At 43.0% G+C, this 72,089-nt stretch overlaps 1 protein-coding gene across 1 annotated transcript; it reads left to right on the forward strand.

Moving 5' to 3' along the window:
• The first annotated feature begins 9,860 nt into the window (after positions 1 to 9,860).
• COMMD8 (COMM domain containing 8) lies at positions 9,861 to 47,242 on the forward strand. The gene is made up of 5 exons (XM_073608487.1): positions 9,861 to 10,025; positions 11,895 to 12,050; positions 13,149 to 13,301; positions 38,451 to 38,606; positions 44,094 to 47,242. The coding sequence occupies exons 1-5, from the start codon at positions 9,975 to 9,977 to the stop codon at positions 44,112 to 44,114; spliced, it is 537 nt and encodes a 178-aa protein (XP_073464588.1). The 5' UTR covers positions 9,861 to 9,974; the 3' UTR covers positions 44,115 to 47,242.
• The last annotated feature ends 24,847 nt before the right edge of the window (positions 47,243 to 72,089 follow it).

Here is a 72,089-nt window from a genome sequence, read left to right on the forward strand (position 1 = left end):
TGTAAACATCCCTGACCCAGTGCTAAATGGTTTGTTTCATCTCTGTAACTTAAAAATCTGCAGGAGAGTTTGTTCTTTTGAAAAATAATAGACTTACTGGCTGGATCACCAAGTCAAAATAAAAGGAAAGAAACTAAGAAAAAAACAAAAAAAAAAAACAAAAACAAAAACAAAAAAAAAAAAACGAATACAGCCATCACACTGAATTGGTAAGCTGTAATATAGTAAATGTTTGCTTTTGGGTTTAATACTGCTTTAAAGTGGTTCTTCAGTTAAAAAAATAAATGAATTAAAAGTCAACAGCTACAAAAACTGTAGCGGCTGACTTTTAATAAATGGACACTAACCTATCTGAGGATACAGCGCCATCCTCACCTAGGCGGTCTTTGTGTCCCTGGCACTGCCATGTTTATTAAGGGAAGCCTGCTGTGACTCCTTGGGGTTGCACAGTCAGCTTTCCACTGTGCATGCGTCAGCAGCGCTGAGCTTTGTGCATGGTCCTGCAGTCTTCTGGCACCTGTGATCTGTCCCAGAAGGTTGCAGGAAGGGAGAGGAGGGAGGAGGGGACTTCTGCTCCTATTACCTAGGTGGTCGGAGTGTAAGTGGGAGCAGGTACCTGCTAAAACTGAGTATCTGCTCCACAAAATAAAAACTTCCAAAAGTAGGAGGAGGATAGGAGGTTAAAGTGGAACTTCTCCTTTAGGGTGAAGTTTTGCTTTAAAGCATAAGTTCACCTTTGGGAACATGTTACAGGTTCCACCCGTTTTTTGGGCAAAACATGTAACATGTTCCCAATGCTGCAGGCATTTCTCGACCCCCCCCCCCCTTCCTCCCTGTGACAGCAGTATGGGGAGAAGTTCCCTGTACTAGCTGTCACTTTTTGAAAACAGATCTGTGTGTAAATGAAATACAAGCCCCAACATCCTTTGCAGCTGTTGGCTTGTAGTTGTCAATAATAAAATAGATTCTTCCTGTCAGATTGTATCAGCTTGCCCATGCTGATCACCAGTGCAATGCTTTACAGGCTCAAAAAAAAATAATATGTAGCACCCCCTAGCTAGGTGTTCTAGTGTTCATAGTTGTTAGTGTAGGAAAATTTGGCCTGGCTCTGGGTTGAATCTGGGTCAGGGCTGAGTGACTCAGGAAGACTGGATGGCTCAGCAAGCAGCATCTCTGGTAACCCCCCCCCCCTCTCTGGAATCTTGGAGAAGCTTCCAGAAGTAGAAGGTGGAGTTTAGGAGGGCGTGGCTGAATGTGAGCAAGGCAGCAAGTGTTTCTCAGAGGCTCCGTTTATCCTGAGATAATCCATGACTTTGGAGCATTCCATCCGCCATCTCAACCTAACTATCCTGTAGGGGAAGCAGTCAGGAGCAAAAGGATGCATTCCTCGTCCTCAAAGAAGCAGCAGAAAGCCGCGAACGAACAGTGCCATACCCGCTCCATGAAGGACGGAACGAAAGACTCCGCCCCCGCCATCTTGCCTGCACGGACCTCAGCAAAGCGCGCCACGCTGACCTCAGGGAAGATGGCGACGGAAAGAGAAGCTGCTGAGATGGAGTTAGCTGAGGATCAAGCGGAGGAGTCTCAGGGGGCTGTGGATACGGATGCCATAATACGACCGATCCTAGAAGCCATAAACACCAGTAAGTCGGAACTTATGGGTAGAATCGATCACCTATCATCTGAATGCACCCTGATAAGGCATGATCTTGACAAGATCCGGGGGCGACTTACCACTGTGGAAACGAGGGTCTCTGATGTGGAAGATATCACTCACTCTCAGGGGGCAAATATAGCTGAACTGAAAGATATGGTACTCTCCTTGCAGCGTAGAGCCATAGATGCTGAAGACTGTCAGAGGAGAAATAATATTAGAGTGGTGGGCCTACCTGAAGAGGCAGAAGGGGACAAGCCTGTCCTATTTGCAGAAAGTTTTTTCAAACAACTTCTGTCCCTGAAAGATTTGCCCCCCACCTATGTTGTTGAAAGAGCACACAGAGTACCCACAGGTCGCAGACCGCCAGGAGCGTTCCCTAGGCCCCTGTTGGTCAGGTTTCTGAACTATAGAGACCGTGATATGATTCTGGCCAAGTCCAGACAAATACCAGAGCTGAAATATGAAAATGCAAGAGTAATGTTTTTTCCAGACTTTTCGGCGGCCACACAGCAACAACGCAGGTCATTCAACGACATACGCAAGCGATTGAGAGACAAAGAGATCCAATACAGCATGCTATACCCGAGCAAGCTCAGGATTCAACATAAGGGCAGCGTGAAATTCTTTGAAGATCCTGGAGAGGCCAGCGACTGGCTAGACAAGGAATTTTCCTAAATCTACATGGAACTGAAACCAATCTTACCTGGATCGCATGTTGCACCTGTTGTGCGTTGTTTTATGGCACAAGTTCATATCCTAACTAATCAGGAAACCATGAAATACAGAGCAAGATGATTTGCGAATATTTCGGCCTGCATGAAGGCAGATCTCAAAGTTATCCTTCACATTCCAGAGAATCTCTACACAGAGCCAAAGATGCAGCTGGATAGGAGGCCTGCGGGACAGAGCACCCCGAGGTGGGCAAGGACCACATGCTGATGTAACGAAGATGATCTGAGAATACAGCTTATGTTAACAGCCACTAACCTCAGACGGAGGACGAATCCAGTGAAGACCTCTACATACCCGTAAGGAAGGAAGGCTCTTTCCCCACCATGTGCTGAGGTACTTTTTCGTATGTTAATTTTTTAATTATTTTTATTTACATTTTTTTTGGATGCTCCGATGGAAATTATTTGAAAGGGAGCGAAGAGGTAACAGGAGGATTCGACATCGAGCTGCAGAACTGTTGATCGCAACGACCAGATTCCACAAGAAGTTTTTTTGTTGTTTTTTTGGGATGAAGCTACATACCAGAACTGTTTTTGAGTTTCGTTGGGGACTTTTTTCTGGTATAATAGCAGGGGGGGAAGGTATATCTGTCACAGCCCAAAGGTCTCAATTTTCTAAATGGTATGGTGATCTCTTAATGTTTTTGAGTGTGGGTAACACCGTTGGGAGGGAAAGAATGGGTCCCCTGATGTTCTCCACTATTGGTCCTATGGACAGGAAAAGACATGACGGATAAAGTTAATATAGTGTCCTGGAACGTCAGGGAACTCAACAACAAGTTCAAGAGGGCCTCAGTCTTTCAATAATTAAAACATTATAAACCTCACCTAGTTGTTCTCCAAGAAACCCATCTAGAGGGTAGCAAAGTGTTGGCCTTACGTAAACGGTGGATCCAAAAAGCTGTTCATTCCACATAGTCCACGTTTGCGAGAGGAGTGTCCATTCTCATTAGTAGATCTGTTTCTTGTACTATTCAACACGTATTTACTGATCCAGAGGGCAGGTATGCTGCAGTGATAATGGACATTCTTAATAGTCAAGTGTTGTTAATAACTGTATACGTACCTCCACCTTTCCAGGTTCAAATTCTCTACGACATGGTAACAAGACTGGCACAATTTTTACACTTACCCCTGGTGGTGTTGGGGGATTTCAATGCGGTGCTAGATGCGGCCTTGGACTCCTCCAACCCAGGCAGGACAAGCTCTGCAGATCTAAGGAGTTGGGCCTCCACGGTCGGAGTGGAGGAGATATGGCGATGGAAACATCCAGCAGATAGATGTTTCTCCCACATATCGACAGCACGTGGCTCCTCAGCGAGAATTGACTTGGCCTTTGGTAATAACACCATGTTACAGTATGTGTCTAGTATTGAATACCTGGCAGGGGGTCTGCCAGGTATTCAGCTTGGCCGTAAGACCGAGGGGGGAGAGGGGGGGCTGGCGCCTATCTTCTGGATGGTTGCAGCACGAACAGGTTGCTGCCCAGCTGGAAGGGGCGACAAAAAATTACTGGCTGTCCAATGTTGATACGGCAGAGCCCCCAGTGGTCTGGGACGCCTACAAGGCGGTAGTCAGAGGGGAATCCATATCGGCTATAAAGACAGCCAGGGTAAATGAAAATGAGGAATATAAAAATATGCAACAGGAAGAGAGAGAACAAGCCAGGGCTTATGCGGAAGCCCCGACGGAATTGTATGAATCCTTACTTGAGGTTAGAAGACGTCTGTCACTGCAGGTTAAAGGACAGACAAAAATAGAGGAATCTCAGTAAGCACATAAAATTTTCGCAGAGGGAGATAAAAATGGGAAGCTCCTGGCCATGCTGGTGGCGGATCGCCCTCCGATGGCTCACATCCCGGTTATTAAAGACAGGAGTGGGACGCTGGTCGGTGATCCGGTACTTATCATGCAGGAGTTTATGGATTTTTTCGCGTCACTATATTCTCCCATTCCTCCATATGACACGGCGGAATTGGACAATGTAATGCAGAATCTACCGATACCTAGATTATCGGAGGAGGACTGAAACATACTGGAGGCCAAAATAACAATAAAAGAAATAGAGGCTGCAATATGTGCACTTCCGCCCAACAAGGCCCCAGGGCCAGATGGTATACCTGCGGACTTCTATAGGGCGAACATTGAACAACTAGCCGGTAGATTCAATTGGCTATTGGAACACTGTCTAGAAAACTCCTCCCTGCCTGACTCAATGATGGAAGCATATATGATTCTCCTGCCAAAACCCGGGAACGACCTGACAGAATGTGCATCGTATCGCCCTATTGCCCTACTAAATACAGACCTAAAAATCCTAACTAAAGTACTAGCAACTAGACTGGCCCAGGTTATACAGACTATAGTTAATATAGATCAAACCGGCTTCATGCCAGGAAAATCGACACAAATCTCAGAAGACTGTTCACACATCTACAGCTTCCCTCCACAGACCCTGAATCTAAAATAGTGGTATCTCTTGATATAGCAAAGGCCTTTGATTCGGTAGATTGGCAATTCATGAGTAAGGTATTGGAGGTCATGGGATTTGGACCACAATTTCGGAAATGGGTCTCATTGCTATACAGTAACCCCAAGGTGGCGATCCGCATGGGTAGGAGGGTGTCTCCGTTCTTTGGGATAGGTAGAGGCACAAGGCAGGGGTGCCCTCTGTCCCCCTTTCTTTTCGCCCTTGTGATAGAGCCATTGGCCATTGCCTTAAGGGTCTCCGGGAGGGTGCAGGATATCAAAGTGGGCACCATCCACGAAACAGTTGCACTTTACGCAGATGATATGCTCTTGTTTCTGTCAGATCTGAAGAATTCACTAACAGTGGTACTGGAAATCTTGGACGATTTTGCCAGGTTTTCAGGGTTACAAGTGAATTGGAACAAGTCCTCAATACTCCCTTTAGATGACAGAGCAAAAAATGGGGTTGACCCGGATCTGTCGTTACAATGGGTAACTTCTATGAAATACCTTGGGGTAAAGATCACAGCAAATATAAATGACTACATGTCCCTTAACTTACTCCCACTGATAACTTTCCTCAAACAAAAAACTCAGGCGTGGTCCAGACTTCCATTGTCTTTAATAGGTAGGATCAGCCTACTCAAAATGAAGGTCCTGCCGGTGATTTTATATTTTTTGAGACATGCTCCAGTGTGGATTCCAAAATCTTTTTTTCGTCAAATAGATGGTATAGTGGGCTCCTTTTTCTGGGCTCCAAAACCCCCCAGGATTGGGCTTAAGGTACTTCAAGAACCAGGAGACGGGGGGGGGGTCTGGCACTCCCAGATTGGCAAAAGTACTATCTGGCAGGGCAGATGGTTTTTGCGCATAGATGGCTAATCATGGATGAAGGGGACGCAGCCACAGTATTGGAAGCGGCTCACCTGGGGTCCTATGAAAGCCTGCGTATGGCATTATTTAGGGGGGCTTAAGTCTGAATTACCATTGACTACTACTATGAAAGCTACGATAAAAGCTTGGGACATGGCGGTTCATCTGGCATCCCCAAGCTTTCAGGGTCATTCACCCACGACTCCGCTGTGGATGAATCCTATGCTGCAGCACTTCTACAACTTACCTGACCCCATGATATGGGCAATAAAGGGAATTAAGACATTAGGTGACATAACAACTCTCGGAGATCTTCTGACGTTTCCCCAGCTAAAGTCAAGACATAATTTGGAAAATGCCTATCTATTCCGTTACTTACAACTTCGGCATGCCTATCAGTCACAATTCAGGGTACGTAAAGTAGAGTCTTTTCCATCCAGTCTTGAGTCAATGTTATCGGAGGATGTTCTAGACAAACCCCTCTCCAAATCATACAAAGAATTTTTCAAAATTACACCAAAAGCAATAGCAAAGACCAGAAGTAAATGGGAAATGGAGGTCCCTGAGCTCCAGGGAGAGGACTGGGAGGAAGTATGGGATCAACCGTTTAAGCATCTGGTGTCGGCCAGGGATAGGTTGATTCAATTCAAATTTCTTCACAGGAGTTACTACGCTCCGGCAAGATTAGGAAAGATTTTTGGGTCAGCATCAGCGGAGTGCTGGAGATGCTCTTTTTCCCCGGCCGATGCAGGCCATGTTTTCTGGGACTGTCCACAAATAAAAAGATATTGGGAGGAGGTCCTTTCATGTATTTCGGGCCTTCTCAGCAATCCCTATTCCATTAAATATCAAGGTGTGTCTGTTGGGTTTAGTACAAGAAGTGGTGCAGATCAGAGCCCTAAGAACACTGCTCACCATTCTGCTTTTTTATGCCAAAAAGGCTATCTTACTAAAATGGAAAGATTCTCAAGCTCCAGAAGTCGCATTTTGGAAGAAGTTGGTAAATAATATGATGCCTTTTTACAAATTTACTTATCAAGCTAGAGGATGTAAAAATAAATTTGACAAGGTATGGCAGGCGTGGTATGGAGATGAAAGTACAATAGGGTAACCATATTAACATATTGTTTAAAAGATGTCAGGTAGATGGTAAATCATCACGGTGAGAAATCAATCGCTAATTAACATAGAACATGGGAGGACTGAACGAAAGATGAAGGATTGGGGAAGTATAATGAGATAAAAACAGTCTGGCTCAGCGGTGTGATAACTTCATATTATAAAAGAGTTAAGCATACATTGGTCACTCTGAATTTTGCATTTGGGCTGTGACAGGGAGGGAAGGGGGGGGGGTATTTAGGGGGGAGGGTGGGGGGAGTCATGGGGTAGGGATTCATTGTTAGGCCCTGCGAGGCCAAATCTGGGCTCTGCCATGTTGGCGGCCTAGAGGTTATTGTATAAATGAAAAACTTCAATAAAAAGAATTTTCAAAAAAAAAAAAAAGGTGGAGTTTAGGAGGAGCTGCTTGGAGTATTGATGAGGGTCCCAGCCAATCGCCAGCAAAATAGGCTGGCGGGGGGCAGGTACCTCATAAATACTCATGGGTCATGCCAGAAGGGGCAGTCGGGTGGAAGATGGAAAAGGAGTGCTGAGGAGGCTGTTGGTGGCCCTTGAGGGTGCCCCTAGTCTGGGGGGGGGGGTGGGCAACACCCTGGGGCTCGGGTGCTGGAGGGACCCTCTAAAACACATGGAGGAAGTTCTTCCTGGAGGCACGGGAGCAAGGAGAGGACAGCAGGAGCAGGTCAGCACGTCCAGGAGTTCTCCAGAGGAGTCACCCAGGTGGGATGGTGAGTGATCAATCTGGGAGGACTGAGGAGAAGTAGCCAGGAGGACTAGTGAAAGGGGCAGCTGCAGCCAGGGTGGGCTGGCAGTGCCTGAAGAGGTGGTGCTGGGATCAGTAGCAACAAGAATGTAAACTGGACAGTGACTTTTGCTACACATTTAAAGGGGCCTCGGGTTCCTGCCTATAACAGGCTGTTGCTCAAAGATCTGAGTGAGTGCTGTGTCAGAATTATTTTCATCAGTGTGCCTGTGGAGTTCTGCAAGCAAGTGTGCTGGAGGAAGTAGACGAGTGTATATAGACTGTATATAGGAAAGTTGTCCCTGAAGTCAAGTGGGCATCCCATAATACCCCTACTCCTCATCCAAGTTTTATCCCCTCAATAAAATACAAAACCAAAGTGCTGGACTGTTCTCTGACTCTGGGAGACTGTGAAAATTCGGTGTGCCTGGCTGTGCAGGGTGGGGAATGCCATTTCACCTGCGGCTCCCTAGGGGGGGTGCAGTAAAATATAAATAAATAAATGCACATTATTTTTACCTGCAAAAATATGTGCATTTATTTTATTTTTTTCAAAAAAGTTAACTTATCCTTAAGACCCCTTTCACACTGAGGCAGTTTTCAGGCGTTTTAGTTCTAGAAATAGCCCCTGAAAACTGCCTCCCTTTCACTTCAATGTGTGCTTTCATACTGGGGCAGCGAGCTTGCGGGACAGTAAAAAAAAAGTCCTGCAAGAAGCATCTTTGGGGCTTGTTTAGAGCGCTAAAAAAAGTGCTCCAAAAACGCCCCTGCCAATTGAAATGAATGGGCAGCGCTTCCAAAGTGCCTTAAAAGCAATTTGAAAGCGCTGCAAAATGGGTCTTTTTTTTTAAACACTTGCCGACCAGTTGCCGTCATTATACAGAGGCAGGTCAGGTCGTTCCCGCTAATTGCCATACCTGTATTGCAGCTCCTTTAAGAGCCACAGCAGACGCGCACCCGCTGCATGCCGGGGAACCCAATGCGCATGGCTGGCGGCCACAATGTCCGCCGGCCACCCACGATCGTGGGCACGAGAGCCAGAATGGGGATCTGTGTATGTAAACACACAAATCCCATTCTGACAGGAGAGGAGAGACAGATCTGCTGTTCCTAGTAATTAGGAACAGTGATATGTCTCCTCCTCCAGTCAGTCCCATCCCCCCACAGTTAGAAACACACATGAGGGAACACATTTATCCCCTTGATCGCACCCTAGTGTTAACCCCTTCCCTGCCAGTGACATTTAGGCCTCTTGCACACTAGACATTTTTGGACGTTTTTACAGCAGGTGTTTTTGGCTTCAGACATTTTTTTCTACAGTCAATAAACTCCCCATCATGTTATCCTGTGTGTTCATGTACACATAGGCTGTTATCAGCAGTTTTTGGCTTGGGGTATTTTTTGGCTTTAAAAAAACCCCAAAACTAGTGGGTTCTGAGAGCAGTTTTTCAGCTGTAAAAATGCTCTAACATCAAAAAACTCTGATGAACTCCGATAAATGCTCAAAAACGCAGCTCACCAGCGTTTTTTGATGTTTTTGATCCATTGGGAAAAAAAGAAGAAAAAAAAATTTTTTTTTTTCAAAATTGTCGCTCTTTTTTGGTTTATAGTTCAAAAAATAAAAACTGCAGAGGTGATCAAATACCACCAATAGAAAGCTCTATGTGATGGAAAAAAAAGGATGACAATTTTGTTTGGGTGCAACGTCACAAGACTGAGCAATTGTCAGTTAAAGCGACGCAGTGCCATATTGCAAAAAATGGCCTGGTCATTAAGGGGGCAAATCCTTCCGGTCCTCAAGTGGTTAAGGTCACGTGACCTTAAAAACCCCAGCCTGCTAGCGCCCAAAAAGCTCCGCTAAGACCCTGCGAAAGCACCGCAAAAACGACCGGCTCTTTAGTGTGAAAGGTGATTTAAACTTTGACAATGAAAGATAGAAGCTGATTGGTTCCCATGCACAGCTGCTCCAGGTGGGACAATCGTCTATACTTCTCATATCATCGGGTGACTGGCAGCTCATCCAGCTGTACACAGTAGACGATAATGGGGATCCAGGCAGATGCACTTCCAAAAAATCATCCAGCTTTATTGAAAACATAAAATACCAAAATACATGTAAAAGATCAGTGATAGAGAGAGAAGTCCCCTCACTATGTATTTCTCTCCCCTCCTCTGTTCTCTTGGCACTGTACTGAATGATAACCTGCAGAGCTCAGAGATCCGCCCAGCTGTCACCCCGGATCCGCCCATCACCACGCCCTTTCCCGCGATCTGCCCGTCGGCTGCAAGATCACCTGACCACACCCCCGGGTCTGGCCGCTGATTGGCCGCTCTGCCAGGAAGTGATGGCTACGGTCATGTGATGTGAGAAGCAGTGTGGAGTATGGAAGGTCTGGGGCTCCTGTCTAGGCTGCCTATAGAGCAATGTCCGGAGGTGGGTGAGCGCGGTGCCGCCTGTGTGTGTGATTGGTGGGGGCTTCTCTTCTAGTCACAGGCTCGGGCGGTGTGGTGTCACTCTTCTGTACAGGGGAGACATGGATCCTCACTCAGTGACATTGGGGTAGAAAGCACTTCTTTTCTCCTTCTCTCAGCCTTTGTTGTATCTGATCTCATACCACTTCCTGTCCTCCTGAATACTGCGGAGGGCTGAGTGGTATTTCTCAGTTCAGCTTTTCTGATGGTGACCACAGGGGACCATGTCTGGCTAATGTCACAACCACTTGTAGTCTGCATTGGACACCTATGTGCATTAGAAGATGCAGCAAGTCAGAGACTGCCTTAGGATGGAGGATGCACTGTGAAACTCCATTTCCTTGCGGGCTGCATCCACAGTATGGTTACCCTCAAAGGGCCAGTTGTATCAGGGGTGCGCTGCATACAGAGTGCAGGGCTCAGGGTTGTGTTGCTTGCAGAGTGCATGGCTCAAGGGTGCCTTGCTTGCAGAGTGCAGGGCCGAGGGGTGCGCTGCGTGCAGGGCCGAGGGGTGCGTTGCGTGCAGGGCCGAGGGGTGCGTTGCGTGCAGGGCCGAGGGGTGCGTTGCGTGCAGGGCCGAGGGGTGCGTTGCGTGCAGAGTGCAGGGCCGAGGGGTGCGCTGCGTGCAGGGCCGAGGGGTGCGCTGCGTGCAGGGCCGAGGGGTGTGCTGCGTTCAGAGTGCAGGGCTGAGGGGTGCGTTGCTTGCAGGGCTGAGGGGTGCGCTGCGTGCAGAGTGTAGGGCTGAGGGGTGCGCTGCGTGCAGAGTGTAGGGCTGAGGGGTGCGCTGCGTGCAGAGTGTAGGGCTGAGGGGTGTGCTGCGTGCAGAGTCCGGGGCTGAGGGGTGCGGTGCGTGTAGAGTCCAGGGCTCAGGGGTGCACTGCGTGCAGAGTCCAGTGTTTAGGGTGCCTTGTCTTGCAGGGAGATTGTTCTCTCTCCCTCTCCTGAGATCTGTCCCCACTGTGAGGGTGTGCAGAGATCTGTTGCATCCAGGAATCACTGAGGGCAATGCTGTCCCTTATAAACATAGAAGGTTTCTGGGTTTACAAGTGAAACGGGGAGTGGAGGGTGAGAGCCAGAGGTGGCGAAACGTAGTTCCACTACGTTCCGGCTGCAAAACTGGGTGCAAGGGCTACATGATGACAAGGCCTGGTGAGCCGGATTTGGCCCCCAGGCCTCGTGTTTGTCATATGTGGTCTAGCCCTTTCCCTCACAGCCTTAGGGTTCATTCACACCATGTCCGCTGAGTGGCATTAATCTGTATGGACACAAGCTGCATTCAGGTGGGTTGTATATAAATGCGGAGGTGCTGCACCTATACACATCACATAGCATGTCACTGCACCACAGCTCATCACATCACACTGCAGAGCATGGAGTTGAATGAAAAAAAGTAATAAACAGTCCAATGCATTGTAATAAGGTATTGCTCCACTCTGTGTTCTGGCTGATCCATCATCGGCAGGTAGTGCTTTTCTCTTCTTCCGTATGCTGTGGCAGTGTCTTGTTCTCCTGTGTCCTCACACCCATTCAGGTGTATGGGCCCTGCATTGGCCTTGATGATGTCAGAGGGCATCTGGCCGCCAGAGCATAGGGGAGAGGAGGCTGTGGGTACCAGTCTCGCAGAGGATCAGAGAAGTAATCCTGCTTTTCCCAGTCCCCCAGATGTAAAGAAGCATTTAACCTCTGCAGTTCAGGGGCAGCCCCACTACAAGGGAGGATTTTTTTCTCTCCCCGGAGTTCACCTTTAACTTTTTTGTTGGTCTTCTGGACAAAACAGCTGCAATAGAATTATGATATAAATTCATTTATTTTTCTTCTTTGACCTTTCCAGTTCCTTCACAAAGTTGTTGATGGAATTTGTGGCCGGTCATATCCTCGATTTCAGGATTATGGCAATGTCTGGAACCTGAGAGAATGGCTGCAAGTTTTAGAAGATACAAAAGCATTTATTAAAGCCGTTGTTGGTAAAGATGAACCTCAAGAGACGGTAAATGAAAACTGTTTATTTTATTTTTTAATTCATTTGTGCCTGTGGAAAATCCTCTAGAAGGAAATGCTGACATACTCAGTTGTTTAGTTTGTGGGTAACTTAGACCTTATATAAGGGGAAAAAAAAGACATTTTAGCTTAATTTACCCCCACCCCCCACCCCTACTCCCAGGTGTAGAAGTAGATTAACAAAGAGTTTGCTAGCACAATACTTGCACATCTCTTCTAAACTAATGCTGGCCATACACTATACGAAAAATCGGCCGAAAAATCGTTCGAATGGACACTTCGTTCGTTTTTCAGCAAGTTAGTGGGTACAAATCGATAATCGTTTGTGACGTTTTTGTGGAAAAAAAACGAACGGCATGTTTGGAAAATTTCTGCCGAACGTACGATAAATTGCAAGGTTAATGTGTTTCCCGTCCGAACTGCCTGCACTAGGTATATGTAAAAAAACGAACACAAAATTATTTATTCATGTCCACTGAACAGATTATCGGACATTATATGATGGCACGATCGTTTGCGGTCACGGTCGAACGTTCGTTTTTCGAAAATGGGTTCGGCCGATTTTCTGTATAGTGTATGGCCAGCATTAGGCTGGCCATACACCTATTGATTATCTGCAGATTTTCTATGGTTAGATGGAAAAAGTGGGAGATTCCTCCATCCACACAGTTTAGCGAACATGGAGAGATCTGTTGCACATTTTCTATCTAACCATAGAAAATCTGCAGATAATCTATAGGTGTATGGCCAGCTGTAGACTATGGTGCAGATCCTACTCCCTGTGGCTGTGACAGGGACAGTGCAGAGAATAGAGAAAGCTGGAGCTGCATGCTTTGATCTTTTGTGGAGATAGAGATTTTTTTTTCTTTTGGTGACATTTTCTTCCAAAAAGTTTTTTTTTTTTTCCCCATATGTTGCACAACCCCCCCCCCCCCCCCCCCCCCCCCCCACACACACACACACACACACACACACACACACACACCAAGCAATGTAAAAATGGTTTGTGTATGAATTGTATAATGAAGCTAAAGCATAAAACAAGAGTTGTTTGATTTTTTTTTTTTTTTTTTTTTTTTCTTCCCAGCTGGATAATCATCTAAATGGTTTAACTACAGAGCATCAAGGGGTAATAATAACCTGTATAAAGGGCAGAAAACCTGAAATAAGAGATGCACTCCTGCAGAAAGTGTGTGGCATGTCCTCAGCATACCTACAAGACTTTGATTGGCAGCTCAAGGTACAAACTTAAGCTCTTCCATTCAACACCTTTTTTTGAAATAACGGCAATATTTTCACACACACCTACAGTGGAATTAACTATGCTCCCTGTTCTACTATAAAGATGCAGGAAACTGTCTGGAGTGGCTGGCACCACATTACCTAGGCAGATAGACTTGTTTCAAGTCTATCTGTGCCACCTGTGTCAGTTTCTATTTCAGAATGAAATAGAAACTAGTGCATATGGCAGTGAATATGGCAGTTTTTGATATAAAAAGCTACCCCAGATTCCCGCCAGGTGTGACCTTGTTGTAGGGGATGTGAACTGTCACCATCGGCAGACATTTCAGTTCCCTCTCAATTCCTGTGATTATCCTACACAAGCAGAGACTGCAAAGTGGTAACAATCCTCTTCCCTCATCCACTCTGGACCAAGTGGGGGATGAGACTGCAGAGAGATTAGAGCTAACGGCTCCAGCTCTCATGTACTCTGTGTTGTATCTGTCAGGCATGGCAGAACAGGGGACTGTGCTCCTAATTAACAAAGGGGCTTGTGCCCCTTTTGTAAAGAGCAGCCTCTGTTCCAGTTTTTTTTTTTTTTTTTTAAGCTTAGAAGAGTGCTTGCATCATTGAAGAGGTTGTAAACCTCAGACATGAAATATGAACAAAGCAGATCGCTCAATAGTGTGCACTTGTCTCTAACAATAGAACTACGTGGCATTTCTGTCTGCTGCCTCATTCTTCTGCTATCAGCATGAATCACTTCTGACAAGTTTTCCTGACACCAAGGAAAAAATGGTGACAGGGGAGGGATCTCCAGCTGATTTGACAGCCTCAGCTCTGTTCCTGTGTGCTGTGTGAAGGGGTGTTTCCCTTTCCTCCAATCAGCTCTCACAGCTCTCTTCACTAAGCGCTGCAGAGTGTAATTTCAGCTCTCTCCCCTCCCTTTTTTTTATTTTTTAATTTTTTTTCTGACAGTTCAGACAAGCTTATAAATTCGTGACTTTGAATGGCTGTAGAGAAAAGAAGTCTACAGATAAACAGGTACAACTTATGTCGGATGATTAGTTTCATCTCTGTGTATTACCTGAGGCCAGTCACTTCACTGGGTAAATGTAAGGGATTACAACCACTTTAACTACTATAAAGTATATCATTTTTAGAGATGTGTCTCTCTGTATTAGGGTTGTCCCGATACCACTTTTTTAGGACCGAGTACAAGTACCGATACTATTTTTCAAGTACTCGCCAATACCGATTACCGATACTTTTTTTTTTAATGTCACGTGACAGTGTTTTTTAAAATTTTTTTTTTTTAGTTTATTTTTTTTTAGGGGGGGGGGGGGGGTGAACGGTGTCTGTGATTTCTTTTTTTTTTTTCATTTACATTTATTATTTTTTACAATAATATATATATTTTTTTTATTCTTTATTGCAATATGTGTGTTTTTTTTTTTTAATCAGCCCTGTTGTGTTGGGGGGCTTTGGTGAGATATCAGGGGTCTTAACAGACCTCTGATATCTCCCCTTTGAGACAGAGAAAGAGACAGAGGATAGAGATTCCCCAGTCCCTTTCTCTGCAGCCTCAGCTGCACTGAGAATGAATGGAGAGAAGACAGCGGCTTAATCACAGGAGATTACAATGTTTCAGTTATGTGAATAGACAGAGTCACATGACTCTGTTCATTCACACAGCGGAGGGGGACAGAGCAGCGGAGGGGGTCAGAGCAATGGAGGAGGACAGCGGAGGGGGTCAGAGCAATGGAGGAGGACAGCGGAGGGGGACAGAGCAACGGAGGAGGACAGTGGAGGGGGACAGAGCAACGGAGGAGGACAGTGGAGGGGGACAGAGCAACGGAGGAGGACAGTGGAGGGGGACAGAGCAACGGAGGAGGACAGCGGAGGGGGACAGAGCAACGGAGGAGGACAGCGGAGGGGGACAGAGCAACGGAGGGGGACAGAGCAACGGAGGGGGACTGAGGAGGATGAGGTGACAGTCAGCGGTGATCGTGTGTGGTTGATTTACAAGCACCGATCACCGCCGTATGTCACTAAAGCAGCTGAAAGCCACGGGGGGGAGAAGCTTGTAACTCCCCCACACGCCGATCACCGCTGACTGTACAGGTATCGGGGGAAGCATCGGGAGCATTTGCCCGAGTACAAGTACTTGAGCAAATGCTCGGTATCAGTGCCGATACCAATACTAGTATCGGTATCGGGACAACCCTAGTCTGTATTTATCATTAATTTGACATGTCCACTTTTTTTTTGTTAAACACTTTACCATTAAGAACATTGTATTTTGGTTTAATTGCAGACATACCCATCCTCCTCCACTCATCTCCCCAGCCATATTTTTATATTAACTGAATATATATGTATACCCCTGATTGTTTCTTCAATTTGAGGAATAATGGAATCTCATGTAAACAGCCTGCCACCAAAAGGTCACTAACCAAAGCTAAAAAATCAAATTTCAATTTAGTAAAGTCAGGCAAGGTAATAGGCTGCCCTATGTGCGATGCCCATTTATGCATATAAACACGCAAAAAAAAAGTAAGTGGGAACGTGCATTTCTGCTACGCTCAGTTGTGAATAGAATGTGATTGGGAGGAGAGTTATAGGAAGCAAGGATGACCAGGGAGGAGAGGGTTAAAACACTTATCCATCAAAGACGTATGCTGTTGCAACTTATGGGATAACCTAGAAGTCTATGGGGCTGAAATCGCACTGGAGTCTATTGCCGGGTCCTTTTCAAAAGTCGCACTGTGCTGAGTCCTTTTTTAAAAATTTCTCTGGTCTTAACTCATGGAAAAAACACACCAGAATGCAAAAAAAAAATGCATTAAAGCGGAGTTCTGCTTAAAAAAAAATAAAAAAAATAAAAGTCAGCAGCTACAAATACTGCAGCTGCTGACTTTTAATAATAGGACACTTACCTGTTCCACGGTCCAGCTATTCGGGGAACTAAGCCCTGCTCGCCCCCCCCCCTCTCTGTGGTGCCGGCATTGTAACTGTGGGCGCCTGCACATGCGCGCCGTGACTGGCCGGGCAATCATCTGGGACCTGTGACATGTCCCAGATGATTGCCAAGTTGAGAGGTGATCTCCTGGTGCCGCGGTGCGTCGGGAGGAAGTGGGAGCTGGGGTCCTCTAAAAAGAGGGTATCCGTCTCTTCCCCCCCCCAAAAAAAAATTACATGCCATATGTGGCATGCCAGGAGGTTACCTCCCTTAAAGCGGAAATTCCATTTTTGTGTGGAACTCCGCTTTAAAAGGGTATGTAAATGCACATGTAGGAATGCATTCGAGACGCATCTGGACTGGTTTTTGTGGTGTGAACTGGCCCTTACTGTCTAAAAAAGGCAGATTAGAGCAGGGTTAAAGTTTTGATATGGAACACATAGACAAAGGCCAGACCTTCTGGAACAATGAACTGTGGACTGCTGAATTACGGTAGGTATAGAGTTGTGTGGTCACTTTAACCATTTCAGGGCTCGTTCCTTTACACCCTTACGGACCAGAGTGCTTTTTCCATTTCCCCTATGGGTTTGTTTTTTTGAAGATTACATTTGTTATTACATAGACCCCTTTCACACTGAGGCACTTTTCAGGCGTTTTAGCGCTAAAGATAGTGCCTGAAAAGCACCTTTCATGCCTCCCCAGTGTGAAAGCTTGAGTGCCTTCACACTGGGGCAGTGTGCTTGCGGGATGGGAAAAAAGTCCTGCAAACAGCATCTTTGGGGTGGTTTGGGAGTGGTGTATACACGCTCCCAAAACGCCCTGCCCATTGAAATGAATGGGCAGCACTGCCGAAGCGCTGCAACACGGGCGCTTTTAACTCTCTTTTCGGCCACTAGCGGGGGTTAAAAACGTCCCACTAGCAACTGAAAAGCTCTGCCAAAACGACCGTAAAGCGCCGCTAGTCACACCTCCGCCCCAGTGTGAAAGTAGCCTTAAAGTGGATGTAAACACGATTCATGAAATTTGAGCTGGGCACATAAATCTGCAGTGTTTTCTTATCTCTCTTCAGAACACTAAGTCCCGTGGCTGTCTCCTGCTCCATTGTGCTAACCAGGAAGAGAAAATCTCCTAACACGATCTGAAGTTTCTAAACAATATATAAAGCTGAAGACAGGAGATATACATGTAAAACTTATTTAGGGAGATTTCTTTCCTCTCTGTGTATAATCTGAGGCTGTTCACTTCACTGGGTATATGTGAAGGTTTACATCCACTTTAAAGCATTTGTTACCCCAACATTTCATATTCCTGATATGTGCCTGCTGTATTATGTACAGGTACTTATATGAAAAAGTAACCTGTTCTCTGTATTGCTTTCTTGTCAAATCCCTGGTGTCCCTCTGTTTTCCTATTAAAAACTGACCACACTAAGCAGGAGAGCACACCATAGTCAGTTCTCTAGCTGTGCTGGAAACTCAGTATGCTCTCCAATAATCAGATTTGTCCTGACACGCCCCCGCTGCACAGCCATTCACTGGGAAGCTCAGTGTGCTGCTGCTTTTCCTCCTCCCCCCAGCTCTTATGCAGCTGAGATAAGGTGATCATTTATAAAAAAAGGGATTTATAATGTGTTTGTTTTTTTTGTTTTTTTTTTTGTTTTTTTTTTTATATCTCTACACAAATGTTTTGCCTTTCATTTCTGTTTTAAACTGGGTTGTTTTACAAGGTGATTGTTTACAATCACTTTAAGGGAAATTTATAGTCAAATGCTCCACCTTGCAGTTTTTAAACCAGCACAATAGTTAATAGAAAAATACTTTGTTTTTTTTATAATAAACTTTCTTTCTGAAAAATACTCCTGATGCTGTGATTGATTCCAATCCTCAATTTCAGCTGCTTTCTGTATTATCTGTGGTGCATTTGAAAGGGCAGTTGCATTGCGGCCACTACTGTTAGGGGCATTCTCTGTGTTTGCAGATCACCCTCAATATCAGCACTGCAGGAGCGAGGACAGATGTCATTGTGAGACTGGCAGATGAGGGTTGCCCTATAGTCAGGGTTAAGGATTAACCATCTATGTCTGGACTCAATTGAACAATCTCACGTTCAGTTGTAGTTTCAGCGCTGAGCACTCTGCTGTCTGTAACATGACTGCAGATATTTAATTGGGGGGAAGATTTTAATATCATAGAGATTAGGGAGATGGTGCCTCAGGGATTTTATAAGTATGTTTTACAACTTGGAGAGCATTGTGTGTTAGATGTATGCCACAGCACATGCAAATGAGATGCTTTATTCAGGTACCTGGTTTTTATCGCTTCTCAGAGGGAGGTATGGCAGCAGCTTTCAGGTGTTCTGAAAGCAATCCTTTCGTATGCTAAATGTATTATTAAAAAAAAAAAAAATAATAATCCCAAGGTAGATTTGCATTGCAATATTGCACACTGAAACTGCAAGACAAGCATTTGGCTCCATTTGCAATGCAGTCCCATGGACTACAATAGGCAAGTTTGACAGGCCGTGCCACCATTCAAACTGGGCAATCTGAGTTAAATTTGCCGTGGCCATGAAGCAAAGCATTGCAGCTGTGACCTGTGCACAGAACACTTTGGCTCCCACGTGCAAATCAACCAACCAGTTTTTACTGTCCCTGGTTGCCAGTGTGCAAGAGGCCTAAATCTTGCATTGTCATATGCATATGATCAGTTTATGAAATACTGACAGGTTAAGTGAATAGCAGTGATTATATCCTTACAATGGAATCTGAAAGTTGGTGGAATATATTGGATAGCAAGTAAACATGTTCATGAAGTTAATTTGTTGAAAGCAGAAATAATGGGGATCATAGTTTGTTTTGTATGAGGCTGCGTAGCTGCAAACCAGTCGGAGTGTCCATGCTGACCCATGTCCTCAGTCTAAAGTTCCTACATGTCAGCATCAGAGCTGGACCTCAGAACAATAGAAGATGGTGGCCTGGTCTGATGAATCGGTTTTCTCTTTGATGACAAAAGGGTGACTTACTCAATATTATGTGGGTCATCAAAATGGTATGGTCTACTGATCTGTGTGTGTGTGTGTGTGTGTGTGTAAAATGCTGTAAATTAAGAATGCTTTCAGAAATAGAAGTGTTAATAATTTTATTTTTATCAATTAACAAAATGGAAAGTAAATCAATATTTGGTGTGACTACCCTTTTGTCTTCAAAACAGCATCAATCATCAATTCTTCTAGGTATACTTGCACACAGTTTTTGAAAGAACTCGGTAGGTAGGTTGTTCCAAATATCTTGGAGAACTAACCTTGGATCTTCTGTGGCTGTAGGCTGCCTCAAATCCTTCTGATTCTTCATGTAATCCCAGATAGACTCAATGATGGTGCATTCAGGGCTTTATGGGGGCCAAACCATCTTTTCCAGGACTCCTTGTTCTTCTTAATGCTGAAGATAGTTCTTAATTACATTGGCTGTATGTTTGGCGTGGTTGTCCTGCTGCAGAATACATTAAGGGCCAATCACACCCCTCCCTGATGGTATGGCATGATGGAGTGTCTGCTTGTATTTCTCAGCACTGAGGACACCGTTGATCCTGACCAAATCTCCATTTACAGAAATGCAGCCCCAAACTTGCAAGGAACCTCCACCACGCTTCACTGTTGCTTGCAGACACTCATTATACCATTCTCCAGCCCTTTGGGAAACAAACTGCCTCTTGCTGCAGCCAATTATTTCAAGTTTTGATTCATCAGTCCAGAGCCCCGATGCCATTTTTCTGAACCCCAGTTTCTGTGTTTTCATGCATAGTTGAGTCGCTTAGCTTTGTTTCCATGTTGGCGGTATGCTGTTTTTTGCTGCCATTCTTCCATGAAGACCACTTCTGGCCAGACATCTCTGGACAGTAGATGGGTGTACCTGGTTTCCACCAGTTCTGTTCTGATGGCACTGCTAAAAATCTTTGTTGAAGGGAAGTAAGCATGACGTGTCTTTCATCTGCTTCATTAAGTTTCCTTGGCCGAAAACTGTGTCTATGGTACTCAACATTGCCAATTTCTTTGTGCTTCTTCAAAAGAGCTTGAACAGCACATCTTGAAACCCTAGTCTGCTTTGAAGTCTTTTCCTGGGAGAGATCTTGCTGATGCAGTATAATTACCTTGTGTCTTGTTTCTGTGCTTAAAACTGTCTTCCACAACCTCATCTTTTAGTAGCAGAGTTTGGCTGTTCCTCACCTAGGTTTAAGCCTCCTACACAGCTGTTTCAATTAATGACTATTTCGACCTACAAATGAAATTAATGATCATTAGCACCTGCTTAGTATAATTGGTTAATTATATATACACCTGCTATAAAATCCCTTACTTTGTGCAAAATTATACACTTGCTATGAAATCCCTTACTTTGTGCAAGCGTAAGAATTGATGCTGGTTTGAAGCCAAAGGTTGGTCAAACCAAATATTGATTTTGATTTAGGTTTTTCTTTTGTTCGCTTACATTGCATTTGGTAAACTGATAAAAAGAAGAGTGTGTGCGTGTGTGTGTGTGTGTGTAAACCGACAAGGATGTTCTAACAATGGGATAGTAAGTGAGGCTTTCAGATGAGTTGGGCCATCTGTTAATATGAAAAGAAATATCTTTTTTTGCAAGTATATTAGCAAAAATACAACACAGTGTTTTAATAAACAATGGGAGGTGTATTAACAAAACTTCATGCACAGGATAGGATTTTCCAGATAGTAGTTTCAGTCTTGAGAAAAATAGTAGGAAGAAAGATATGACTGGTTTCACATTTTCATCCTTTTTTCCAGAAATATTTGACATTTTTAAGAAACATTTTATGTATCCACCTGTTCCCTCTTATAGAAGAGGGAACACAATTTCTAATTATGTGGTGCTATCAGATCTAAAACCAATTTTTAGGAAGTTTGGAACATTTCTTGGGGAATGCAATACCAGCTCCACCGAGCTTGTATACATTCCCATATAATAAAAGGTTTGTGTTTTTTTTTTTTTTTTTTTTTTTTTTTCTCTATCATCCACATTCAGGAGAAAAAATTAAAAATGAGGGTGAATTATACTTGTTAGACAAATTATGCGGTCTATTTATTAAAATGCCCATGTGGTCTTTGTTATATAGGTTAAAAAACTCTTCATGGTGATTGATCAGATCCCCAAAGAGGGAATAGGGAGCTGATATTGAAACTGAGAGAGGTATAGAACGGTCGAATACTGTAAAGGGTGTGTTTGTTATAAAAAAAAAAAAACATGGTATTCTTACCTCCTCTGTGCAAGGGTTTTGCACAGAGTGGCCCCGATCCCCCTCTTCTGGGGTCCCCCAGTGGCGCTCCTGGCTCCTCCCTGCATTGAGAGCCCCCTCGGAGACCCGCATTCCATGGGGACACTTGTGTGGGCTCATTCTCATTGCTGGAAAGATCGGGTTCAGGTAAATAAAAGGGGTGTCTGGGGGGCTGCAGCACTACAGAAGATTTTTTTACCTTAATGCATAGAATGCATTAAGGTCAAAAACCTTGGGGGGGTTTACATCCCCTTTAAAGCCAAGATCGGCTCTGTTTTTTTTTTCTTCTCTGTGTTTGTGTTAGACATTACAAAGAGTGTAGGAGCCACTTGCTCCAGCTCTCTCTGTTAAGCTGGCCATATATTTTATAATCTTCTTATTCAAGTTCCTTTTTAGATTTACCTTCAACTCTGTAATGCAAGGGCCTGCCTGGTTGCATACAAATTGAAAGTGTTTATGTTTTGACCTCATATTATATGGTTTTGGTAAATCTAAAGGAAAACTGTATCTAATATGGCCAGCCTTACCTGTCCACCCCACACTGCAGTTGCCTGGGTTAATGATGGTGTATATAGGCAGGTAAAGGAGTTTTCCATGCTAACAATGTAATGTGTTCACTGTACAAGTGGAAAGAAGCTGACAGACAAGTCACATCCAGTCTGGCGAAGTTTTCTATATTGAAAACTGCAGTGATCCCTTTGGTAATTTAGGTGTGGGTAAGAGAAAGGGAGCTGGAGCACATGGCTCCTGCTCTCTATGCCTTGTCTAGCACAGAGAAGAGAACAGAGTGGATCAGTCTCCATTAGCAAAGAAGCTTGCACCCCCTTTCTCAAGTTGAGCAGGGTCTGCCCCTTTTTCTCAGTTTAGAAGAGTGGTGCAGGCTTTATACCTGCATCACTCTTTGTTAATGTCCCCGCCATGAATTGAATTTTTTTTTTTTTCTCCTGGAAACGGGAAAGCTGTCTATAGTCTGAATAGATTTTGCTGACGTAGGTACTTTTGCTTGGCTTCCAGCCTCCTCTGACTCAGTAATAGCCTCTAGTAATTACACAGATGGTGAGGGTCATCCGTATTCTTAGAGGCCTTCACACCTGTGAAATGCAATTACAACAAATGTGTTCCTACAAAGAGGATACTCATTAAGTTAAATTGAAAACAGCATGCACAGAGCACTGAAACATACAGTGATGATCTTCACTATACTAGTTGAAAATAAATGTCTTGAACAGAGATCTTTTATCAGCATAAAATGTTTCTTAATGGTCCTCAGTGGCTAGCTGACAGTCTGTTCCTTTAATGTGATGCTTCTCAAACATTGTTTCTAGCTGGACCTGAGATACTAATGAGGTCTGGGTCAGAGACTTATTACTACATCTGTTATGTGAGCTGTCAATTCAATGACCAGCTGCATAAACTGCACTTTAATTTAGTAGCAAACAAAATTCAGAAAAGAAAGGTGACATAATGGGAATAGGTGCATGTTTGTCAAGCATGAAGGTGTATTTTGCAATGTATTTAAAAGAGTATCTGTCCTTTCTGTAAAACAAATGTTTTTTTTTTTTTCACTGGAAGAACTAATGATGAGTTTTGCTGTTTGTCTTTTCCTTAGCAGTAATAAAATGGAGAGGTTAAAAATTGTGACAGGGTCTCTTTAAAATGCCACACTACGTTTTAGGTCCTATAAAAACTAATGCTGTATTGAAATCTACAGAAGCAGACAGGAGTAAAATATCAGTTGCTACTTCATAGCCATAGGTTGGGTTTAAGGCCCGGTTCACACTAGTGCGACAAACGCTCTGACATTGGGAGCTCATGTCGCATGACGTGTGAAAATCAATGTTTCCCTATGGGAGCCGTCCTAACTGGTCCGACACAAGTCGATCCGACTTTGAAAATGCTCCCTGTACTACTTTGGTCCGACTTTAATCCTACTTCAGCCCATTGACTATTATTGAAGTCGGATCAAAGTCGGATCGCCGTCTTGCATGATCCGACTTTGGAATGCAACCTGTGCTCAGAAGATCTTGAGGGGGAACTCCACGCCAAATTTTAAATAAACCGGCATGGGTTCCCCCTCCAAGAGCATACCAGGCCCTTGAGTCTGGTATGGATTTTAAAGGGAACCCCCTACGCCGAAAAAACGGCATGGGGGCCCCCCCCAAATCCATACCAGACCCTTATCCGAGCAGGCAGCCCGGCCGGTCAGGAAAAGGGGTGGGGACGAGCGAGCGCCCCCTCCTGAACCGTACCAGGCCGCATCCCCTCAACATGGGGGGGGTGGGTGCTTTGGGGCAGGGGGGTACCCTGCGTCCCCCCACCCCAAAGCACCTTGTCCCCCATGTTGATGAGGACAAGGGCCTCTTCCCGACAACCCTGGCCGCTGGTTGTCGGGGTCTGTGGGGGGGGCTTATCGGAATCCTGGAGCTCCCTTTTAATAACGGGGCCCTCAGATCCCGGCCCCCCACCCTATGTGAACGAGTATGGGGTACATCGTACCCCTACCCATTCACCTAGGAAAAAAAGTGTCAATAAAAAAACACACTAGACAGGTTTTTAAAGTAATTTATTAGGCAGCTCCAGGGGTCTTCTTCCGACTTCGGGGTGTCTTTTCCTTCTTCTCCGCGCTCTCCGGCCTCTTCTGCGCGCTCTCTGGTTCTTCTCCCGCTCTCCGGTATCTTCTGCCAGGCTCCTCCGCTATCTTCTGCTCTTTTGCCCGCTCTTTTGCCAGTGGTGGCTCGGTCTTCTCCACCATCTTCTTCCCTCTTCTCTTCTTCTGATGTTGACACGACATGCTTTGAAATAAAAGGGAGGGGAGAAATAGTCATATTGACAACCAGGGATGGAGGCATTGGACCTAATTTCCTATGCCTCATGTAAAGTCCCAAACTCCCTATTTCTCCCCTCCCCTTTTATTTCAAAGTATTCAGGGATGGAAGCATGCAGCTTGGACAGTTTACTGTCCTCTTGTCGTTACACACTTTATACAGCATGATACTAACTGGATCCAATTGTTTGGTTCTACTTCGGGGCTCCATTCTGGAGAGATTTAGGAGAATGAATATTACCTATTACCAATACACCTTTGAACACCTTTATGGTCTAGATCTCTTGGTGTTCTGTTTGTGGGAGGTTTGGGCTGCTTGTGACCGCTGGCTTTTTTAGTTCCAGGAGTTGCGATGCGCACCGGATATCTCCCCTTTCTCTCCGCACTTTCGGGTGCACTGGGGGATTGGGCGGATGTCGCGCTGCGCATCGACGCACGCTTCCAGCGCCATACGCAACACACCAGTACTTTGGCGTTGTTGCGTAGGAGCTGTGTGGTAACAACGGCATCTCTGTGTGTGGGGAACTTGGCGCCAATTACTAAGCGGAAACTCTGCTCAGGTGATGGCGCCTGCCCTCCACCGTTCTGTCAGCCTGATTTGGGGGGTAACCTTAGATCACATTTGAGTGTTTATACTCCCCCTAGTTTGACATGTGCCCCTTGTGGCTGTTGGCTCCCGTGGACCTGTGGTACCATCTTGGATTACAGGGTTTGGCTCAGAAGCACAAGGTAGCTCATGTTACAGTTTTTCACCATTTTTACATTTGCCTTCATTTTTTAGATCTTTGCCCTCACTTTTATTCAGTAAAGTGGTGTTCCGGCCGCAATTATACTTTTTAAATAAAAATACCCCTATAATACACAAGCTTAATGTATTCTAGTAAAGTTAGTCTGTAAACCAAGGTCTGTTTTGTTAGTTTATAGCAGTAGTTTGTTATTTTATAAACTTACAGCAGGCCATGGCCATCTTAAGTGTGGGCATCGGAAGCCAGACTGTATTTCTTCCTGGATCTCATTCTTGCAGATCTCGCACATGCTCAGTGCAGCACAAGCAGTGTAATAGGTTTCAGGTCAGGTTTCCATAGCAACGGCAGTGTCAGAGGAAGTTGCCGCCCCTTTCCAGAAGGCATTGCAAACAGGAAATGATGCGATGGGCCACGGCTAGGGAGGAGGAAGTGAAAAATGAATACAGCAGATATACAGTGGGTGCTGAGAAAAAAAAAAAATATCCGATTCGTTTACAGTGCACAGTTTACTGAGGGATGCTGAACAGTTGTAAAAGTGGGTGGAACTCCACTTTAATCCATATGATTGGGATATTACCTTCACGCCTTACTTTGTTAAGGGATATTCTTATCCCATCACTTCCCCTTTCCTACCCATCCTTTGGGGTCATCTCAGGTTATTCCTTTTCCTTTCTATATTAGCACTTACACCTATTAATACATTCTATGTTACACCTATTTCAGATGACTCACGGTCACGCCACCCACCTCCATTTGACCCTGCATGGGACACCCTACTCCCAGGGACATTTTGTTTCCTGAGGGTTTATTTCAGCACCCTTTCTTGGGATATGCCGCCTCAGCTCCCGGGACTGATGACTTGCCTGTCTGGTGTGCCGACCCCACCGCTCTCAGCCAGACCCATAGGTGTTTTGTAAGTTTCGGGGGATGTTTTTTGCCCCATATGTGTTTTGTACCTTTCTTTCTCTCTATTCCTCCCCCGCTCTCATGTTATTCGAGACCCCTTACCAATAGTTGAACCTTACTAATTTCAGACATTACCAGCATCTGGAAACGCGTCGAGCCATCCTGATGCTTTTATAATGTACACTATATGGGATCATTTCATTATTTTTACTTTATTTTATTGTATGATGCTGTAACAATCATGATTTCTTATATACCTATCATGTGATATATGGATTAATGTGCCTGACTTTTTACAATGTTGTTACCATTTAATACCATGCATTAAGCTACAAATGTATCATATATGAAACAAATACTATTCCTATGCATACATTGTCCTGTGTTGCTGTGACATTGAGATCCAGTATGTACAGTCACAATCTACAATTTTTTGTGGTCGGACAACCACCGTAGAGTATCACGTTTCAATTGCATGTTTCATGTAAAGTCCCAACCTTTCTTTCATAGTCATATATTCTATTATGCTTTCATAAAGCACACAAAAAACATGGAACATAACAGAATTCTATGAGAAAATGCAGCTAACCTGCACCAAACCAACGGGTACACTGTGCTACATCTGTGGTGCGGTCAAATCACACCGCGTCAGTGTGAAAGGGGTCATGGTTAGTTGTTATAATAAAAGAAAATACATCTGGCCAATATAAAGGACTTTAGTTGTAGCAATATAACTGGTTTAGTATGTGGATAAACATAATTTATGCTAACAGATTTGTATCATATAAAATGTCTTAAATTGTATTTCTGGTCAAGAATTAAAATGCATATGTTATAGAGCATCATCATTATGCCCCCTACACACGAGCGGAATTTCCATCGGAAAAATCTTGGATGGTTTTTCCGAGGGAATTCCGCTCAAGCTTGGCTTGCATACACACGGTCACACAAAAGTTCTCTGAACTTTCGACCATCAAGAACGCGGTGACGTACAACACTACGAGCTGAGAAAATGATGCTTCCGAGCATGCGTCGAATTGTTTCCGAGCTTGTGTGGTTTTTTGCATGTCGGAATTGCATACAGATGATCGCATTTTCGGATAGGAACTTTTTCCGACTGAAAAATAGAGAACCTGCTCTCAATCTTTTGCTGGCTGGAATTCCGCCAGCAAAAGTCCGATGGAGCATACACATGGTCGCATTTTCCGACCAAAAGCTCACATCAGTCTTTTGTTGGCAGCATTTCTGATCATGTGCATGGGGCATAGGAGTAGAACTATAGGCAAAACTGTTTTTTTTTTGTTTTTGTTTTTTTTCCCCCTTTGTATAAAGTAAGGGAGGGTTATATCCTCTGCCTATTTTTATTTTTGTTGCCATCTGTGTCACAATTGGAAGATTTACCTTCACATCCTAGCCAAAACAGGATATGAGGGGAAATCCCTGCAAATTAAGGGAGTCCTTTCCGGTCCCCCAGGTCACCAGAAATAAGTGTCTCCCATAGAAATTGTACCCTCTATTATTTTTCTGGGAACAACTCAAAATGTTTAATTTTCTTTTACCTTTTACGAATAATGGTCAACAGGACAAATAGAGAGGGTAGATCTCTCTAATGGGGACACAGACAGCAATAAAAACTTAATAGGTGTTCTAATCCATCTCCACTCTGTCCAAAACTAAAAAAAAAATTGCCTTTTTAGTTATGTTTTTAAGTTTTCTATCCATTTACAAACTGAATTTTCCAAGCCTGTAGACTCTAATTTACACATTTGCCACATGTGGGGAAGTGTGTCAAACGCTTTGGCAAAATCCAAGTATACTATATCCACAGCCACTCCTTTGTCTAATTTTGTGCTTATCTCCTCATTAAAAAAAAAATAGATTTGTTAGACAACTTTAGACAAATTTTCAGTGAATCAAGCAAAAACTGTTCTATGTGGTCCTTTATTAAACTGTCCAGTATCTTCTCGACTATAGAAGTTAAACTACCAGGTCTATAGTTACTTGGTAAAGATCCCTTTTTTAAATGTAGGCACCACATTGGCCTCCAGTGGTACTATCCTAGTCATTAAAGAGTCTCTATAAAAATTAGAAATTGCAGTGAAATTTATCCTGCTGGCCACCAGTTAGATTCTGATTGGAGGATACTTTTCTTCTGAAGATGTTACGCATAAGCTGGCGTTCTCGCTAAGTCATTGGGTTTTGTTCATCTACTTGATCACTTAAAGGGGTTGTAAAGGTAATTTTTTTTTTTTTTTTAAATAACAAACATATCATACTTACCTTCACTGTGCAGCTCGTTCTGCACAGAGTGGCCCCGAACCTGGTCTTCTGGGGTCCCTCGGCAGCTGTTTCAGCTCCTCCCCGCAAGCATTTACCACCTTAATGCGAGCTCCCTCGCATGGTGGTGAGTGCTTGCGGGCGCGCTCCCGTGATACAGCCGGCGGCTATAGCCGCTCGCTGTATCACTCGGCCCCGCCCCCCGGCGCGCCGCGTCATCGGATGTGATTGACAGCAGCGCGAGCCAATGGCTGCGCTGCTTTCAATCCATCCACTGCAGCCAATCAGCGACCAGGCTGAGCTGCAATGAGGACGAGCAGCGAAGATTCGAGGCGTCAGGTAAGTAAAACGGGGGGGCTGGGGGCGGCGGTACTGTCAAAAGTTTTTTCACCTTAATGCATTGAATGCATTAAGGTGAAAAAATTTTTATCTTTACAACCCCTTTAATCTCAGTTTTGTGAAATCTGACATCAAAAGTGCTGATACTACAAACCAAATACATTTTTGGTAAAATGGTACCCCCCCTCCCATTTGTTACATGGAGTGGGTCTAAGCTAAGGGGGTTAATGTATAGATCAGAAGTAGAAAAGTGGCACTCCCCTTTAACAAATTGTGACTTACCTTACACTTTTAATTGCTGCTTTCTCATCACCTGTGACCAGAATCGAAAGATACAAAAAGAGAAATTTGGTTAGTTAGAAAAATTTTACCTTTCTGACCCATGTGAACTGAATATTTCCAACATACTTGTCAGTATCTATCATATTTTATTAATACTAGAGATTTCCTTCCTGTTGTTATTGGACATTTAATAATATCTGGAGTTCAGCTTTCAGAGCTAAAATCAGAATGTCAGTGAATAGTACTAAAGAATTACTATAAACTGGGTGTGTAATGTGCTTTGATCTGCACATACTCTCTCTACTATACCTGGATTTCCCTTGTTGGCACTGCTGCACTTTGGTCACCTGGTAATGAGGCGGTGAGTCCCAGCTGAAGTAAATTTTTTTTTTTTTTTTTTGCTCAGTTCTGAAATTGAATTGCAAATGTAATTTAGTTGACAGTGCTAAGCTTAGACTTCAACCGTGTGCATTTTTTCACCCTTGGATAAGTAGAGGTTCTTTTATTCCTGTGGTTTTTTTTGTTTTTTGTTTTTTTTCTAAAAAATGGTTTTGAACAAATGGAGCAGTACAAAATACTGAATTTTAAGTGAATATCTGACCTGAAATAGCTCACACAGAAATAACAGAAAAACATCATGTAAGGCTGAGCCCATCCACCGCCTGATATTGATTTATCTCCTTGATTGAATTGTAGCGCTGGTCAGAATGTGAAACTGAGAATGAGAGAAACTGAGAACATTCCCTTCATTAGGCAGCTATGTTTAAGAGTCTTGCTGATTTCATACATTTATTCATTGATGTCTCAGTGCAATGCTGCTGCTAAGGACTGAATGGAAGAGTCTTGGCTCATAGTTTTGAGATAATTAAAAGGATTTTACTGTAGCGCTGAAGGTTAAAGGGAACATTTTAAAATCTCAACATATATTTATGTAGAAATGCACATTATATTCAAAAGTATATCACAGACCAAAATATTTTCTTGTTTTTAGATAGAATCAGGAACAGCTACAGGCCCTGTTGTCATACTCACCCCTTTGTGCCGGTTGACACAGGGGCGACTTGTCAGGCGACCTAGCCGCCTGACAAGTTGCCTCCCGTTCTGTACAATGGAACCGTTCTAATAGGAGCGACGCAAGTCGCTCCGACTTAGAAAAAGGTTCCTGTACTACTTTGGGGGCGACTTGCATAGACTTCTATACAGAAGTCGTTTTGCAAGTCGCCGTGGAAGTCGTGTGCAGGTTGCCTTGGTGAGGCGACCTGCAAGTCATGCCGCCCCTGTGTGAACCGGGGCTTTGGGATTCAGCTCTGGGTCTCCTCTATATGGAGCTTTCTACCTGGAGCACTGACACTTCGGGCAGTCAGAAGACTAGTGACCCCCCCGATGCACCCCGGGGTCACCTAGTGACCCCCCCGATGCACCCCGGGGTCACCTAGTGACCCCCCCGGTGCACCCCGGGGTCATCTAGTGACCCCCCCGGTGCACCCCGGGGTCATCTAGTTACTGCAAGTGACCTCCTGTGCACCCTGGGGTCATATAGTGACTGCAAGTGACCCCCTGTGCACCCCGGGGTCATCTAGTGACTGCAAGTGACCCCTTCCCGTGCACCCCGGGGTCATCTAGTGACTGCAAGTGACCTCCCGTGCACCCCAGGGTCATCTAGTGACTGCAAGTGACCCCCCCCCGTGCACCCCAGGGTCATCTAGTGACTGCAAGTGATCTCCTGTGCACCCCAGGGTCATCTAATAACTTCCGTGCATCCCAGAGAATCCTTTATTGTCTATTGTTTGTTATTGTCTATTGTTTATTGTGACTCCAGGGTGCCTTGCCTGCCCCATGACTCCAGTGCACCCCAGCACCCCTAGCACAGCACCCTTGCACGTCATAGCCCTCCCCTCTTCTGGGAGTGTCTAATTACTCTTTGTGCTGGCTTCTTCGCCTGTCCCCTCACCTCCCTAAGGCTGTCAACACACTGTCAGAACACCCATACAGCGGTTGCATCTGATTAGATGCAGCTACTGTTCGGCCGGCAATTTTCTGCCTGGCTCCTTTTGATTTTTTTTTTTTTTTTTTTCAGTCAAAAAATGTCTGACAGGAGGCGGCCAACTGGGCCATCTACAAAGCAAATTTCGGCCAGTTCAGTTCGGCGACTGGCTGAAAGTCACACAGTATATGGCAGCTTCAAAAAAACCTTTATGTAGCAGCCTAAATAGGAACATAGGGAAATAATAAAGAATATTACTTGAGTGTGCTAGGGCTACTGACATCACCAGGGGCATTGCTAGGGGGTGGCTATTGGGGCTATAGCCTTGAATCTGGGGCCCATAGCCCCGAGTCTCTTGCTGCAGGGTCCCCTGCCTAACCAGCGGGTTGCGGCTGCTGCGGCAGGCTGGCTGGCTGCATGAGAGAGGCGGAGGAGAGGAAAAAAGCAAGCTCTTCACAGCAGGGCCTCTTCAATTTAGGATCGAGGTGCGGTGAGCAGCAATGAGATGACATAATCTCTCACTGTCCTCCACAAATCGGCGTTCCTCCGCCCTCACAGCACGGTCATCGTGGAGCTCCACTTTGCAGCCAGACCCCCTTGCTTCAATGTCGGAGGTGCGGCGGGGAGCAGCGAGATAACACCATCTCTCACTGCCCACCCCACATAACCTCTCTCCTGCTCTCACTAAATGGACCAGTGCTGTCAGCCTGCCACCAATGCAGCGTCAATGCACATTTGGTGGCACTGGCTGGCATGGCAAGTGACAATCCACATCTAGTGGCAAGTGATAGTGGCAAGTAAGACGCTGCATCTGGTGGCAGGAGATGTGGCAAGTGACACGCCCAGGGCTCCCACTGATTCTGCAGTATGGTGAGTTGAACCACTTCATTATATATTAGAATGTAACAATAGAAATAATGCATTTCAATTACCCTGACACCATATCAACCATTATGCCATGATGATTGAAGTGCCAACACCAGCCATCGCCCGTGAAAAATTGCTTACCTCTGGTCCCCCTCTCCCCCCCCCCCCCCTCGGGCATGCAAAAAAGGTTGTTGACCGCTGCTATGGGCTCTAGCCCCAGATCTTTTGCAGACCTAGCAACTCCCCTGGACATCACCATTCAAGATGGTGTCACCCAGAATCAGGATTTTTGATGTCTACACAAGTAAGGCAAAGTAAGTATAAACTATGTGCAGGATATCCTTGCCTTTATTAACTGATCCGGGCTTTGGTTTTATTCTGAGTGTTCTTTCTCCAGCTGAGTATTTTTTATATATATATATATATATATATATATATATATATATATATATATATATATATATATATATATATATATATATATATATATATATATATATATATATATATATATATATATATATATAGCACAGCTGCAGCAGCCATCTTGGATCTTAGATTGTTTTGAGGCCTCATTTGGCCCTCGTAATAAAGGCCTACTCCTAAGGTGACTATACACCTTTTGGTGGATTTTTATGGGTAATGAGTGAACAAGGACTTATATGAAGTTGTTTTTTTTTTTTTTTTTTTTTTTTCGTCTTTGATTGGTTCTGTATATAATTTGCACTTTCATACATTGTGTTTTTTATTTTTACCGATTACACTTTTTACAAATTGATTGCACATTTTTTTCACACTATCTGTACTTTTGGATGGCATGGAGTATTTTGCACTTTATTAGATTCTATGGTCAAACATAAAATTTGACACTTTTTTTTTTTTTTTAATTGTGATACATAATTCATTCACATATTATTTTCCATAGTGCAACACTATTTATGTATACACACACACACAATTGTGCTCATAAGTTTACATAACCTGGCAGAATTTATGATTGCTTGGCTGTTTTTTAGAGAATATGAATAACAAAAACTTTTCTTTCACTCATGGGTAGCGTTTTGCTGAAGCCATTTATTATCAATCAACTGTGTTTACTCTTTTTAAATCATAATGGCAACAGAAACTACCCAAATGGCCCCGATTTAAAAGTTTACATACCCTGGTGAGTTTGGCCTGATAACAAGCACGCAAGTTGACACAAAGGGGTTTGAATGGCTATTAAGGGTAACCATCCTCCCCTGTGATCTGTTTGCTTGTAATTAGTGTGTGTGTATAAAAGGTCAGTGAGTTTCTGGACTCCTGACAGACCCTTGCATCTTTCATCCAGTGCTGCACTGATGTTTCTGGATTCTGAGTCATAGGGAAAGCAAAAGAATTGTCAAAGGATCTGCGGGAAAAGGTAGTCGAACTGTATAAACAGGAAAGGGATATAAAAAGATATCCAAGGAATTGAGAATGCCAATCAGCAGTGTTCAAAGAATCAATTAGTGGAAAATGAGGGGTTCTGTTGAAACCAAACCACGGTCAGGTAGACCAACTAAAATTTCAGCCACAACTGCCAGGAAAATTGTTCGGGATGCAAATTAAAACCCACAAATAACTTCAGGTGAAATACAGGACTCTCTGAAACGTAGTGTTGCTTTTTCAAGATGCACAATAAGGAAGCATTTGAAGAAAGATGGGCTGCATGGTCGAGTTGCCAGAAGAAAGCCATTACTACGCAAATGCTACAAAGTATCCCGCTTACAATACGCCAAACAGCACAAAGACAAGCCTTAAACCTTCTGGCACAAAGTCATTTGGAGTGATGAGACCAACATTGAGCTTTTTGGCCATAACCAAAAACACTACATTTGGAGAGGAGTCAACAAGGCCTATGATGAAAGTTACACCCCATTCCTACTATGAAACACGGAGGTGGATTGCTGATGTTTTGGGGATGTGTGAGCTACAAAGGCACAGGAAATTTGGTCAAAATTGATGGCAAGATGAATGCAGTATTTATCAAAATATACTGGAGGAACATTTGCATTCATCAGCCAGGAAGCTGCGCATGGGATGTACTTGGACATTCCAACATGACAATGATCCAAAACACAAGGTGAAGTAGACCTGTCATTGGCTACAGTAGAATAGAGTGAAGGTTCTGTAGTGGCCATCTCAGTCTCCTGACCTCAATACCATTGAGCCACTCTGGGGATATCTCAGATGTGCAGTTCATGCAAGACAGCCCAATTTACAGGAACTGGAGGCTTTTTGCCAAGAGGAATGGGCACCTTTACCATCTGAGAAGATAAAGAGCCTCATCCACAAAAGACTTCAAGCTGTCATTGATGTTAAAGGGGGCAATACACGGTATTAAGAACTGGGGTATGTAAACTTTTAAACAGGGTCATTTGGGTAGTTTCTGTTGTCATTATGATTTAAAGAGTAAACACAGTTGATTGACAATAAATGGCTTCAGCCAAACACTAACCATGAGTGAAAGAAAAGTTTTTGTGTTATCATTCATCTTCTCTGAAAAATGGGCAAGAAATCATAAATTCTGCCAGGGTATGTAAACTTATGAGCACAACAGAGAGAGAGAGAGAGAGAGATCACAAACACATACAAGTGTGCTTGCAGCTGAATACCATTCTTGATGTGCAAACGTTTTATTTGTATCGTGTCCGTAGCTCAGAACATATTGGGGCTCTTTTACACAGGCGGCTGGGGATGTGGTAAAAACGGGGGGCTGAATTTTACAGCCACTTGGTTGCCCACCCAAATGCTACAGCCTGATTGGGTTGTAACATTTCCGCTGCATTTTTAACTTGGACCGTGGAGTTTGAACACCTGCCAACCACTGCTACATGGTCCTCTAAATTCGATCCACGGAATGCTTTTTCATATGGCAGTAAGCATTGCCGCTTGTCATAAAGAAGCCATAAAGCCAGAAACAACTGGATAACTAATAATCTTAAAAGTATGAAATGATAGCCCCTGTATTTTTCTTGTCTTTTAGTTAACATATGAGACCAGAATTTTGCTGTTGATCAGGAAGGCTGACTGATTGCAGTTAAAGTGTTACTAAACCCACAACAGTAAAGTCAGTCTGTATATGCAGTAGATCATGCTTGTTATACTCACTGTGGAACCTAAGGGGTTAATCCTGCACATTGTGTAAAAATGCTGCTTGATCCTGTCTTCTCCGATCCTCCCTTCCCCTCCTCCTTTCAGTCCCCAATCTATATCCTAATAGCCTGGATCCCTGGGGGCACTCCGCAAATGCACAGTTTGGTGTGTATTGCTAGAGAGGTTTTTTTTATTTATTTTTTTGGGGAGTGTGCATGGGATTAGCACAGGGCCAATCAGCACTGTCCAGACAGAGGATCAGGAGTCATGCAGCCTCATAGGACAGTCAGAGGAGAAAGAAAACTTTAACCAACGCTCACCCAGACACTGCTAGCCACAAGACTGCTAAATACTGCTGATAAGAAAAGGTATTTAGCAGTTTATTTACTAAAATAATTGCATTTCCATGTTCTGTGCACTGTGGGAGACCAGATATAGTGAATGCAGGCTGCTGGGTTTAGTAACACTTTAAATACAAATTGCCACGTAAGGGAAAATGTACAAATACAGTCTATAATACAATAATGGGAATATGTTTCGGCAAACATGCAAAGTGTAAAATTTGCATGACAAACACTTTTAGGTAAACATTACAATAATGATTTGTAAGGTGGGGCTCACTGTACTGCACAATAGCTTTCCCTTGATTTTGGTAACTTGTCAGCTAGAGGATAGGATTAAAAAATTGAAGTGGAACAATTTTTATTAATTTTTATTACATGCCAAAAGACCTTTGATGTAGCATACAGATGTTTCTCCTTCCTCGATTTTTAGTTTGTAAGTTGGATGCATTCCAAAAAACTTTGTTGCAATGCTTGAATTATACCTGTACTTGTACTACTTTTTATGAAATTTGATTTGAGGGAGTGAGGAAAATAAGGAGTCTGTACTTTGAGAACTGACGCTTTAATTTGGAAGACCAGCAGTTGATTGCTGGATCTCCACCAAGTACCAGGACCATCACTGGTGTGACACTGTTTTCTGGGCCAAGACATACGGTTGGGTAGCATTTTATTTTAGGGTAGTGGCACAATGAATTTCATTAAATACATTCTGATGCTTATCCTGGAAAAATATTGGACAACTTGGTGAAACTGAAAGTCCATCACCACCATAAGGGAAATGTGTTTTGTTTTTTATATTTATTTTTATTCATTTTTCTTCTTCTGAATTATGAATACTTGATAAATTTCAATAGGAAAATCATGACTGAACAGAAAAATGGGTATAGGCTTGTATTTAAGTGTTAACGTTCATATTTATCATTTTCTATTGAAAGAAGACAAAACGGTACTTTTTCAGCGGTTGTCTACATTCGTTAGGGATAACCTAGTTGCTTCTTGTGTAATCTAATATTCTACATATTGGCTGAATGCCTCTGCTTTTTGTTTAGTATGCAGTCTATATAATCATAAGGTTAAAAAAAAATCTACAGGGATTTCCTCTGCTTATCAGACTGAAAATGTTCTGTCAGGTGTAAAATTGAGGCAAGGAGTTCCCATTTTCTTGGTTTCTGTGCAGTACTGTATCTTTACAGTGTTAGTTGTTCTCATTATTAAAGATTTATATGGCACCATCATCTCCAGTGATGCTTTTCAATGTAAGTAATACAAATAAACGAGAGTAATACATGCAAAACATATACATAAATGGCAATTACAATCAGATGTCTAGCAATGAAATATACCCCTAACAAAATGGGCTTTCTATGTGCAAAGCTGCCTTTAGGAGTGTTCTAGTTGGTGCCAAGACCCAGCACTTAAACATTTCCTAGCTGCTAAGGCTTTATTACATACTTTTACCTTCAAGCAGCTAATAAAATTTTTTTTTCTTTTATTGTGCTCCTTCGGATCCATCACTATATTAAAAAGTAGATCTGAGTCCTGCTGTCTGTGTCCCAGAGATGATTTCCCCTCACTTCCCTTTGAGAGTTGTCACTGGAACAGGTGTGTCTATTGGGTGATTTCCCAATGGATAAAAATGTAGCCTTCCCCTCATTTTTGTTTCAAGGACAGAAGGACTAAATATCTACAAAGTGGATACAGACATCAGTAAAATTTTACAATAGTTTTGACACTTTCCACTACAATAAGTCTTGATTTTCACTTTATTCACCCAAAAGGTGAAAACTTGACACTACATATTGTGCAATCCAAAAATATTATTATTATTATTATTATTATTATTATTATTATTATTTTTATTTATTTTTTTGCATTTGTGGTGCATATTTGCAGATTTTGAATAAAAGATGGAAAGATGTTGCAATGAAAGCACCCACAATTTGAAGATAAATAGCTTTGCATCTACTGTATTTAAGGATTTAAAGCCACCTGTGAAAAATAAAGTCAGCAGCTACAAAAACTGTAGCTGCTGACTTTTAAAAAACATCCACTCACCTGTCCCACAACCCAGCATTGTGCTCACCCCAGTCGGTCTCACCTGCTGTCTTCGGTCCCCAGCGCCGGCATCTTCACTATGGGCACCCGGCTGTGACAGCTTGCGTCTTTACAGCCAGGTGCCCACTGAGCATGCGCGAGTCACGTTGTATATTGTGAGTGGTGAATGCAGTCTTCTGGGACCTGTTAGTGTCCCAGCAAACTGCAGGAGGTAGGGAGGAGAACTTCAGAACAGAAGTGGGAAGCAGGTACCTGTCAAGATCAGGTACCTGCCCCCCCCCGCCCTGCTCCTCAAAAGTGCCAATTGTTCAAGAGGAGTGGGGGACGAGTCCTTAAAGTGGAACTTCCCTTTTTGGGTGGTGCTCCACTTTAAGGAAAGATAAAAAGACTTGGTTTAGTACACGAGGAATGCTTATTTGTTTCCTATAGTTGATGCGCCTGTTGTTAATACCTAAGAGGCAGTAACTAAAAAAAGAGAAATAAAAAAAGTTCTCTTTAAGAACACCTGCCATTTTGTTCGCTCCTAATGCTTAGTACATGTGATGAGAATATCAGACGGAAAAAAACGCATTCAAAGCGATTGTTCGATAATCTATTTGTTAGTACACAGCTATTGAGAGCCGATGACGACGGTTCATGTGAAAATATCCAAAGGGACAAGCATGAAAATTTTTCTTTTAACATAACAGAAATAACAATTTTCTTGTAATTAATAAAGTATTTGTACAAAAAATCATGTGACCAAGCCCACACATGCTCGGAAACGAAAGAATACATTGCTATACATTACATCACTTCTGAAGTTGTATTTTGTCTTATGAGAATTTTCGTAACTTTAGTAACCTTTTCGTTATTTGACTAGCATGCAAAAAAAAATGGAAGCTCATTTGTGCGGTATTCTCACTGTGTGTACAAGGCTTAAGGATGCAGAATAATGTGCTCAGAAGGATGACTGTTTAGTAAACTGTGGGGGAAGTAATTTAGTGTTTTTTTTTTTGGGGGGGGGGGGAGCTTATACAATGTGTTTTTTTTTTTTTTTGTTTTGTTTTTTTTTTTTGTTTTTTTATATAAAATCTAGGCAGTTTTCTTGCTTTCATATGACTAACCTGTATGTGGCTGGGATTGCTGTAAATGAACTTTTCAAGTAATTTGCAACATTACTCCTCTTTCCTCTATGTAGCTTGTCATGTCAAGTGATAAGCTATCCACATTGCAAATGCCACTTGTGAACCTGGATCTGGATATTGTCAAAAATAGAACAATGACACCGATTTCCATTGAGCTTAATAAAGAGGAGCTGCAGAATCTTATCAATTCTTTAGAGGCGGCTAATAAGGTATTGTATTGCTTTTTATAACTTTTTCTTTTCTGTCTTTTTGTGCTATTTTGGGTTGCTTTTTCAATGTGGAGGTGACAATGGATCCTACATTTTTAATGAGTATGTTTGCAGTATGCACTCTGTACTACATATCCTGAACAGATGTCATAAAAAACAATTCTTTGCTAAGTAAACATTGCTGTACTGTCCCTTCTGTTTAGGTGGCATGGCCTCTCCGTTGGGATTTCTATGGAAAGATGGAAATTTCCATCTTATACAAAAACCTGTTCAATAGGCCTGCACTCACCTCAATTTCACTTTAATAAATCCATCCTGCTGACCTTTTAATGCTTCTATATAGCACTAGCAGTCCTTGCTGAATAAAAGATGGAAAGCTGACTTTTCCTGCCACAAAAGACGAAATATATATTTTTATAGTGTAGTTTTGAGGATAAGATCCACTGATAATATTACAATTTAAAGTGTTACTAAAGTCAGTTTAAAGTCAGACCATCCCCAGTAGAACACAGGCCCAAGGCAGAAAGACAGCTTTACAGCCTGTCCATCACTTGGCCACCATATGCATGTAAAGCCTGGTACACACTGTCAGTTTTTTCAACGGTTGGTTGAACAAAAAAGCTGACTGCTCAGGTCGGAGATGTAGTACTAACAATCCGATGTTGGTAAATCAATCTCTCCGTCTGAGCTATTGTGTTCTGACAGGGGGACCCCCCCCACCAGAACACTCTTGTCAGCTTTAAGTCATTGGCTGAGACTGCTGATCGGGAGCCAATCGGCTGCTGGTTTTCCAGCATGAACCAAAACACACACAAAAAAACCACACCAGACCAGCCCTGTCCCCATAAGCAACACACATAATATAACAGTCTGTATAAAAAAAGAAAAGAAGAAAGTTCTCTTAGCTCTAGGTGCTGCAGCTCTCTCAAGAATCCACAGGGTGGTGGACTTGATCTGAAATGTACAAAGAGAAGAGAGCGCAAGGCTACTTTAGTGTAATATTGTTTAATGCCAAAAATGCAGATTCAAGTTAAAAAGGGGTTACACTCACAAACGTGGATCAGAAGGTCAGCCGGCGCAGCGTGACGTCACTCGTGGCCGTAAACGGAGGACCAGGTGAGTGAAGTAACTCCTCCCAGCTAGCAGAGCGGTTGCCACGACAACATGTTTCGGGGGCGCGACCTCCTGAAGAAGCAGGCAGCTCCTCCGAAACATGTTGTCGTGGCAACCGCTCTGCTAGCTGGGAGGAGTTACTTCACTCACCTGGTCCTCCGTTTACGGCCACGAGTGACGTCACGCTGTGTCTTCTCACTCTTTTGCCTGGCCTTCTCTGCAGTCTTCTCGTTCTTTTGCCGGGTCTTCTCCTCTGTCTTCTCCCTCTGTTCTTCCGATGTTGACTCCATGCTCTCTCCCACTCTAATTCTGGGTGCGCGGTGTGCCACTACTTATATTGGCATTGGGCGGGGTCACATGCGGACGACATCCGGAGGCCCCACCCCTTACGACGTCACCGCCCATCATGCCCCGGGCGGTGACATCATAAGGGGGTGGGGCCTCCGGATGACATCAGCAGGTGACCCCGCCCAATGCCAATATAAGTAGTGACAGAATAAGAGTGGGAGAGAGCGTTGAGTCAACATCGGAAGAAGAACAGGAGAAGATAGTGGAGAAGACCCGGCAGAAGACCGCAGACAGAGGGAGAAGAACCGGAGAGGGCTAGAAGACCGTAGCTGAGAGCGGAGAAGACCCAGGGAGGGGAGAAGAAATTGGAAGCAATGCCAGTGCTGCCTTAATAAATTACTTGAAAAAGTGTACTGCTTTTTATTTTTGACACTTTTTTTTTTTTTTTTTTAGGTGAATGGGTAGGGGTACAGTGTACCCCGTACTCATTAACATAGGGTGGGGGGGCGGGATCTGGGGTCCCCTTGTTAAAGGGGGCTTCCAGATTCTGATAAGCCCCCCCGCCCGCAGCAACTAAAAACCAATGGCCAGGGTTGTCGGGAAGAGGCCCTTGTCCTCATCAACATGGGGACAAGGTGCTTGGAGTGGCACCAAAGCACCCTACCCCTGTTGAGTGAATGTGGCATAGTACAGTTCAGGGGGGGGGGGCTTCCCCTTTAAAATCCATGCCAGACTGAAGGGCCTGGAATGGTCTTCGAGGGGAAACCCATGCTGGGGTTTTTCTTTTTTTTTTTTTTTTTTTGCTTTTTGCGTGGAGTTCCCCCTAAAGATTCATACTAGACACAAAGTGCCTGCATTGTCGGGTTCAAGTCACAGGGCAAAGTTGGATCCACAGTCGTACCACTGTCGTATCGTACCAGTGTGAACCCAGCCTCAGGCTGGGTTCACACTGGTACGTCATACGATCTGACTATGGGAGCACATGTCGTATGACATGTACATATCAATGGTTCCCTATGAGAGCCGTATTAACTGTTCCGGCACAAGTCGGTCCGGCTTTGAAAAAGGTTCCTGCACGACTTTGGTCCTACTTCAGCCCATTGAATATCTTTTAAAGTCAGATCCTTGTCCTAACCATTCGTTGTGACATCCGACATGGTGATTATAGCAGCAGTAAAAGGAATTTATGTCATATTGGGATTGTTTTGGTTGGTCAAAGGACAAGTCGCAGTATGTCAAAATCGGAGCAAAATCTTATCTTGTTCATTCAAGTCGGATGGAAGTAGGACCGATGTCGCAGGGCAAAGTAGGATGTCAGTCATACAACAGTCATGTCATAGCAGTGTGAACCCAGCCTAAAACATGGAGACTGGTTTCTATGCAGAGCTGCACCAGATTGTGCACACTCCAGTTTTAGTAAATCAACCCCAAAATGTCAACAGGGACCAAAGGCTGGACCAAATGCATAATAAAAATTGTAATGTTGGCCAATATTATTATTTTATGGTAATTTTCTGCAGTCAGCAAGAGTGTGGCTGCAGCCAAGATCAACAGATTTTTTTTTCAGGTTAATTAACAGCCATGCTGTAAACCAGAGGGTTAGGCGAGATCTGTTCAGACTGACTGTAGAAAGTTTTTGAGGTGGGATACACCTCTGCCCTCTATCCTGAAAAAAGAAACTGGGCATTTGGCATAGTCTGATATACACTGGCAGTAAGTATGCTGGCACTGCTGGACTTTATAAAAAGTGAGGCTTACTTTGCAGTTTAACCACTTCAGCCCCGGACCATTTGGCTGGCCACAGGCCAGAGCACTTTTTGCGATTCGGCACTGCGTCGCTTTAACTGACAATTGCGCGGGCGAGTGACGTGGCTCCCAAACAAAATTGACCTCCTTTTTTCCCCACAAATAGAGCTTTCTTTTGGTGGTATTTGATCACCTCTGCGGTTTTTATTTTTTGCGCCATAAACAAAAAAATAGCGACAATTTTGAAAAAAAGCATTATTTTTAACTTTTTGCTATAATAAATATCCCCAAAAAATATATAAAAAAAAAAAACATTTTTTTTCTTCAGTTTAGGCCGATATGTATTCTTCTACATATTTTTGGTAAAAAAATCGCAATAAGCGTTTGATTGGTTTGCACAAAAGTTATAGTGTCTACAAAATAGGGGATAGTTTTATGGCATTTTTATTAATAATTTTTTTTTTTTTTTTTTACTAGTAATGGCGGCAATCAGCGATTTTTTTTTTTTTTTTTTTTTTTTTGCTTTTTTTTTTTTTTATCATGACTGCGACTTTATGGCAGACACATCGTACACTTTTGGCGCGATTTTGGGACCATTCACATTTATACATCAATCAGTGCAATTAAAAATGCATTGATTACTGTGTAAATGTGACTGGCAGTGAAGGGGTTAAGTGTGTCCTAGGGTGTGATTCTAATTGTGTGGAGGCGTAGCTATGTGTGACACGACACTGATCACCGCTCCTGATTACAGGGAGCGGTGATCAGTGTCCTGTCACTAAGCAGAACGGGAAATGCTTGTTTACACAAGCATTTCCCCGTTCTTCCACTCCGTGAGACGATCGCGGGTATCACCGCTTCTTAAAGGGCAACGTACAGGTACGTTAATCTGCCTGTACGTGCCTTTCTGCCGATGTATATCGGCGTGAGCCGGTCGGCAAGCGGTTAAGGGGGGATTTACTAAAACTGGAACACCCAGAATCTGGTGCATCTGTGTATAGTAACCTATCAGCTTCTAACTTCAGCTTGTTCAATTAAGCTTTGACAATTTAACCTAGAAGTTGATTGGCTAATATGCACAGCTGCACCAGATTCTTTGTGCACCAGTTTTAGCAAATCTCCCCCTCACACTGTGTTCACACTAGTGCGATGCGGGAACTAGCGCAATTCCAGCGCCGGTTCCCGCATCGCTCCTCTCCCGTAGGCAGTTCACACTGCCTTGTGTGAACCGCTGTGGTTGTCATTAACAAAGTTAGTGACACCCCCAGGTTAGTTCACAGATCGCAGTGCGAACTGTGAACTTGCACAGGAATCAGATCGCATAGGTGAGAACACCCATGCAATCCAATTCTAGTGCAGGGAAAAACAAGTCCCTGCACTATTTTCTGTGTGAATCTAATGTGAGTTCAGCCATACAACTGTATGGCTAAACTCACATTGCTCAGAGGTCGCATGTAATTGGCACCTGCAGTGCGGGTTCGAATCATATGTGATAACTAAGATTGTGCTAGTGTGAACCCAGGCTAAATGTCATGGATGCACCCTATATTATATGGCCAAAAATGTGTGGACATCTGACCATATGATCTTGTTGGAAATCCTATTCCAAAACCATGGTCATTTTATATGAAGCTGGATGAGAAGACCTGCCTTGCAACCTGTGTTCTGATTAATCCCAAGATGTTCAATAGTGCAGAGATCAGGGCTGCCTGTAGACCACCTGAGTTCCTCCACATAAAATGCAACAAACCATGTTTATATAGGCATGTAAGGCCCCTTTCACACTATTGTTAGCGGCGCTTTACTGACGGTATTCGGCCGCTAGCGGGGGGGTTTTACCCCCTCGCTAGCGGCTGAGAAAGGGTTAAAAACCACCGCAAAGCGCCTCTGCAGAGGCGCTTTGCCTGCATTATAGCCGCGCTGTACCATTGATTTCAATGGGCAGGAGTGGTGTATACAAAGCTCCTTCACCGCTCCGAAAATGTTGCTAGCAGGACTTTTTTTCCCGTCCTGCTAGCACACCGCTCCAGTGTGAAAACCCTCGGGGCTTTTACACTGGAGAGACAACAGCGGCTGTTTCGGGTCGGTTTGCAGGCGCTGTTATTAGCGCAATAGCGCCTGCAAACCGTCCCAGTGTGAAAGGGACCTAATAGAAAAGGCGCATTCTCCAAGGTGTTGCAACAAGGTTGGAAGAGCACAATTGTCTAAAACATCTTTGTATGTTGTAATATTAGCATCAATATACTTTCCCTTTAATTTGTTTTTGTCCGTGCTGTTATAGGTATGTGTTTTTGGCTTGGTCAGTCCTGTGTAAATATTAACAATTTTTCTTCTTCTCAGGTTGTCCTACAACTGAAGTAACTGAAGACAATTTTCTTATTCTTGAACAATATGGATGTCCCTACCTATCAGCCTCAGAAAGTTAGGCATAAGATATAATTGTTTATGTGAGGTGGCCATCATGCTCAAGCAATTGAGTTGTGCCATATGCTGCTGGTAATGAAGTCAGTTGTTAAAAAAAAAAAAAAAAAAAAGTTTCAACAATGTGTTTTTGGCACAGACTTTTCACTAGTTTTTGGTTTAACCATTGGTATCATTTCATAGTATTATTTTCCTGTTATAACCTATGTAGTTCATTTTATACATGAAAAATGTATATTTTTTTGTATTCGGTTCATAACTACAATAACCTGTTATATTTTTTCATATTGAAGTTAGTGTTTCATGTGGTTTAAGTGCAAGAAAATTGAAGTTTAAGTTTGAAATGGCAGTTTTTTTTTTGCCAGAATCTCAGAAAAATATAAAGTATAATCTGTCTTTTAAAAATTGGTAAATTTATGTGAAATAATTATCTGGATATTACTCTTACAGTTATTCCACACTCTGGTATTCAAAAAGGGTGCAATAAAATACATTTTCGATACACTGTATTGCATACAAGCAGGGGACGCTCCTGATGTGCTTTAACTTGTGCCACATGGGGTTGCAAAAGCCCTTGTAACAAACCATTTCCAAAAAGCCAACTTCCTGGTGCTTTTGGGATATTATAAGGTGCCCATAGATACCACCAGACAGTGCCTGCATAGTTGCAGCACCCATGTCCCTGAGCTCGCTGAGCCATCCGTATGGGACCAATTCAAGAGGGTAATTCAGTGACCACCAATGTAGCAAAGCATTCTGTCCAAAGACCATGGGTGTAAGGAGGGATCTTTCTAACTTACTACTGATGTTAAGGAGAGCTTTTCTGACTGACCACCAATTAAGAGTGCACATCTCCCTCTGACCACCAATGTAAGGGGTCACCTCTCCCTCTGAACACCACTCTAAGGGATCCTTCTCCTTGATCACCAATGTAAGAGGACCAGTCTCCCACTGATCACTAAAGTAAGGGATCACCTTTCCCACTGATCACCATGTAAGAGGTCTTTCTCCATGACAACCACTGTAAGGGGGCCAATCTCCAATGACTGTTGGCCACAAAAAATATGATCGCATTGTTAAACTATTTGTAATTATAAATTTCATTTCAAAACTATTCTAAAAATAATTTAGTCAGATACCATAGGTGAGTGTTAAAAAATAATTTAAAAAAAATTCTGTTTTTTACATATATACGAAATATGTCAACTTTTTTTTTTTTTCTTTTAATTCCTTTAGCTATAACTTTCTGTTAATATGGAAGTACATGCACAGCAGTAATTTTTCCCCTGAAAATTTATCCCGTGGCATAAAAGGTTGAGAGGCCGCCACAGAGGGGATTTGGGCATGCAGGTGCTATTCGGTCAACCTCTTGTTTTCTTGTTTTTCAAGATATTTTGAAGGCACTTACCATGGTTATCAGAGCTGTCTTAATAAAATAAAAAAAAAAAAAATGTAAGTGTTTTTTTCACTAAAATCTATTAAAAATTCTCACTGAATCTAGTCGGAATTTGTTATTATGCCTATCCTGTTTTTAAGGAGGAAAGGCATTAAAGCAAAGCATTAGCATGGCAGCCAGGCAACTAGCATTCTTGGTACATAATGGCATCCCACAAATGTCTCTCATCTTTCTCTGCCCTGTCTGTGCCCCTGTTAGGGAGTGTTACCTTATTTGCCAAGGTGATCGTTATCCCTGAAAATGTAGAAAAAAACAAAAATTTTTGAGTGGTCACCACAGAAATAGAGAAGAAATCTTTCAGTGGAGATACTAGTTCTAGTGATTGTCAGGGATTTCCCTAATTTTAGATGGATTTCCTCTCATGTACCATTATGGCTATAGGACAGGAAGCGAAGGGAAATCTTCCCAGTGGAGCACAGAAGGCAAAAAAAAACAAAACACTAAAACGGTTTGAAACTGTCGCTTACTCTATTCAAAATGAAGAAAAAAAGCTTTTGCCTTCAGTTCTGCTTTTAAATTCATTGCAGAGTTGTCCATAGTGGTGTATTTTCTACTGGTCTCAGATAAAATGAGAACCTTTTTTTTTTAAGTAAATCATGAAGATAATCACTTCTCCGAAAGCAATATAGCTCCTGATTAAACTTTTTTTTTTTTTTTTATTGTTTGTAAAGGAAATACAGGGCACAACACTGCAGACTTCTTCTGAAAAGTCCTCGACTTATAATACTAAGCGGCCTGGCTTATGCTGCCAATTGAGAAGTGGGGTCTCCAGATACCAGTGAAAGTGATGGGGCCCAGAGGAGTGTTATCTCAACAAGAAAAGGGATTCTAGTCACCTTGTTATTTAGATGGTGCTTAGGAAATGTAAATGATCATATACCCAAACCTAAAACTAAAAATGTAATATTTTGGATGACAATACTCAGTCACCATACTGCATCTATGTAGGAGCAACATCGTCACCCTCAACTTCTCTCCTGATTTGGTCTACAAATACCTCTCCCTCCCCTCATTTCACTACATGGCTGGGAATTTCTTGTTCATAGAAGATAGCTGGGAAAGCTGATAACTTTGTTTGAGTTTTCCATTCAGTGTACAGGAAAGTTATAAGGACTCTGGATTTCTATCTGGATCAACGGGAATTTTTCTGTATATGCGTAAAATGTACTTGACCTTTTAAAGAAAGAAAAACAAATTCAGCCACCACATCTAATTACACATAAGCTACAATATATAATATTTTTGTTCTTAGGTTTAGATATACTTCAAATAACCTCTGTGTTGGGCTTTATTTGGACTTGTTCCTCTAAACTATAGTTTTTAAATCTGAATGGTGTTCCCTTTAATTCAGTAATTGCTTGATGCTTCATCTGGCAACATCTAACAATGCAGCAATTTACTAAAGTTAAAAAATAGATGGTTGCTACCTGCAGCTGTTGTAACTAGAAATTTAAAATGCCACTAGGGTAACCACAAAGTGAAATTGCATTCTGTCATTGTATTCCGTCTAATAACATTCCAATTATAAATGTGTCAGAACCATTAAATGGAATGATTAAATGGCTAAGTGCATAGCATATGTTCAATAAATGTTAAATTAACTGAAATGTCATTGTGTGTAAAATGCCTATGAAACGCAGTCAAATATTCACCAGGATATTAGTCATTAGCAATGTCAAAGCACAGCTCAACGTGTGTGTGTGATTTGTATAGAGCCAACCATTTACAACGCACGTCAAAGAACACTACATACCTAAACTTTCATTCTTTAAAGAAAAACGCCAGGCAATAGGCAAAATATTTCAATGAACTGGAAACATTTGCCAGTATCCCAATGTCAATGTCTACAATGTCTGGAAGGAATCCTGTCATGAGAGAAATACAGAGGTGGCAATGCTAAGTTCTATAAATGCTACTTGCCTGGTTGTCCTTCTGACTTCTGTATTTTCTGAACAACTGACCTGGTGGGACATGTATGCTATTCAGATGTTATGACTTTACTGGCTTCGGATTTGTTCTAGGTCAGTGACTCAAAGTTTTAAAGTCAGGGACAGCCAGGCAACAAACATTTGTAAAAGGTGGTCAGCAATGATAAGTTCTGACTTCCTTTACTGTATATGGAAAGTCTTGATGTCAAAGACAGGCAGACAACAATTCTAGGATGTTAGCAATGGTAGGCTTTTATATTGAATCTGACGGGACTGCAGCCTCTTGACAAAGGTTCAGTGCTGTACACATTTCTTTCCTACAATCTACATGCAGCTTGCAGCAGTGTGTGTGAAGGAGGAAGAGCTTATAGCGGAGCTCCACCCAAAAGGGGAAGTTCTGCTTCAAGACTCCCCCCGCCCCCCCTCCTCTGCCTAACCTGGCATGTAATATTTTATTGGGGGGGGAGCAGGTACCTAGTTTTGACAGGTACCCACTCATGCTCAGATCGCCTAGGCAATCCAAGCACAATTTACCCTTTACAATTTGCGGTCTTCTGGGCTACATCACAGGTTCCAGAAGATCATTCACAAAGTGCAGCATGGCTCACGCATGCACAGTGGGTAGCTGGCTATAAAACTGAAAGCCGCACAGCTGGCTGGCCATAGTTAGGATGCCAGTTCCGGTAACCCAGAAGCTAGTGAAGATCTAGCCCGGATGAGGACAGCGCTGGCTCCTTGGACAGGTAAGTGTCCATTTATTAAAAGTCAGCAGCTATAGGATTTGTAGTTGTTGACTTTTTTTTTTTCAATTATACAGACTGAACCTCCTCTTTAACATAGTATTAAAGGTAATATTTTCTTACAACAACTCTTCATTAATCATTCACTTAATTCTATTAAAGTGAATTATTACCAAACATAAATCTAGTTACAAGTTTATTATTGCCCCCTGCATCCTCCGGCTTCCATGTGCTGTGTACATAAACTGCGTGATGGAGAGTGCACACCTAACGTGACAGTATTAAATGCATCAAGATTACATTTACCAACATGCCAATACAAATGTACAGGCATGCCCCTTCTGATAAAGTTTTGGGGACACTTCTGCAGAAGCTGTTCTCCATCACTTCCATTGGAAGAGGAGCCAGATTCAGTTATTTTGTGCTTTTGCTCCTCTTGGGCTGCCTGTGTGTGTTTGTGTAGACAGTGTGACATATGTCTCCCTGTTGTCCGGTCCTGGGAGCTTGCATGAACGGGTGGCTCTATGGGACCCTGCAAGGGAAAGGATCAGATGCACATATTTGCCAGCACACAGTGGATCGTCGATTACGTCTGAATCTTTATGGAAAGATGTTCACATCACAGAAGAACAGAGTTTCAGAGCCACGCAAGACCCCTTCTTCAGGCACGCGAAGGCCTGACCTCATCACATGCCTGACGAAGGGGTCCTGCGCGGCTCATAAATGTTGCACTATGTTTTCTGTGATGTCCGAATCTTTATGGAAGAATTATCACATTACAGAAAACATGGTGCAACATTTCTGAGCTGCGCAGGACCCCTTCGTCAGGCATGTGATGGGGTCAGGCCATCACATGCCTGACAAAGGGGTCCTGTGTGGCTCAGAAATGTTGCACTATGTTTTGTGTGATGTGATCATTCTTCCATAAAGATTCGGACATAATTGACGATGCGTTGTGTGCTGGCGAATATGTGGATTTGATCTGTGATGTTTCCAGTTCCAGCTGGTCGTCGCTGCAACCTGTTACTCCTAAAGCCTTATCCAGGAAAATGCGTTGGGAATAGCAATACTACAAGGGAAAGAATATACCCTAAAGGAGGATATATGTGGACCGGCCCTTCCTGCATTGAAAGGAGGAGCAGCAAAGACTGCTATTTTGTTATTTTTATGGCATCCGTAGTAATATAAAAATAATAAGCGTTTAATATGCCTTTAACATCACCCAGATTACACAAAAGCCTTGGTATAACAAAATGTGGCTCTTGTCTCCCCATCCTCCTTTTGTTACTACATCTCAGATGCATTGTAAGCACTATTGAAAAAAGTAAGTCAAAAGGTAATTGATATTTTTGTTTATAGGCCCCACATCTGCAGTCAGTTAAATATTTAAATTCTTTCAACCACACTTGGAAGGTTAGCCATAACCTCCGTAACATCTCAGAACACACATTTTTTTTTTACTGTTTGAATACATTTCTGATGTGCTTACAATATAAACTACTACATAGGGCTATCTAAGCATTTGGAATCTGCAGCAACACTTTGCGAACAAAAGGAGACAAACTGTTGAAAGATATTAATGAAAATATATTGTTTAATGGGATATATGTATTCTTATCTGTTTGGAATTTTATATGGATATGTGATCTTCATACAAAAGCAGTAAATATGTGGAAGAGGAAGTGAGCACTAGATGGCGCTGCAGCATTAGATTTCTTTCTATTACCGGTAGGCAATCAAAACTATTTTTCCTCACTAATGTTTTTTACAACACAGTAACAGTTTTGTTCTGTACTGCCTGAAAAAGAAAAAACTAACACAAATATTTGAGAAAAAAAATACTGTAATTGTATAAAATCACAAAATAACATTGTACCCACTGGTGGTTTATATTTTCTAGTGATTTGTGTAATAAAAAAAAAAATCTCCCATTATGTATTTAGCTTCACTTTATGAATAGCAGCCAACCACCGTAGCAACAGAATATGTAATTGCATGCTACTGATTGGCTGGCTTACTGTCCTTTTATTGTCGCTTCTGTCAATCTTCCTAGATAAAAACGGACATTTATTTACATCAAAAAACACTAGCAGATAAGATAAAGCCAAGTCAGGTATATTAGAAAAATTTTGTCTGTGAGCTGTTGCTATTACGTTTGCTTTTTCTTATTTTAACATAGGTGTAGCTCTATTTCAGCTGCTGGAGACCATTCAATTCCCCCAGGATTCACATGCAAAGCTTTACTGAGGATTTGTGGAACGCTTCTCACATATCACCAGTTATGAAAAGGTGACCTTAAACTTGATCCCAGACCTTGAAGAGTTTTGGCTGTGTCACCACAGTGATTTAGTTAAGTCTGTAGAGTTCAAAAGTCACATGGATTTTTACCATCTACCTAATTCATATACTGTATAAGAAACAATAAAGGCATTACTTAACCCATAATAAAGCAACCCAATTAGAAAATAAAAATGCAATAGCAATACAGTCCTATAATAAAGAAAAATCCTTGTATAAATGTCCACAACTTCAACCATGTGACGCTATGAATGTCTCTTCAATAAAAAAAGTCTAAAACCATATGCTGTACCAACACACATAAACCATACAGATACTCTATAAAGAGTTATAAATAAAACATCAACCTCCATATTTAGATGATTGGGACTAAATGAGTCTAATTGGTATATCAAATGATCCAATATTTTTTAAAATATCCATAGTAAGGTTAGAGGTTCCTTAGCTGAGTACAGCAGAGCCAAAAACTGAATTCGGGGTAACCAGAGCAGGGTGCTACACAATAAAATTAAAGGAGTTGTAAAGGCAGAAGGTTTTTTATCTTAATGCATTCCATGAATTATGATAGAAGAACCTTCTGTGTGTAGCAGCCTCCCCACCACCCCTAATACCTGAGCCCCATATCTTTCCAGCGATGTCCACGAGTGTCTTAGCCGTCCGGGACTCTCCTCCTGATCGGCACAGACACGGCAGTGGCACCATTGGCTCCCGTGGCTGTCAATCAAAGTCAGTTAGCCAATCAGGGGAGAGAGGGGGCGGGCTGGGTTGGAGCTGTGACTCGGTTGACCCCATAGCAAGCTGCTTGCTGGGGGGGCACACTACAGGAGGGAGGGGCCAGGAGCAGCAAAGAGGAGGAACAAGGCTGCTCTGTGCAAAACCAACTGTACAGAGCAGGTAAGTATAACATGTTTAATATTATTATTATTTTTTTTTAAACAAGACTTTACAATCATTTTAAGACTGAAATAAAAGATCATTTAAGAAAGGCTCTTTAAAAGTACAGTTTATCTGCATATTTTAAACAATTCTATATTAAATTTAAAAGTTTTGAAAATGGCACAAATATACATTTTTACAAAGTCTGTCGTTTCAATGTTTTTCAATGTTTTAAGATCTTTTGTCAGATGTTACTTTGGTATACTGAAGTATAAGTACAAGCATTTCATAAGTGTCAAAAGCTTTTATTGACAATTACTTTAAGTTTATGTAGAGTCAATATTTGCAGTGTTGATGCTTCTTTTTGAAGACCTCTGAAATTCCCCCTGGCATGCTCTCAATCAAATTCTGAACCACATCCTGACTGATGGTAGCCCTTTCTTGCATAATCAATGCTTGGAGTTTGTCAGAATTTGTGTTTTCTTTTTTGTTCATCAGCCTCTTGAAGATTGACCACAAGTTCTCAATGGGATTAGGGTCTAGGGAGTTTCCTGAACATGGACCCAAAATTTCCATGTTTTGTTCCCCAAAGCCACTTAGTCATCACTTTTATCAAGGTGCTCCATCATGCTGGAAAAGGCATTGTTTGTCATCAAACTGTTGTTGGATGGTTGGAAGAAGTTATCCTTATTCATGGCTGCGTTCGCAACCCCACACATTAATGGTCTCAGGGTGCTTTACTGTTGGCATGACACAGGACTAATGGTAGCGCTCACCTTTTTGTCTCCGAACAAGGTTTTTTCCAGATGCCCCAAACAACCAGAAAGGGGATTCATCAGAGAAAATTACTTTACCCCAGTCCTTAGCAGTCCAGTCTCTGTACCTTTTGCAGAATATCAGTCTGCCCCTAAAGGTTTTCCTGGAGGGAAGTGGCTTCTTTGCTGCCATTCTTGACACCAGGCCATCCTCCAAGACTTGGAAGGTTAGCCATACCCTCCTTAACATCTCAGAACACACATTTATTTTTACTGTTTGAATACATCTTTGATGTGCTCACAATATAGACTACTACATAGGGATATTGAAGCATTTGGAATCTGCAGCAACACTTTGCAAACAAAAAGGAGACAAACTGTTGAAAGATATTGTTTAATGGGATATATGTTTTTTTATCTGTTTGGAATTTTATATGGATATGTGATCTTCATACAAAAGCAGTAAATATGTGGAAGAGAAAGCGAGCACTAGATGGCACTCTGCAGATGTACTCACACCTGCCTGCAGCATCTTAAAAACGGGTGAAACATGTTACATGTTCCCAAAGGTGAAAAAAATCAATACTCGCACTAAGTAACAAACCATGACAAATTACCGTAAATGTGAAATGGAAATAATCTGCAGCTGCTGCCCACTAGGTGCTAGATCACCTCAAATGACAATCAAAATATGAATACAGCGCTTACAGTTTGTGATATTATAAAAATCATTCCTGTGACAAAAAACAATTGTAAAAAACAGACTCTTATGAAGTGCTTATAAACAGCCTCTTATAAAGTGTTTGGTGCACCAAAATGAATAGAAAGGTGCTGAAGTGCTTCAGGAAAACATGCTGTGCTGTGTGTCACTCTCCCCTCTCGTATCCCCACTCACCAGATAAAATGGACCCTCAGCTTGGCAGTCTGGGAGTCAAACACGCTTGTTACTGGTGTGAGGGAGATGGGACTCTGGAACTCCTTAATAGGATTTCCAAATATAGGTTTCAGGGGTAACTAAGATATCCACCAGGTTTGACAAAACAAATAAAAGCTCATGCTGGAAAATGCATTGTTCGTCACCAAACTGTTCTTGGATAGTTTTGAAAAGTTGCTCTCGGAGGATGTTTTTGTACCATACTTTATTCATGGCTGTATTCTTAGGCAAAATTGTGAGTGAGCCCACTCTCTTGGCTAAGAAGCGAGCCCACACATGAATGGTCTCAGGATGCTTTACTATTGGCATGACACAGGACTGATAGTAGAGCTCATCTTTTCGTCTCCGGGCAAGGTTTTTTTCTGGATGCCCCAAACAAAGGGATTCATCAGAGAAAATTACATTACCCCAGTGCTCAGCAGTCCAATCTCCGTACCTTTTGCAGAATATCACTTTGTCCCTGATGTTTTTCCTGGAGAGAAGTGGCTTGTTTGCTGCCATTCTTAAAACCAGGCCATCCTCCAAAAGTCTTTGCCTCACTGTACATGCAGATGCACTCACACCTGCCTGCTGCAGCATTGGGAACATGTTACATGTTCCATTTTAAAAATGGGAAGAACATGTTCCCAAAGGTGAACTTATCTCTTAAAACATTGAACTGAGCTGTCTTGTAACGGATGAGTTATCCCTCTGACACATTAACACTTAACTACTCCCCAAACCTAATGCTTAAGGAGATTTATGTTCACATCATACACTGTCATTTTATACTATCAGCATTGTTATAATACAAACAATAGTTATATTCGACAATCCAATATAAGCTTACTTGAAAAATCTCCTTTCATGTTGTGAGTGCCATGGTCTGCTGGCCATTTATACCTGGATTTCATGCATGCTTTGCAGCTTATCTTACAGCACCCCTGTAGTTCAGAAGGCAGGCTCTGTTAATTCTGTGACACAGGGCATAGTGAATAAGTATCACAGAATTTAAGGAAGTAAATTTGTGGGGATCTTCACAAAGATTGTATAGATTAAGAGGAGTATGCTAGAAATAACTCAGTATGGGGGTTATTTACGAAAGGCAAATCCACTTTGCACTTGGAAGTGCAGTCACTCTCAATCCAAGGGGTAGATCTGAAATGAGGGGAAGCTCTGCTGATTTTATCATCCAATCATGTGCAAGCTAAAATGCTGTTTTTTCCTCGCATGTCCCCCCTCGGATCTACAGCGACTTTACTTCCAAGTGCACTTTCAGTGCAAAGTGGATTTTCCTTTAGTAAATAACCCCCTATGACTATTGAAATAATTACATATTCTTAACAAGCAGTAAAATTAAAACAAGCCTTCCTTAAACTCTCTAGCTGTTTGCACTATGAAGTATTTCATCCTCAGAGATTACAACAAACATGTAAATACTTGTATTATCAGTGCACAGGCTCACTTTTAGAAATTCCAAAAAAGTAATCCTATCACTAAACCCTAACCCCCTTTTCTGCTGCATACACCCCATCATCTGCAGCTGGAGCATATGCACTATTAGCAAGTAGTCCCTTGCCAAAATCATGCAGTACTTGAAAGACCTGATGGCCAGGCATGTACAACCACAGGTGACTGCTGACCTCTCTGATTGGGAACTGTGACCCCCACAAATAATTTTTTGATAGAATGATGGGTTGAAACGTCTGTAAGATTTGAATTACTTATTGCATTCTTTTTTTAAAACATGGGATGGATAAATTTTTTTTCTCTGTCCTGAGTAACATTGTTACTGGGACTGATAATAAGTAAAAATCTAATTTTAAAAATCTTCCAATGAGGACATTTGCTATGGTGACAACTTTCTAAGAAGGCATCTAATTTTTGTTGGAGTGATAACCTCTCTATCTGTTGTGCCTACAAGACAGGAAGGGAAGGGGAAATTTTGCAATGGAACACAGATGGCAAAAAAAGCAAACAAAAACGCCTGATAGTCATCGAGCTACCCACCCTAATGGAGGATTCTAATTGTACAGCATCCTTGTGATGGGAAAGCTGCAGCTTGACAGCCAGCCCAGAAATGGCCACTTTCACAGTCCATTGCATTTATCCATTTGTGTTCCTGAGGCTAGCCCAATGCAAGCATGAAATCTTCATTTGAAGAGAATGCTGCAATTTGTTAAGGTGTCTTATTTAGTGGCGTCTCCAGGTTTCATATTTAGGGGGACAGGGACAAAAGTAGGGGGCCAACTATAAAACGCAAATATATATATAGATATATATATATCTATATATATCTATAGATATATATAGATATATATATTTCAAGAATAGAATGCACTCCGGAGGTCTTGTTAGAAAGAGAGATGTTAGTCAAACATTGCAGCTACAGGTGGCCACTTAGATTCAAAGAGTGTAATTGTTCTTTCACTGTTGGACTAACATACATGCTCATCAATGCCGCCTATCAGTGCTGCCTATCATTGCTTATCAATGTCACCTATCATTGCTCATCAATGCTGCCTACCAGTGCAGCTTATCAGTGCTAATCAATGCCACCTATCAGTGCAGCCCATCAGTGCTCATCAATGCTGTCTATCAGTGCTCATCAATCCCATCTATCAGTGCCCATTAGTGCCTCAGTGAAGCCTATCATTGCCCATGAATGCTGCCTATCAGTGCCATCTATCAGTGCCCACCAGTGCAGCCTATGAGTTCCACCTATCAGCACCACCAATCATTGCTCATCAATGCCGCCTACCAGTGCAGCTGATCACTGCTGCCTATCAGTGCCGCCTATCATTGCTCATCAATGCCACCTACCAGTGCCTCCTCATCAGTGCAGCCTATCAGTGGCCATCAATGCTGCCTATCAGTGCTCAATGCCCATCAGTGCTACCTATCAGCGCCCGTCAGTGCAGGATATTAGTGCCCATTAATCCCGCCTATCAGTGCCCACTGGTGCCTCCTATCAATGCTCACCAATCCCACCTATCAGTGCCCACTAGTACCTCCTATCAGTGCTCGCCAATCCCACCTATCAGTGCCCATTAATGCCTTCATCAGTGCCTATGAATGCCTCCTATCAGTGCTCATTAGTGCCTCTTATCAGTGCTCATTAGTGCCTCCTGTCAGTGCCCATTAGTGCCTCCTATCAATGCCCAATGCAGTCTCCTATCAGTGCCCATTAGTGCATCCTATCAGTGCCCATTAGTGCCTCTTATCAGTGCTCATTAGTGCCTCCTATCAGTGCTCATTAGCGCCTCCTATCAGTGCTCATTAGCGCCTCCTATCTGTGCTCATTAGTGCCTCCTATCAAGCAGGGCCAGATTAAGAACATCATGGGCCTGGTGCTGAGGATTTTGGTGGGGATCTTTATAAAAATAAAATAAAAATGCAAACCGCACTGTTGCTATTTGGAAAATTTGTCTCAAGCACATCAAGCGTGGCAAAAACAGTCTGTCACTGCTATACCTCATGACCTCTCAGCAGCCTCCACTGACAGGGATGATGGTATAGCGCAGAGTGTCCCAGTTCCTCGCAGCACATCTGCCAGCAGCACACCACCAGCTGTAGACTATAGCCAGCAAATTTCTCTGCCCCATCTACTGCAGCGGGAAAAAAATACAGCCGTCCCTGCCACCCACATGCCCAGCGACTAAATGCAAGATTGTCAAAGCTGCTGGCTCTACAACTTCTGCCTTTCCGCCTGGTGGATTCTGCCCCCTTCCATGAATTTGCAGAATGTGCTGTACCACAGCAGGTTCCCAGTCGCTATTTCTTTTCACGTAAGGCCATTCTAGCTTTCTACCATCACGTGGAAGGCAGTGTTGTGGCATCAATGGGCAAGGCAGTCAGCCACAAAGTCCACATTACTGCTGACACGTGGTCCAGCAAGCATGGGCAGGGACGATATATTTAATTCACAGCATACTGGGTAACTTTGCTTGCAACTCAGAAGGATGCAGGACAGGGTTCAGTGCTGCAGCTTGTTGTGCCCCCAGGTCTCCATACAACTAGTGATGATGCGAGAATTTTCAGCTCTACCCCCCTCCTCCTCCTCCTTCTCCATGCCCTCCTCTGCAGAATTGTCCTATGAACCTCAAGTATCTCCTAAGCGTTCAAAGGGCTATTCAATGAGTCAGGCTAAAAGGTGCCATGCAGTGCTTGAGCTGGTGTGTCTAGGGGACAGGAACCACCCTGGAGCAGAGATTCTTGCAGCTCTGCAGGGACAGGCCCAGAGGTGATTCACACCACTTCAGCTGGAGCCAGGAATAGTGGTGTGTGATAATGGCACAAACCACCTGTCTGCCCTTAGACAGGAAAAATTGACAATGTGCCATGCCTGGCAATGTCCTCAATTTGGTGGTGCAGCATTTCCTAAATAGGTACCCAGGGTTGGAAGATCTACTAAAGCAGGCCAGAAGAGTCTGTAGCCATTTCAGGCGATCATATACATCCAGTACTCAGTAGGCTGACATTTAGAGGGAATTCCACCTGCCTGTAAACCGCCTGATTTGTGACATGCCCACCAGGTGGAACTCGACTTTGGCATTGCTGGAGCGGCTGCACATGCAGCAGAGGGCCGTCAAAGAGTACCTGTGTGAGTATGGCACAACAATCGTTTTAGGCCGGCTCAACTTTTTTTTCTCCACGCCAATGGCTGCTCATAAAGGATGCATGCACTGTACTGTCACCATTTGAAGAGGCCACAAGGATGGTGAGCCGTGACAATGCATGCATCAGGGACAAAATCCCTGTGTTCCTGCTGGAGCAGACTCAGCATGACATTATGGACAGGGCACTCGAGGCAGAGCAGTGGGATGAAGAGGAGGACTTCCTTTCCTCTTAAAACGGAGTTCCACCCAAAAATGGAACTTCGGGTTTAAGGGAAGGTAACCCCCTGACATGCCACATTTGGCATGTTGTCATTTTTTGGGGGGGGAGCGGAAACCCTCCTTTTTAGAGGGTTTCAGCTCCCACTTCCTCCCGGGGCACCGCGGCGCCGGAAGTAAGTTCACCTCTCCCCCCTCCCTCTCGCCAATCATCTGGGACATGTCACAGTTCCCAGATGATTGCCCAGCCTGTCACAGCGCGCAGCGCGTCTTGCGCATGTGCAGTGCGTGCCCGGCTATGAAGCCACATCCAGGCGCCCACAGTGACAATGCCGGCGCCGCAGAGAGGAGGGGGAGATGAGCGGGGCTTCGTTCCCCTGGACCCTGGGACAGATAAGTGTCTGCTTATTAAAATCTGCTGAGGAGGAGGAGGAGAAGTAGGAGGAGGAGGATTCTGGCAGTTTCGGAGGGATTAAAGCAGAGGAAGATAAATATCAAACAATAAGAGATGATTTTCCATCCCCAGAACCCTTGGGAGTAGTACATGGCTGGGAGGAGGCAGTTCCAGATAATGTAATCCTCAGTGACCCCGAGAAGTCTGCTTCTCATGCCTCCGCAAATTTGCGGTGCATGGGCTCCCTCATGTGTCAAAGCCTGCGAAAGGACCCAAGAATACGTGGCGTAAAGGAAGAGGATCGCTATTGGTTGGCATTCCTCCTTGACCACCATTATAAGGGGAAAGTCTCAGAACTCATCCAGTCCCCACAGAGAGTGCAGAAGATAAAACCTCTTGAGGACACCTTAAAGAGGAGTTTATCAAATGCTTTTCCCGATTCTGGTAGGTTACAGTGTCATAGAAAACTTAGTTTTGAGACTTCTGTTGGTCAAGAGAGGAGTGGTAGAGAAGTTTTGTGTCTTTTGGGTGTTGTAGGGGTGCTGAATGACCTTTGGTGACCTTTAATAAATTATTAAAAAGGCAAAAACGATAAAAGAGAGAACGGAAATGTAACCCTTTAATGACCAAGCCTATTTCTGGCATTTGTTGCTTGCAAGTTAAAATCCATTTTTTTTTTGCTAGAAAATTACCTAGAACCCCCAAACATTATATATATATTTTTAGCAGAGAATCTAGAGAATAAAATGGTGATCGTTGCAATATTTTATGTCACACTGTATTTGCGCAGCGGTCTTTCAAATGCAATTTTTTAGGAAAAAAGACACTTTCATGAATAAAAAAAGATCAAAACACTAAAGTAAGCCCAATTTTTTTGTATAATGTGAAAGATGATGTTATGCTGAGTAAATTGATACCCAACATGTCATGCTTTGAAATTACGCACACTCATGGAATGGCGACAAACTACGGTACCTAAAAATCTCCATAGGCGGCGCTTAAAAAAAAAAACAGTTACCAGGTTAGAGTTACAGAGGAGGTCTAGTGCTAGAATTATTGCTCTCGCTCTGGCGATCGTGGCGATACCTCACATGTGTGATTTAAACACTGTTTACATAGGCGACTTAATTGTGCGTTTTCTTTGCTGCGTGAGCTTGATGGGACGCAGGCGCTTTACATTGTTACTTTAAAAAAAAAAAAAAAAAATGTAAACATCCCTTGTGACAGTAATAGGTGATGACAGGTACTCTTTATGGAGGAATCGAGGGTCTAGAAGACCCCAAATCCCTCCTTTGCACTTCATAGTATTCAGATCCGGCAAAAACTGCAATTCTGAATACTGTCATTTTTTTTTTAAAACAGCACCATTGGCAGCTGAGTAAATCGGAAGTGACGTTGCTTCCGTGTTCACAGAACGAAGACTGGAACGAAGCCGTTTCTGGCTTCGTTCCAGTCTTACTCTATCTGGCGGAAGTGCCAAATCGTGTCTTGGGAGGCCCCGGAAGAGCGGCGGAGGGCGGTGGGAGGGGGGGAGGGGATCTCCTCACCCCCCAGTATAACAGCCGAGCGGCTTTTAGCCGCATTGGTTGTTATCCCTGAAGAGCCGACCACCCACTCTAATAACCGGTACCGCTGCTGGCATCATCCCGGTATAACCCCTTAAAGCCGAGGCCGCATATGCGTGTACGGTCGGCGGCCAGGTGATGTCATAGTCTGGAAAAAACAATTGCTAATATCTTAAAAATAAAAGCAGCACAAATGTACATTTTTACAGGAACAAAACAGCACAAACGTAGCACTAAAGAAACACAATTGAGTTTTTATTTGTGCTGACTGTAGGGGGTCCAGCTTCGCTGAGCTGGTTGCATGTAGCCCATGGGCTGTAGCGTGTAGGCCCCCGATCTAGTTGAAAGTACCGTCACTATGTGCATAGCTACATCAGCTTTGTACCACACTGGGGGGCACACATCCTGTGGTGACAACAATGTGCCATCATAGATACTAAAACAGCAATGTCACCCTAGGAACAGAAGGTACAGGCAACGCTGCTCCTGGCCACATAATTACCATAATTACCAGGTCAAAACAGCAGAAAAATAATTCTCCAATGAAAAATGATATAATTGGTAACAGACAAGGAGGTGTGTTCTACCCTTTGACATTTTTAACCACTTCCGGACTGCTGCATGCCGATATATGGCCTAACTTTGAAGAGGGATATCTTTGTTATGGCAGCAGCTAGCTGCCATAACCCCGGTAACCTCTTCTTTGGCCGGCGGTCCGGTTTCCGATAATAGTGGTCTCTGCGGCGGATTCGCCGCAAGCTCACTTTTATCGGCGGAGGGAGAGGGGCCCTCCTGCCACGCTCCGGTGCCCACCGCCGCTTACCGGAGCCGTCGGTAGCGGCGGAGGCGATCGGATGCTTGTCCTTCCTAGGTATGGAGACGAGTGAGGGGAAGATGGCCCCCACCCGTCTCTATACCATTGCAGGGCGGAAGCAACGTCAAAATGTCACTTCTGCCCATAGCTCTTAAAGGGACTTTTTTTTCTATTGCATTTTAGTGTAAATATGAGATCTGAGGTCTTTTTGGCCCCAGATCCCATATTTAAGAGGTCCTGTCATGCTTTTTTTCTATTACAAGGGATGTTTATATTCCTTGTAATAGGAATAAAAGTGACACGATTTTTTTTAAAAGAACAGTGCAAAAATGAAAAATAAAAGATAAGATAAGAAAAATAAAAACATGTTTACATGCACCCCGTTCCGCCGAGCTCGCGTGCAGAAGCGAACGCATACGTGAGTAGCACCTGCATATGAAAACCAAACCACACATGTGAGATATCGCAGCGATTAGTAGAGCGAGAGAAATAATTCTAGCCCTAGAACTCCTCTGTAACGCAAAACATGCAACCTGCAGAATTTTTTAAATGTCACCCATGGAGATTTTTAAGGGTAGAACTTTGTCGTCATTCCACGAGCGGGCGCAATTTTGAAGCATGACATGTTAGGTATCCTTTTACTCAGCGTAACATTTATCTTTCACAATAAAAAAAAAATGGGCTAACTTTACTGGTGTCTTATTTTTTAATTTAAAAAAGTGTATTTTTTCCAAAAAAAGTGCGCTCGTAAGACCGCTGCACAAATACAGTGTGACAGAAAGTATTGCAACGACCACCATGTTATTCTCTAGGGTGTTAGAAAAAAAAATGTATAAAGTTTGGGGGTTCTAAGTAATTTTCTAGCAAAAAAAACTATTTTTAACTTGTAAACAACAAATCTCAGAAAGAGTCTCCGTCCTTAAGTCCGTCCTTAAGTGGTTAAGTTCAGGGTTCACACATATAAAATGGTTCAAGTCTTTACTTTTTTTTTCTTATTTGGTTTGTTAAATTCTAGTTACATCACCCATTGCATCTGGCTAAGCATCATGGGAAGCCTAATTGTAACTCCACAACAGCTGGAGTGCCAAAGGTTGCCCACTTGTGACTTAATCAATGCAAAATCTGAGAAAAAAGCTTTTGTTTTATGTGACCCATGAAGCTTGTTAGATGGTATGTTGAAAATCACTTGAAATTCATGACCAGTATGTCAGAGAGCTGTTGATTTTATTATGCATTCTGGTGCTCTTTTTAAATATGCAAGAGAGCTCAAGCGGAAATACTGTGCAGTTTGTGCCTGTCAGGATGTAAAACAAAAAAGTAATACCAACAGTCACTGAGTCAAATAGACTGCAGTTTTAGATTATATTGTTTCAGAAACTATAATAAGTTGAAAGTACGTGTTTCACTTTCTTATTCTGATGTAAAAAGAGCCTCTGCACATAATATCTGTTGAAGTTTCTGGTAGAAAATATGATTTGGTTATAAACATCATCAAGCTGGGTAACTATGGAATAAAGAGCCATCTGTCTCCAGTTCCAAAGGCTGTCTGGACCTCTGACAAAAGGATTTGATAAATAATATTGCCAAACCTGGCAGCATGAAATGTCTACCGATAAGCATATACAGGTGTTCACTCAAGATATTGTTCATTCTTTTATACATTCATTAAAAATTAAAGGTAACTCTAAACCTATTGGGAGATTCCACCTAAAACCAATATTTCACACTTTTTATTTTCTAAGGATCTCATAGAGGGAGTTGTCCATTTTATGACTTCCTGTTTTGCTTATTAGAAAGGAAGTCAGATGTTATAGAGGAGCAAGGAGATGTAGATAATATGGATTATATCCTCTTGGTACATCTTTGTGTTTTGAACTTCAGTACTTCCAGTTGTTTTAGTAGGTGCTATACTGAGCCACTGTCCAACATCCCTAGTGTTACCACCTTTGGGTTCAAGTACAATCCAATAAGATGGGGTGAGATGTGCAATATCTCTGAACTGTCCTTTTTACAAAGGAACCAAAACTACACTTTATTATTACCAAAAGTATTAGGACACCTGCCTTTATGGTATCCCAGTCTAATGCCCCGTACACACAGTCGGACATTGATCGGACATTCCGACAACAAAATCCTAGGATTTTTTCCGACGGATGTTGGCTCAAACTTGTCTTGCATACACACGGTCACACAAAGTTGTTGGAAAATCCGATCGTTCTGAACGCAGTGACGTAAAACACGTATATCGGGACTCTAAACGGGGCAGTAGCCAATAGCTTTCATATCTTTATTTATTCTGAGCATGCGTGGCACTTTGTGCGTCGGATTTGTGTACACACGATCGGAAATTCCGACAATGGATTTTGTTGTCTGAAAATTTTATAGCCTGCTCTCAAACTTTGTGTGTCGGAAAATCCGATGGAAAATGTGTGATGGAGCCCACACACGGTCAGAATTTACGACAACAAAGTCCTATCACACATTTTCCGTCGGAAAATTCGACCGTGTGTACGGGGCATTAGTCTGTAGGGTTCAGTATTGAGTTGGCCGTCCCTTTGCAGCTATAACAGTTTCAACTCTTCTGGGAAGGCTGTCCACAAGGTTTAGGAGTGTGTCTATGGGAATGTTTGACCATTCTTCCAGAAGTACATTTGTGAGGTCAGGCAATGATGTTGGAGAGTAGGCCTGGCTCGCAATCTCTGCTCTAATTCATCCCAAAGGTGTTCTATCAGGTTGAGGTCAGGACTCTGTGCAGGCAAGTTCCTGCACCCCAAACTTGCTCATCCATGTCTTTATGGACCTTGCTTTGTGCACTGGTACGCAGTCATATTGGAACAGGAAGGGGCCATCCCCAAACTAGACATGTGCCATTAGTCTCGTATGAATCAAAAATTCGTACGAATTTCCGAAAATTCGTACATTCGGAAGCATCCGAAATATAAATTGCTATGCTTCAGAATTTTATACGAAATTTCGTTGACGAATTTAGGATCCAAATTCCATTACAACGGAAACCAACAGAACACCTTTTAAAAGTCTATGGGAGAAATCAGTGCTAATTTTAAAGGTTAATATGCAAGTTATTATCATAAAAAGTGTTTGGGGACCTGGGTCCTGCCCCAGGGGACATGTATCAATGCAAAAAAAAAAGTTTTAAAAATGGCCGTTTTTTCGGGAGCAGTGATTTTAATAATGCTTAAAGTGAAACAATAAAAGTGAAATATTCCTTTAAATATTGTACCTGGGGGTGTCTATAGTATGCCTGTAAAGTAGTGCATGTTTCCAGTGTTTACAACAGTCCGAGAGCAAAATGACATTTCTAAAGGAAAAAAGTAATTTAAAACTACTCGTGGCTGTAATGTATATTCGGTCCCGGCAATACAGATAAAAGTTCTTTGATAAAATGGCATGGGATTCCCCCACAGGGGAACCCCAACCAAAATTAAAAAAAAAAAAATGTGTTGGGGTCCCCCCAAATACCATACTAGGCCCTTCAGGTCTGGTATGGATATTAAGGGGAACCCCGTGCCAAAATGTAAAAAAAAATGGTGTGGGAGTCTCCCTCAAAATCCATACCAGACTCTTCAGGTCTAATATGGATTTTAAGGGGAACCCCGTGCCAAAATTAAAAAAAAAAAATGGCGTGGAGTCCCCCCAAAAATCCATACCAGACCCTTATCCGAGCATGCAACCTGGCAGGCCGCAGGAAAAGAGGGGGGGCGAGAGAGCGCCCCCCCTCCTGAACCATACCAGGCCACATGCCCTCAACATGGGGAGGATGTCCCCATGTTGATGGGGGCAAGGGCCTCATTCCCACCTCCCTTGCCCAGTGGTTGTGGGGGTCTGCAGGCGGGGGGCTTATCGGAATCTGGAAGCCCCCTTTAACAAGGGAACCCCCAGATCCCCAGCCCCCTCTGTGTGAATTGGTAATGGGGTACAAATGTACCCCTACCATTTCACAAAAAAAGTGTAAAAAATGTTAAAAAAGACAAGAGACAAGAGTTTTTGACAATTCCTTTATTAATGTCTTCTTCTTTCCCCGATTCTTCTTCCATCCTCTTCTGTTCTTCCTTCGGTTTTCTTCTTCTTCCTCCATCTTGTTCTTCCCCGCTTCTTCCTTAATCTTCCTCTGCTTCTTGCTCCGGTCCTCTGCTTCTTCCTCCGGTCTTCTTGTCCGGCATCTTCCTTAGCATCTTCTTCCCCGCTTCGTCCTTGATCCGCCTCAATGGGAGTCTCCCACTGTGTGATGCTTCTGTTCTTCTGACAGTTCTTATATAACTGAGGGTGGGGCCACCCGTGACCCCGCCCCCTCTGACGCACTGGTCCTTACCTATGGCTTTCCTCCGTTGTGTCTGAGGGGAGTGGGGTCACCTGGTTGCATAACGGGTGACCCCTGCCCCCCTCTGACCCCGGGGAAAGCCATAGGGAATTCCCCGCGTGTCAGAGGGGGCGGGGTCACCGGGTGGCCCTGCCCTCTGTTGTATAAGAACTGTCAGAAGAACAGAAGCGTCACACAGTGGGAAACTCCCATTGAGGCGGATCGAGGACGAAGCGGGGAAGAAGAAGCCGAGGAAGATGCCGGACGAGAAGACCGGAGGAGGAAGCAGAAGAAGATCGAGGAAGAAGCGGAGGAAGAACAAGATGGAGGAAGAAGAAGAAAATCGATGGAAGAACAGAAGAAGATGGAAGAAGACATTAATAAAGGAATTGTCAAAAACCATCTCTTGTCTTTTTTAACATTTTTTACACTTTTTTTGTGAAATGGTGGGGGTACATTGTACCCCATTACCATTTCACACAGGGGGGCTGAGATCTGGGGGACCCCTTGTTAAAGGGTGCTTCCAGAATCCGATAAGCCCCCACCCGCATACCCCCACAACCACCGGGCAAGGGTTGTGGGAATGAGGCCCTTGTCCCCATCAACATGGGGACATCCTCCCTATGTTGAGGGCATGTGGCCTGGTACGGTTCAGGAGGGGGGGCACTCTCTCATCCCCCCTCTTTTACTGTGGCCTGCCAGGTTGCGTTCTTGGATAAGGGTCTGGTATGGATTTTTAGGGGGACCCCCACGCCATTTAAAAAAAAAATTTGGCGCGGGGTTCCCCTTAAAATCTATGCCAGACCTGAAGGGTCTGGTATAGATTTTGAGGGGGACCCCCACGCCATTTTTTAAAAAATTTTTGGTGTGGGGTTCCCCTTAATATCCATACCAGACCCAAAGGGCCAGGTAATGCACTGTGGGGGAACCCCAGGCTGTTTTTTTCAATGACTTTTATGTGTATTGCAGAGACCCTACAATTCATTAATAGCCGCTAGTGCTAGTACTTTTAAATTGCTTTTTTTTCCTTTAGAAATGTCATTTTGCTGTGGGACTGTTCTAAACACGAGAAAAAAGCGCCACTTTACAGGCATACTATAGACACCCCCAGGTACGAAATTTAAAGGAATATTTCACTTTTATTGTTTCACTTTAAGCATTATTAAAATCACTGCTCCTGAAGGCAGTTTTTAAAACTTTTTTTTGCATTGATACATGCCTCCTGGGGCACGACCCGGGTCCCCAAACACTTTTTATGACAATAGCTTGCATATTAACCTTTAAAATGAGCACTTTTGATTTCTCCCATAGACTTTTAAAGGTTGTTCCGCGGCTTTCGAATTTGGTATTTTTTGCTTTTTAAATTCATCATAACGAACGTTCAGAATTGTTACAAAAAGTTAATGAACATTCGTATTTCGTACGAATCCAAATTGTATTTGGATATGCAGCACTGATATGGGCATTGATAGGCGGCACTGATATGCAGCACTGATGGGTAGCCTTTATGGGCACTGATGTGCACATCAGTTATGATACACAAGTGTGACTCTTGTTGATATGAGAGTCATTTGGGTTTGGTAAGTAGATTTAAATCTTATCTTGGTGGTGGAACACTGTGGAGCGTTTTTGGAAGAATTCTGTCATATTTATCTCAAGAGATTTTTTCAACACTTAATGGTATATTTGTTTTTGAAGATATTTGCAGCACATTTTATATAAGGACATTTGGGCTGTGATAAATATCTCATAGCATGCTAGCAGCTCTTATATTTGTGTATTCCACAAAAGCAGTTATTTTTTCTTCTTGCATAAAAACTCCCCTCTCCCCAGATTAACAATACTGCTGTTCAAAGGTGGTGGAGTTTGGATTTAATGTGTTTGTCAAGTCCATCTAAATCTCCCAGTGCATCTAACAACCCTCCCCCCAGACTAACAATGCCACTGTCCAAAAGTGTCTTTGTTGCTGCAGAGTGAAGACATCCTAAAGGCTCGTACACATTATAAAAAAATCAAGCGAGAATTTTCGTCCACAGAACTTTCGTACGATTTTCATATAGTGTGCACACAACTTTCGACAGCCGAATATGACTTTTCATTAGAAAATTCCCAAAGGGACAAACTCCAACATTTTTCTCGTATGGGAACAGAACAAACAGATCTCGATGTGTACCTTTTTCGTACAAGAAAAATCAGAAAAGAAAGACTGCGCATGATCAGAAACAATAAACAACAACAAAAAAAAAGCCTTTGTCGTACGAGAATTTTCGTACAAATTTTTGTTCATTGGTTCTGATTTACTGTGAAACAACGAGGAAAATCAGAGGATCGTTCGCCCGATTTTCTTATAGTGTGTACCCCACTTAAGACATAGTGAGCTACTGACCTGATGATCAGGTGAAAATAAAGGAAAAAGAATGAAAAATAATGCAGCCACCACATTTAAGGACTGGTAAGCTGCCTTGTACTGTATTACTATTACTATTAATATTTTGTTTTTGCGTTTAATACCCCTGTAAAGGGGTAGTAAACGCCACATTTTTAGTTGTACTTACAGGTAAGCCTATGATAAGGCTTACTTATAGGTACAGTGAATATCTCCTAAACTTGCACTGTCTATGAGATATTCACTGTTGCTGTATCTGGTGGTGTCCCCGGCGTGAATGCGCCACGAGGAGACGGCATACACATGCTGTCCCTTCAAAGCTCTGCGCCACGGTCATGACTCCCGTGTGCATGCACGAGGGTGACGTCATCGCGGTTTGGGCAATCAAACGGCTGGAGCAGTGGCGTCGCTAAGAGGGGCCTCACCCAGGTGACACCCGCCAGAGGGGTGACACCCATTGGTAGCGACACCACTAACACCACCCGCTGCCCTACACTGTGATCTGCACCCCTCGGGTTTCTCAGCAGAGTGGACTGAAGCCCCGCCTCCCCCTCCTCTCTGTTTACATCCACACAGGAAGAGGAGGCGACCGAGGGACACACATCGCCGTGAGTGTGTATATCCATCCGCGCTGTTCTGACTGAGTTCTGTACACTTCCTTATTTACTGTATGTAGATCGCCATGTGCAGGGGGAGCACTATACTGATGGGGGGTCTATACTGATGGGGGTATGCACTGAGAGGGGGTCTATACTGAGGGGGTATGCACTGAGGGGGGTCTATACTGAGGGGATATGCACTGAGGGGGATCTATACTGAGGGGGGTATGCACTAAGGGGGGGTCTATACTGAGGGGGGTATGCACTAAGGGAGGTCTATACTGAGGGAGGGAGGGGGTCTGTACTGAGGGGGGCGGTCTATACTGATGGAGGGGGGGGCCTGTGCTGAGGGTGGGGGGGGTTATACTTAAGAATCGGGGTCTGTACTGAGGGAGGGGGATCTATACTTAGTGGGGGGTCTATACTGAGGGGTGACTATAGTTGTTGGAGGGGGGGTGACACCATTTTTTTCGCACTGGGTGACACCAACCCTAGTGATGCCACTGGGCTGGAGCCCACGAATACGGAAGAAAGACAGGGTGAAGCACATGACTGGAGGGCTTTGTTTTAAAGTAAGTAAATCATAATGTGCTAGTATTTGGCCATCTCCTTGCAGGGAATTTTTTTTTTAATTTCAGAGTTTACTACTGCTTTAACTGTAAGGTCCCTTTCAAATGAGCTTTCCATTCAGGTCCACCTGTCAGTTTTTCTCCATCTCCAATCTCCAAACAGGCCTATGGGCTGGTGGATGTAACCAGACATCTATTCAGTTCTGTGCTTAGGAATCTCTGCAGCATGGTCAGGAACATATACAAACATCCTTGTGTTTCTAGCATGCTTTGGAAGTTAGGTGAGGCTTAAATCTGATGTGGATAGTTGGCTCTTCTGCTAAGCAATGTGTGTACATACAGTTAAACAGTTATACTTATGGCTTATTTATTACTGAATGTTGTGTTTTGCCTCTACTACTTCTTTAACCACTTGGATACTGGACACTTTTAACCCCTTCCTGCCCAGGCCAATTTTCAGATTTCACAGCTGTCACACTTTGACAATTGCGCGGTCATGCTATGCTGTACCCAAACAGAATTTTTATTATTTTATTTCACACAAATAGGGCAGTCTTTTACCACTGGGTTTTTAATTTTTTGCTAAATAAACAAATAAAGACCGATAATAAAAGAAAAATAAAAAACTTTTTCATAGTTTGTTATAAAAATTAGCAAAACAGGTAATTTTTCTCCTTTACTGATGTGCACTGATGAGGGTGCACTGATGGGCACTGGTAGGCTGCACTCATGGGCACTGACGAGGCAGCACTGATGAGGCGGCACTGGGGGGCACTGATGAGGAGCCACTGATGAGGCTGCACTGATAGGCAGCACTGATGGGTGGCGCTGATGGACACTGATAGGCGGCACTGATGGCACTGATAGGTGGCACTAATATGCGTCACTGATGGGCACTGGTAGGCAGCCTGATAGGTGACGCTGAGGAGGAGGCACTGATGGGCACTGATTGGCAACATGGTGGGAAATGATTGGAAGCACTGGTGGGCACTAATTGGCAGCACTGGTGGGCACTGTTTGGACTGCACTGATAATAAAGACACTGATATCTAGTGCCCTGATTATCAGTGTACATGTCCCTTTTACACAAGCTGGTTATTGGCTCTCTTCTCCTCTCCTCATGCTGTCAGCATGCGGAAAGGAGTGCCGATAACCGGCTTCTGTTTATATCGTGATCAGCTGTCATTGGACACAGCTGATTACATGGTAACGAGCCACTGATTGGCTCTTTACCTCAATTTGTGATCAGCAGTGTCCAGAGGACACTGCGATCACAGAGCACGTGCCCTCGTGCTGGACGTGATCACGGGAGAACGTCATATGACGGCCTCCCAGACCTGGCCATCCGCACTGTAGCTGCCATATGGCAAGTGGTTAATGTCATACAAGTTTCCATTCTTATACTAGAACCAACTCAGCAGCAGTTTGTGTGGGTTACTAAAGTACAGTAGAACTCTTGGTCAGAAAAAATTAGTAACAGTTACAAAAATAAAAAACTGTTAACATGTTTAGTATTTGAAGACACCATCTGTAATAAACAATAATGTTCTAGATCAGGGTTTCTCAACCAGTGTTCCTCCAGAAGTTGTGAGGTGTTCCTTGAGCAATGAGCTAATTCTGCCTCTCAGGTAGGTTCCCATTGACACCATTGATCTATTTTACCTATCTGTAAGGGGGAATTCTTCCCAATGACCACAAGTGTAAGGAGCATTCTTCCCACTGACCATCGCACTAATGTATTATGAGTTGTAGAGAAAGTCATTTTTAGCAGGGGTTCCCTGATATCTGAAACTTTTTTTTCAATAGTTCCACTGGGTTGTAAAGGTTGAAGAAGGCTAGATGTTGGCCTGATATACAGACAGTATAGTAGGCACTACACACAATATACTTTGATCCTCCATCCACTCTATATAATATAAAATACTTATACTTATACTTATACTAATACTTATTTTGGGTAAAAGCGAATCTGGCAAATTGTAATGCCATAACTGCTTCTTTAAAGAATACACTGCATGTTAATTTCTGTACAATGGTATGGCTGAAATGGTCATTGGTCTTATTTAATAGGTATTCTACTGAATTGTGCTTACCTAGATACAGGGAATCAATACAAAATAGACTTTACTTCACAAACGGGGTAACATCTCTTCCTAGCAGCTTTTCTGTTCAGTGTTCCATAACTGTACTCCATGGTCTCTGTTCTTGAAGCAAAATAATTATACACAGCTTAAATTCAGCTCACCAACACAGACTAAACAAGGATGTTTGTAAAACCTGAAAAACAAATGCTTGCAAAAAGTATCGTTTTTTCTCAGCATTAATGTTGTTGAGTAAACTGGCAGGGATTATATCACTAAACTAAACTGGATCGACAATTGATAATGTATTACCTTTTTGTAGTAACCCTGCAAAACGGTTGTGAGCTCTCTAAACTCGCACTCACTTTATATATACACCATAGCAACATACATAAAACCTACAATATTTATTCAGACATTTTTAAAACAAGATTATGAAAACCATATACCATACAAAACCAGCATCCAGGCCCAGTTATTTACTGTATAATTAACCTTGAAACAAAGATATATATTACATATTATCAGGTTATCAGAAACCGTGTTTTCCTTCATGTATGAATATCAATGTATACCACTTTAACAGAATAATAATTCAATACATGACAAAAGATTCACAGAGCACAGTGGGTTGGCTAAAAGAACAGTACAGCAAAAAAAAAAAAAAAAAGGGAAATCTTTGCAACTTTCTGATTAAAACCTCCTACTGATCCCATATATTAATTACTACTGTGATGAGTGGGGGAAGACTGGGAGGCCTGATGGGCAATTGTGAGTAGCTAGCCCTTTCATTGAAGGGACAGAAAGTGTGCCATAGCGCCTCATTGATGTGAATGCTAAAAAGTGTGTGTTTCATAAAAACAGGGTTTATTTTTACAGTACACGCCTTTTCACAACTTCTAGTATCAGCTTTTTTGCGACTCTAAGCTTTCAGACACACATGATCTCTGGACCGCAGAGGAAACTGGTGTTGGAAGATTTCCCTTTGTCAGACCCTGTGATCACAACAGGTCTGGACAGGTGATTACACCGATCAGCCATAAAATCAGGTTCACTGACAGGTAAAGTAAATAATATTGATTATCTCGTTACAATGGCACCTGATAGTGGTTGAGATATGTTAGGCAGTAGTTGAAAATGTTGTCCCTGAAGTTGATGTGTAGAAAGCAGAAAAAACGGGCAAGCATAAGGATTTAAGTGACTTTGGCCAAATTGTAATGGTTAGACCCATGCTGACCCTTGTCCACAGCCAAAAGTGCCTACAGTGGGCACGTGAGCATTAGAACTGGACCATGGAGCCAAAAAAGAAAGCTCTGTTTGTGGGGGAAAAAATACATAATTTTTTTTTGGTACAGTGTTGCATGACCACCCAATTGTCAGTTAAAGTA

This window comes from Aquarana catesbeiana, linkage group LG01 (assembly GCF_042186555.1).
Source record: "Aquarana catesbeiana isolate 2022-GZ linkage group LG01, ASM4218655v1, whole genome shotgun sequence".
Classification (NCBI taxonomy): Eukaryota; Metazoa; Chordata; class Amphibia; order Anura; family Ranidae; genus Aquarana; species Aquarana catesbeiana.

Excerpts from the sequence above, each read along its gene's own strand:
- COMMD8 (XM_073608487.1), top strand. The coding sequence starts at position 9,975 with ATGGAAGGTCTGGGGCTCCTGTCTAGGCTGCCTATAGAGCAATGTCCG. Across the intron at positions 12,051-13,148 it reads AAGATGAACCTCAAGAGACG|CTGGATAATCATCTAAATGG; the intron begins GTAAATGAAAAC and ends TTTTCTTCCCAG. Across the intron at positions 13,302-38,450 it reads ACTTTGATTGGCAGCTCAAG|CTTGTCATGTCAAGTGATAA; the intron begins GTACAAACTTAA and ends TCCTCTATGTAG.